Here is a 68481-nt window from a genome sequence, read left to right as displayed (position 1 = left end):
CATGAATATCTTCTCGCGATGTGTAATTTTATCTCTTAATGCTATCCTTGGTATCAAATGATGATAGTGTTTCAATCGAGCAACACAGTTATCTTTTGAGTCACATACACAATATAAAACTGACTCAAAAGCATCTGCCATTTGGAAAACTTTTCGGTTGGCATCGCATTCTGGAAAATGTACTTTAATGGATCCATCCTTGAAATAAGGTATGTTGTATAAGAAGACAACTAATGTCTCAACTTCTGAGCGATCCAGGTCAAAGCACAACATGTTCTCTCCAAAAGAGTAAAACGAGACTCATATGGCGTGAACTTATTGCTTATATAATAAATGGCCTCTCATTCTTCCCTATTTCGTCATACTGCCCAAGTACGCATCCAAATACGTTATCTAATACGGAAAAATACACCAACAATGGACTCCCTTCTCGCGGAGGAACCAATATCGGTTGATTGGACAAATAGTTCTTGATAGCATCAAAACCAGTCTGACACTCTTCAGTCCACTTTGTCAAAGCATTTTTCTTCAACAGCTTGAACATAGGCTCACACACCACAATTCATTGGGCTATGAATCGACTGATGTAATTCAACCTTTCTAAGAAACTCATCACCTCCTTCTTACTCTTCGGAGGAGGTAACTCTAGAATTGCTTTAATATTGGAAGGGTCGAGCTCAATACCCCTTTTGCTGACTATAAATCCCAATAACTTGTCGGTCGGCACCCCAAAATTCGCACTTAGCGAGATTTAACTTCAAGTTGTTACGATGCAAATGATCAAAGAACTTTTTTAAATGCGTCAAGTGGTCCAAACTCTCGTAGGACTTGATTATGACATCATCTAGATACACCTCGATCTCTTTATGATTCATTTCATGAAATATAGTGGTCATAACCCTTATATAAGTAGTGCCATCATTTTTAGGCCAAATGGCATCACCCTGTAATGACATACCCCCCAAGGCGTAGTGGAAGATGTTTTTTCTACATCTTTCTTATCCATCAAAATCTGGTGATAACATATGTAACAATCCAGGATCGACTGCATTTCATGCTTAGTACAATTATCGATCAGAATGTGAATGTTCGGCAATGGAAAATTATGTTTTGGGCTGGCTTTGTTGAGATACTTGTAGTCGACACAAATTTTGACCTTCCCATCTTTTTTGGCGACCGGAACAACATTGGCCAACCAAGTCGGGTATTGCATCACTTCAACCAATCGAGACACAATCTGGTTGGTGATCTCGTCTTTGATATTTAAACTCAACTAAGGCTTGACACTAGATTGGACCCCGAATTGATCAGCAACTAGTCGGATACCACTTTGGTACTCAACCCTAGCATGTCACTGACCGCCCAGACGAACACATCAATGTATTTAGTAAGCAAATGAATCGGATCCTTTCTTTGATCTTCATTCAAGTGGATACTAATTTTGACCTCTTTGACACACTCTTGGTCTCCCAGATTCATGGTTTCAGTTTCTTCCAAATTTGGCTTATGCTGATTTTCAAACTGCTGAAATTCCTCAGCAATATTTTCCAGTACATCATTTTCCTCTTTTTATTCTTAACCTTCATCATCACCTGCCTCATTTTGTTCGCTCAGCCTATGACATGACATGACATTGACAGGTTTAAAATTACTATTATTGAAATGATAAACAGAAAAAGTTAGGTAAGTAAAATAGCGGATAAGTAAATAAACAAGTTTTCAATAAAGAGGCTTTCATTCAAATTGGAAAACAATGCAAACTTTAGCCATGACAAAGGGGCATGTTTCCTTTTTAAACATCACAGGGGAATTTTTAAATTCAAGCGATTAATAAATGCAAAATGGTGGGTCTCGGGCCTTTTCCGGACCGCCACAAATTTTTAAAATATGCATACACTAATGTCCTTCTACCAAGATGATCGGGGAATCAAGATTGGCGTAGAAGTATAATTTTGTAGTTGTTCTCCAGGCTCAGCATCACCGATACTAGCTAGCTCGACCTCTTCTTTTATGACAGCATCGATTTCTTCAAAAAGGCCGCAGATTCCTTTTGTGAGGCCATCATGATCGGCGTATTCCCGGACTGGAAACGATTGATAGAGATGCGGGATCGGCTTAGCCTATGCTAGATCGTTGCTTTTATTTATCTTCATATCATCATCTGTGGGGATGTACGCCAAACCATGTCTATATTCTTTGACGGGGAATGGAATAGGCTCAATAATCTCTTGGGAGTTTCTTCTCAATCCAAAACATGGTTCGAACCCATTCTATAGCATCACAGTGGTGATCATCTTGTACGCGGCAGGCATAGGTTGTGAGGCCAAATCCTCACCGGTGGCATTTACCAGCTCCACTGTGTAGAAACTGGTGCCTCGTGAAACCTAATCAATAATAGGTGTCTACCTTCCAGAGTGACTTCCTTTACCGTGAATAACCAGTTCTACATCCATCCAAACGCGCTTCATCATCTAGTGAAGAGTAGAAGGCACAACTCCAGCCATATGGATGAAAGACCTTCCTAAAAGAAGGTTATAGCTTGTGTCGATATCCATAACTTGAAACTGTGCACTGAACTCTGCCAGGCCCATTTGGATGATCAGATTCACTACTCCCAACGTGTTTCTTTGTACTCCATTGAAGGCTCTCACATGGACTTGGTTTTGTTCAGCTTTCCAAAGTCAAACCTTAACTGCCTCAAAGTCGATAGTGGGAAAATGTTGAGACCAGACCCATCATCCACTATGATATGGTTTATGACCATTTCGTGGCATATGACAGTGATATGCAACGCCTTGTTGTGCGACCTCCCTTCAAAGGGCAACTCTTTGTGGTAGAAGTTAATCCAATGTTCGAATAAATTGGTTGATCATAACCGCCACATTATCGCTGCTTCTGCCCACAGACACATACGTATCATAAAGAGCCTTCATCAAGTCCAATCTATGCAATTGGGAGCTCATCAATAGGGCCCATACAGAAATCTGAGCCAGGGTTTTCTCTAGATGCTTCACGATCGAATAGTCTTTGGGCTCCATCTTCCTCCTAAATTCTTCAGCTTCACCTTCGCTTATTGGCCTCTTTCCTTGATCTTTCTTCTGCCCTCCAGCCAACTCTGCGAGAGTATAACACCTCCCAGTGTCATACCCTGAGCGGCAGGGGTTTCAATCATAAACTTTGACCTAGCAGGAGCTTCAATTGCACCAAGGCAACAACCTTTGCGGGTGTCAGGATCACAAACTCCTTTTTCTCTTTAACTCTCAGCGAGTCCACAACATTTTCCAACTCATCATGGACAATCAGAGTTATCACTTTGGTCACACACCAGTCATCATCCATCTCTATTATGTTGACCTCTCCATGATTTGGCAAAGGATTTGTGTTGATGAGACGCGACTGTTTGAAGAGAAACCACTTCTTGGTCGATCAGATCTTGAATCTTGTGTTTGGGGTTGATACAGTCCTCAGTATAATGTCCAAAGCTGTTGGAGTGATACGCACTCCTTTGATCGGGTCTGTAGAATTGGGAACTAGTATCTGCCAGTTTAGGCTCCACCAGGTCAATGTATCTAGTTGTAGCTAGTCGCTTGTACAACTTTGTTTGGCTTTCAGCGAGCGTGGTAAAGTTTCTGGGAGGCTTTTTCTAGAATCTAGGTCGAGGAGGATCAAAGCAACCTAGTTGGGGAGAAGGCATCTGTTAATAATTTTGATTATTTGGACGGGGAGTTTGGCTTCTGGGATATGGATTTGTTTTGTAATTTGGCGATGGATCTTGGTAATTTGTGTGGGAATTTTTGTATACTAGAGCTTGGACTTGATATACTGGTGGGGGTGCTCTGTAGTTTGGCTGCATCTTGGCACAGTTAGGAGCAACATTTTGATAAATGGGGGATGGAATTTGATAAAGTGGAGGAGAGTTTTGGTAAGATGATTTTTGGTAATATGGAGGGGTGTCATTTGGATATGTGGAGGTAGCATTCTGTTAGACAAGAGGAGTATTGGGATAACTCGCAAGCCTGGTAAGAATTCTAGGAAGGTCGAGGACGAGGTAGGATGATGATCTTCTAGGGGTGTTTCTCCCCTTGTAAGAGATAGCAAAAACATCTTCCCTTTTGTTCTTCAACAAACCCGATGATCCGGGCAACCCAGCAACACGAGCAATTGATAACTCTCACACTTACTTCTCAAATAAGAAGTAAAGTGGTCGTATCAAGTAAAGATCCCAACTAATGAGGTTGGGATCGTTCCCACGAGGAACATAGTACAGACTTAACTTCAATCTATTATTACTATTATTTAGTCAATCATTTCCTTCAAAAACAAAGACAATAAAAGGGGGGGAGGGGTTATTTATAAATAAATGAAAATAATTAGCTAAATCAAAGTAGACAACTAACAGATTCAAATCTTGGAGTTTAATCAGTTAATAAAAGTAACTAGGGTTTACGTGTTCCCCACAAGTTCCTAACTTGATAATTCTAACTATAACAATTCTTTCCTAGTATCTTGCATGCAAAGTAATAAGCTATGTATTTCTAAATCCTTGGTCCGGCATCTAGAAAATTTCACTCCTCACCTTGGTCCGGCTACTTGTGTTGCTATACTAACCCTTATCTTTACCTAATATTAAGCATTGTATTCGATATTTGATTAAGTTATTACCTTGTACCAATCAATGCCACCCTATTAGACAGTATACACTAAATCTACGTTGATAATTCTTTTACTATTATCTACCTCCTTGGTTCGCAAGTAGCATTAAGGCGATCTCTAACGTTGGCCATCGTTAAAAAGACTTCTAAGCGAAAGAATTGTCAATGCATGCAAGACGCTATTCTAGAATTGTTATTTTAGTTAGGTTTTACCTCATCATTCGCATATGGTTCCCAAGACCCTAGTTATGGAGTTTAGTTACCCATATTCATAATCACAATATTCAAATATATAATATAAGAATTCATGCACTTACTTCAATGAGAAGGAATAAAATCCATAAGTTCACTTGATTAATCAACAAAATCACCAACAATCAATTACTGAAATTAATTGAAGACTAAAGATTCTCCAAAAGTGTAATAATAATCACCAAGTCTAATCCACAAAAGACGCTTAAATAATCAAGAGTCTAACCCCAAAAGCGAGGTTTTTTGAACTATTTATAAAAAACAAAAAAACCTAATCAAAGGACTCTATTTGCTTAAAATCTGTCAAAACGCGGCTGGGTCGACGAACCTGGCGATGGGTCGTCGTGATCACGACGGGCCATCATGGACTCCGTCATCCCATACTCTGCAAATTCTTCTGTTGCTCTCTTCATTATCCTCGACGGCAGGTATGACGGATCGTCACAGGCACAACGGTCCATCGAGGGTCTCCGTTCCATAACACTTGAACTCTTGGAATTTTGGTACTGGGACTACTTCTTTGATCTTCATGGCAAACCAGCAAGACTGACCGTCATGGATACGACGGTCCATCACGCACTCCGTAACCCCACACTTGGTCAAACTTCTCCATCTTCCTTCAGCAGCTTCACTACGATGCCACCTACGGACAGTCACGGGCACGACGGACCGTCACAAGCTCCGTAGGTGGTACTTTTTTGCATTTCTTGCTCAAAAACCTCTGCGTTCATCTTTTAGAAAGATTTCCTACAAATAAAGAGAAACTTACATAAAAATTAATACATAAAAATTAATACACACACTAAATTAAGGAAAAAGCATTAAAAATACCGTGAAACCACGGTATATCAACACCCTCAACTTAAATTCATTGTTTGTCCTCAAGCCACATACTATGACTCAATACAAAATCTTTGTACAATAGTATCCATAATTTATCTTTCGCATTCATTTGGCTATCAATATAGATCATTCTCATCATATTTATGCATGCTATAACTATTAGGCTTGAAATATGTGGAATCAAACCATGACACAGAATCACCACGCACTAACACCTATCCTCTTCAATTTCTCACTGAGGTGCTAATATTTCCAGTATTGCAACTAGTATCCTCACTTTAAAACAATATCCTCATTTTTGACACAATGATTTTAGTTTGAGCATAAGAATTACTTTTCAACACTCACTCTCAAAACAGATTTACAACTCATTCATACATATTGCCATAAGCTTGCCCTTATTTTCACTGCTTTAAGTTCGCTATACAACTTTTAGGATCACGATAGGACTTTCTTAGCTTGTAATATAGGCTCAGGGTTAGGTAGGGTATATTTAGGTATACTTTAGTGACTTTTTGCCCTTCTTGACATATCGGCTAAGCATACCACTTTTATCATTTTATTTTGCCCAGTTTCTCATATTCTTTCACCTTGCTATTTTCCCTTCTTTCTTCATTTGTGTAAGTGACTCTCTAATTTTCTTGCTTGTATTTATTGTAAAAAAATTTTATTTTTTTTATTTCACTTTTCTTTCAAGTGATTCTTGAGTCACTTTACTTTTGTTCTTTCTCTCTCTTTGTTCTTTCAACCCCACTTTCCAGAGCGTTCCTCATAATAGTCACCCTCAACTCATGGCTTTGCCATGAGTCAAAGTACACAATACCCAAAGTTGGGTCAGGGCCATAAAAAGGTTGTTTACTGCATTAGCCACCTTCAACTTTTGCTTTTGGCATAAGTTGAGGTCACATGTCCAAGGAGGGACTAGGTCCAACACATTATTCCCAGAAAAGATTAGTTAGGGTGAAAAAGAAAGGTCTAGTTTAAGCTCAAATCATTTGGATCAAAGAAGGATCAATTTCATTTGGTTTTTTTTATTTAGGCTAAAAATGGGCTATATTGAACAAGGGCCTATGATCCTTTCCTAATTATCTATTACATCTTACTTATAGCAGGACTAACCAGGAAAGATCTAGCTCAGTACAAATAGTGGACTATTCAAATCTTCCTCACACTCACTTGTCATTTCATTACTCAACCAGATTATCAGAAACCTCGTTCGAATTTTAGACTTAGGGTCATGCAATGGTGTATCTCTATGTCATGCTTAGAGCCACACTTATATTAATTACTATGCCTAGTCATGCATCATTTTCATTTCATCAGGATATCATTTTAGCCATCATGCTTCAGAGTTGAACTATGTACACAAGATATAGACATGCTAGTTCAACACTAAAAATAATCAGTCTCTTGGGGAAAAAGAACACAGGCAAGAAAACCCCAAAAGAGGATAGTGAATTGGGCTACTCAGACTTCACCCAAGCACTCACTTTCCATTCACTCCACCCCCAACAAAAAGACATGCAATTGTACCCCATGCATAAAAAAATTAAAATACGAGAGTGGTAGGTGAAGAAAACCTAAGGCGCAAAGCGCCAACAATCAGAAAGCTGGTGGGATAGGTTCCCCGGAACCTACTACCTCTGTAATTTGGACATCCTCAGTAGTATTCTTATCAGCAACAACACTATTAGCAGTACCTCCCGCTATCTCCACATTTCTAGAGCTAGATGCCTCAGCAGCTAACTCTACATACCTCATCCAACACGCCTCCTCATCAACAAGCGAGGCTCTCCTCGCAGCCTCCATCTCACGGCGCTCCTTCTTCCGTGTTCTAGCCTCATCCTCCTCGCGACCCCTATGCCTCTTGGCATGCTCTCGAGGGGGAGGTGGTGGAATCTCAGAAGTGGCGAATAAGGCCGCCATCAATATGTCCTCAGAAGGCTCTGCAAAAGGGGCCTCAGACTTAGGCACCCTAGCCTCTAAGATCATATCGATGTTTGCGCGAAGACTCTCAACCATAGCCTGAAGGGTCGACACATCCACCTGGGGGGCTGGCCGGGCTAGCACCCGCAACTCAATATCATCCAAGCGCTGATGAACCTAAGCGATCTTCCGCTCTGTGTGCTGGACCATTCTCCGCTCCAAGCGCTCTTTTGCCTCAGCAATAGACCTCTGCATCCAAGGCTGGATGTGATGCAGAAGTGTATCCATCTGTGCCTCTAGTTTCTGGGCCCTAGCAAGCGGGACTAGAGCGAGGAAAGGGGCTGAGCGAGAGGAACTCAGGGCAGTGCTACTACCCGGTATAGACTCGACCGGGGGTAGTGTCAGAGGAAGCAGCTTGTGTAGCCGTGCGAGTCTGTGCTACCGTATCATCCAGATTGTCACCAAGTGGAGGCAACTCTGGATTGGGCCCTGTGAATGGAGCCAACTCATTGGCCTCATCCCTGATGAGGTCGATATCAACAGTGCCTAGCGGGGTCTTGAGTTGATCAATGTGCCAGATGGTCACACCTGCGAACCTGCTTAAAGAAAATATCGTGCACGAAAAAGGGTAAGTAGTTGTGACCTTAAAATCCCTCTAGTGCACGACCGCCTGTAGAAGCCAAGAAAAGTCCACCTCAAACCCGGCTATCATTGCCGCCATCAGTACAGCACAATCCCATGTGACTATATTATCAGCAGCTGTGGGGGAAAGGCAATGGCGGACAATCAATCATAAGAACTTCGCCGTGAAGGTCAGGTTAGCCTTCTTGATGGCTCCATTTGGCTCAGTTACCCAGTCAGCACCCTCTCCATCAATAGACAAGTGCAGGGTCATCCACCTCTTGGTGGTCTCTCTTACCGATGGCTCACGCAAGAATTAGCCATCTTTGGCAATTCGCCACCGATAGTCAAACTCGGCGGTGAGAGGGGTCCGGTTAGCATCAACATCCTCGTCGTATAGATACCGACGGATGGCAGGTAGGGAGATATCAACCTGAATGCCACGTACTCGAACATGATCCAGTGGGGCCTGTTTGGAGGGGGCAGCCTGCCTATCAATTTGTGATCTGAGAGTAGCCACGTAGGAGGCGTAGAACTCTCAGACCAACTCTTCACTAAAATGGCCCAACGAACGCGCTCTCCACTCTAGTAGATGTCCGGTGAAAAGATTGTGGATCTCTAGCATAGTTGGGAGACTGCCTGTAAGGACCCGCCTATCCAATGTAAGGGTCCGTGTCATGACTCCTTTGTCATTCAAAAACTTTACGTCTGAATAAACTTGATACTGCCCGTCGACACACCACCGGTTGGGCTGGTCAGCAACCGCGGTGAGAGCATCAGACGAGGCAGACTGTGCAGTTGTGGCAGGTGCAGGGACCTCGGCAGGTTCGGAGGCTTCCTCCAACCATGAAGCTCCGAAAGAGCCAGACACTCCTTCTTCATGAGTAACTGACCAAGAAGGTGTGCCGGTCAATGTGCGATCCTCATCAGATTGGGAGGCAGTGACTACGCCGGACGCCACATTTTCGGGTGTGGCTCTGGAAGCACGTGCAGCTCAGGATAGTGTGGAAGTGCCTGAGGGCACGTACTCGAGGTTACGCTCATCATTAGAGCCAATGATCAGGTGTCCAGACGGGGCAACAGACTTCGATCGCCCACGTGCGTAGACTCGATCTTGTTTTGGTGCCATAATAGATAGTACCTGTAAAGAATCAATATTAGTACTAGAAGGAGCAAACAAGACAAGCAAAACGACACTAAATAAATAAAAGAGTCAAGATGTAATGACATTTCTATAGTAACAGTGAAACACGATGGACCAGGTGACGGCTCATCATGAGTACCACAAACTGTCATGGGGTCCATCATGTATTACTTAAATTATGTTTATATGGAGACCCTTGAAGGAAAGTATCTGACAGTTATGACGGATAAGAAGGACGGACCGTTGTGATGATGACGGTCCGTCATTGATGTCCGTCGTGCGACACTTGCAAGAAATATGGAGACCCTTAGAAGAGGGGTCTCTGACCGTCATGACGGTTATGCAAGACGGACCGTCGAAGGTATGACGGTCCATCGTAGATATCTGTAAGAGGACACTTGGAAAAAGTTAGATACCCTTAGGAAAGGGGTCTCTGACCTCCATGACGATTATGCAGGATGGAAGGTCGAGGGTATGACGATCCGTCGTAGATGTCCGTAAAAGGACACTTAGAAAAAGTGAGAGACCCTTAGGAATAGGGTCTCTGACAACCCAAACGGTTGTGCAGGATGGACCGTCGTGGGAACGATAGTTCGTCGCATGTGTCCGTTGGAGGAAACTTAGAAAAAGTGAGAGACCCATAGGAATAGGATCTCTGACAACCAAAATGTTTGTGCAGGACAGACCATTGTGGGAACGACGGTCCGTCGCATGTGTCCGTTGGTGGACACTTGGAAAAAATCGGACAATGTGGTGCTGGGGATGTTGGGATGGACCCTATCATCGGGGTCTCGTTCTGTCATTTAGATACAGAACTGGGGATGCCACAATCATCCCCTATGATCTAAATGGAATTTTTAGTGTTTTAACCTACATGTGTCTAACCCAAATAACTAGTAAACTAGATATGCTAAAGCACTTATTTCTAGAGTTTTAACAATGCAATTTTGAGGATTCTCAACCTAGGTCAGACAGAATATGTATTAAAGAATGAACACATCAATAAGAAATAGGCTAATACTAATTGATAAGCAAAAATGCAATGTAAATGGATAGAAATCAGAGACACATACCTCAAAATTTGAGAAAAACAAGCGAGGAAGGTACTTGATGATCAAGTAGAGAACCACACAGCAGAATCCGGCTAGTAGAGAATGAATTTTTAGGAATTGGGGAATTTGGAAAAATGATCTGTTAAAAGAGAGGTAGGAAATTGGAAGTTGAAAAGGGAGGGAAATGGGAGAAAGAGGGAAGGAAATGGGTGAAATGAAGGGGTGGGTTTTTTAAATGTTAAGAAATTTTAAAAACCCCAGTCGGGTTGGGTCGGGTACGCTTCATTAATGACGCGACGAGTCCCCAACGATGGTCCGTTGCAGTTGTGACGGCCCGTCATTGGTTCCGTCGCGTGTGACCTAGTTTTGAAAATAACTAAAAGACGTACCTAGCACAACGGATTCATGCGACGGTCCGTCGCGTTAGTGACGGGCCGTCGATGGGTCCATCAGAGACTGCTGCAGAGTGATTTTCTGCAGAATTTCCTAGTGGTATGCCTGTAAATTTAAAAACCCATTAGTAAAAAAATGCTACCATTACTAGAAAAAAATCTGTAAGTATTGAGTTGCCTCCTAACAAGCGTCTGATTTAGCGGCGCGACACGATTAAAGGCGCTTGATTACTCAGACTTCATCAATATTGTGTGCCTCGATTCCTTAATTCGCCAATTTAGCATGCCCAAAATAGGGTTTTATTCGTTCTCCATTTACCTCAAACTGCACACCCTCCTTGGTTTCTAACTCAACTTCTCCATGAGGGAATAGTTGGGTAATCAAGTAAGAGCCAGTCCATTTGGACTTGAGCTTGCCCCGAAACCAACGCAACCTAGAATTGTATAAAAGCAGCGAATCCCCAACCATAAACTCTCATTTTTCACTTTAGGTCATGGTGCTTCTTTAACTTTTCTTTGTAGGATATAGCAGATACCGATTGGAGCTCACCACTCTGCCTCATGGACCTACAAATGTTGAAGGTCGCTTCTTCATTCTTCAACCAAAATTTCATCTGCCCTTTTCCATATCAACTAAGTCTCTACCCGTAGCAAGGAATGGCCTCCCAAGAATAATAGGCACTTCAAAATCGACTTCACAATCAAGGATAACAAAATCTACCAGAAATATGAACAACTCCACTTTTACTAGTACATTATGGAGTATCCTTATAGCCCTTTTCACTGTTCGATCGGCCATCAGTAGCCGCATCGCAGTGGTCTTTGGGTCACCCAAACCCAACTTCTTGTAAATCGAAAAGGGCATGAGATTTATGCTTGCCCCCAGATCACATAATGCTTTCGCAAAATGTAATGACCCGACTGTACAAGGAATAGTGAACACAACCGGATCTTCTTTCTTTTGTACGAGAGATCTTGTAGTAATAGCACTACAATGCTTCATTCTATCATCATCCTCGAAAGTGACCGATCTTTTCTTTGTAATCAGATCTTTCATAAACTTGGCATAACCGGGCATTTGTTCTAGAGCTTCTACCAAAGGGACATTAATAGAAAGTTGCTTCAACATTGTTATAAAACGTTGATATTTACCATCCTCGGTCTTTTTCACTAATCTCTGAGGAAAGGGTGGTGGTGGTATAGGCATGGAATTACTTTTATAGGCACTTCAGCATCTTTTCAAGTGTTATCTTCTACTTTAGAACTACCTCTATCACCTTATCATTATCTTTTATCACTTTTTTCTCCTTAGACGGCATAGGTGGGTCAATGGTCTGCTTACCACCCCGATTAGTGATTGCCATACAGTGTCCGTCATTTTTCAGATTTTGGATAGTGTTGCTAGAAAGAGTGTCCGGTTGCCGTGTGTTCACAGTCGTAGATAATTGGGTCATTTGCAACTCAATCTACTTAATCGATATTGCATGTGTATAGACTTTCTGCCCAATACCCGCTAAATCACTCCTTAACTCTTTAGTGTGCTCATCATTAGCATCGAACCTCCTCATCATTTTTTGCAACATATCCTCACCTCACGCCATACTATCTCCACCATCCCTAGGAGTAACTTCACGATTTTGAGGAGGGACATAGGGCACATTCCTATCATTTCTATTACCATAGTTACCCCAGTTAAAGTTGTTGTCGCGTTTGTAGTTTCCATCTTGGAAATAATGACCCTCACGGTTATAGTTACCATAGATCTGACCTTGGTTTCCTTGACCTTGGCGCCAATTCTCCTGATTTGAGCCTTGAACACTCGGTCGGAAACCCCCCGTCTGCTCATTTACTGCATAGGGATCCTCCGCATAATAGCATTCATCATGTGGTGGTGGTGGTTTAGACAAGTAGTTAACTACATTTATCTTTTCGGCACCCCCAATGATATGTTTTAATACCAACCGAAGCTCAGTTCTCATCTGAGCCATCTATTCACGAATCTCATCTATGGCTGGGTTGTGAGTGGGTTGCACTGCAAAGGTATTTCCCCCAGTGATATGTTTTATTGTTCCGGGAGATTTTCTCTAACTTTTTAGCAATCTCAGCATAAAGACACTCTCCATACGAACCACCTGCTATAGTATCCGACATTGCTTTATTATTATCATCCTTTCCCCGATAGAAGTATTCCTTTAGTGACTCATCATCTATGTGGTGATTGGGTACGCTTCTAAAAAATGAGGTGAATCTATCCCAAGAACTACTAACTGACTCTCCTGGTTGTGCCACAAAGTTGTTCACTCTGTCTTTGTGGTTTAGTTTCTTGGAGACCAGGTAGTGGAGTGCTAAGACAACGTCCCTTAGTTGGTTCCAAGTGAAAATTAAGTTATAAGGCAGCTCAGTGAACCAAATAGCAGCCTCTCCCGTTAGTGAGAGTGGAAACACTCTTAGCCCTATTACATCTAAGTCCAAGTCAGGCCTCCCTACACAGCTTTTACACACTTCCTTTACCTTAGCTTTATGGGCATGTGGTGGATCCTCATTAAGTAGCCCTGAAAACAAACCTCTAGCAGTGAGCATTTGATTTAGGCTACTAGTTACCACAAAGGTGTGACATGGTGGTAGAGGGGGCAAGACAAGTGGCCCACCAAAGTCTGCTATATTGTCATAGCCTTTGTAGTATTTTTGGGGCCGTGGAGCGGGATTTTGTCCCCTCTATTGGTTTTAACCCGGAGCATCGGGTAACAACTGACCATGAACATCAACCGAAGCTGGAATGTTCTGGTTCTGATCATCATCATTAATACCCAAGTTTTGATTCATGTTGCGTAGTGTACGCTCTAATTCGTGATCGTAGGGAAACAAGGTTTCTCTTCCTCTTTCTGTATTTGGCACACAAGAAAGATAGTTCTGCAAGAATCAAAAACAATAAACAAAGTAAAATTAAGAAAAATTGACTAAATTTTAGTAATAAATTTAAGTTAATCTAAAAGCTACTTTCCCCGGCAGCGGCGCCAAAATTTGATAACTCTCAAACTTACTTCTCAAATAAGACAGTCGTATCAAGTAAAGAACCCAACTAAAGAGGTTGGATCGTCCCACGAGGAAAATAGTCGTCCCACGAGGAAAATAGTTCAGACTTAACTTCAATCTATTATTACTATTATTTATCCAACCATTTCCTTGGAAAACAAATACAATAAAAGGGGGGCTTTTATTTCTAAATGAATGAATATAATTAGCTAAATCAAAGTAGACAACTAACAGATTCAAATATTGGAGTTTAATCAGTTAATAAAAGTAACTAGGGTTTACGTGTTCCCTACAGGTTCCTAACTTGATAATTTTAACTATAACAATTTTTTCCTAGTATCTTGCATGCAAAGTGATAAGTTATGTATTTCTAAATCCTTGGTCAGGCATCTAGAAAATTTCACGCCGCACCTTGGTCCGGCTATGTGTGTTGCTATACTAACCCTTACCTTTACCTCATCTTAAGCATTGTATTCGATATTTGACTAAGTTATTACCTCGTACCAATCAATACTAGCCTATTAGATAGTATACACTAAATCTATGTTGATAATTCTTTTGCTATTATCTACCTCCTTGGTCCGGCAAGTAGCATTAAGGCGAGTTCTAACGCTGACCATCCGTTAAAATACTTCTAAGCGAAAGAATTATCAATAAATGCAAGACACTATTCTAGAATTGTTATTTTAGTTAGGTTTTACCTCATTATTCACGTATGGTTCCCACAACCCTAGTTATGTAGTTTAGTTATCCGTAGTGATAATCACAATATTCAAATATGTAATATAAGAATTCATGCACTTACTTCAATGAGAAAGAATAAAATACAGAAGTTCACTTGATTAATCAACAAAATCACCAACAATTAATTACTGAAATTAATTGAAGACTAAAGATTCTCCAAAAGTGTAATAATAATCACCAAGTCTAATCCACAAAAGAAGATAAAATAATCAAGAGTCTAACCCCAAAAACGAGGTTTTTCAAACTATTTATAAAAAAAAACTAATCAAATAAGGACTCTATTTGCTGAAAATATGTCAAAACGCGGTTGGGTCGACGGGCCTCGCGATGGGTCGTCGTGGTCACGACGGGCCGTCATGGACTCCGTCGTCCCATACTTTGCAAATTCTTTTATTGTTCTCTTCATTATCCTCGACGGCAGGTATGACCGATTGTCACAGGCACAACTGTCCGTCGAGGGTCTCTATTCCATAACACTTGAACTCTTGGAATTTAGGTATTGGGTCTACTTCTCTAATCTTCATGACGAACCAACAGGACGGACCGTCATGGCTACGACGGTCCATCATGCACTCCGTAACCCCACACTTGGTCAGACTTCCCCATCTTTCTTCAGCAGCTTCACTATGATGCCACCTACGGACCGTCACAAACTCTGTAGGTGGTACTTTTCTGCATTTCTTGCTCAAAAACCTCCGCTTTCATCTTTTAGACAGATTTCTTGGAAATAAAGAGAAACATACATAAAAATTAATACAAAAATGCTTTCGGACACACACTAAACTTAAGGAAAGAGCATTAGAATACTGTGATACCATGGTATATCAAGAATCTTCCCAATTTTTAACCCGTCTTCGATAGTCTCACAATCTTTACTATCTCAGCAAATTTTGCTCCAACGAGCAATATGATTTAATCATATTATTTGGGCTCTTGTACCCTTACAAACACTTCAACTATTTCTTTTTCAATCATAGTAGTCGTACTCTACCTGCTTCTTTTCTCCACTTGTATGCAAACTCTTTGTAACTTTCAGTGGAATTTTGCTTCATCTTTTCCAGGAAGTAGAGATTGGGAACAATTTCCACGTTATAAGAAAATCAATTCATGAACTCCTTGGCCAGGACGTTCAACTGTGCCATTGTCTGGGTCTCATGGGAAGTGAACCATTTCAGAGCCTCTTCGCATAGACTTCGGCTAAAGAGCCGCATCAACAAAGCTTCATCTCCACCAACCCCGACAAGCTGGTCGCAGTAGACTCTCAGATGGGCCATAGGATTCCCTACTCCTTCGAAAGTATTAAATTTTGGAATCTTGAACCCTTCTAGGAGGTCCACATTCGGGTAAATGCACAAATCCTCATAGTTCAAACCAGCAACGTAGGGGATGAATTGGAACTCCTTCATTGCTAGCTTAACCTCTTCCTTTATATCCATTTTTCGCTTCTTCCTTTGCCCTCCACTCTTTTTCATGCACCTCATAATGGTCTAGCTCAGAACCGTGCACATCGTGCTTAGTTGGGACGGGGATTTGAAAATTTGTTCCTTTAGGTATGGGTGGAGTTACTGAAGTACTTTGGGAATTCTGGGTGGTTTGGTAGTTTTGCGGATAGGTTTGGAGATTAGTATTTTGGTTTCGGTGGTGGTGAGGAGTTTGGGGGTGGAATGTTTTGGTTTTGGCTTTGATTCTGGTTTTGTGGTGGTGGAGTGGTTTGATGGTGGGTATTTTGACAATGAGGTGGTATTTGGGAATGGTTGTTTTGAGGAGGTGGTGGAGTATGGCAGGAGGCAGATACATACTGAGGATTTTGGGTAGTCAAATCAATGACAAAGGGATTTTGGGCAGGGGTAAACAACAGATTCTAAGCTAGATCAACGTTTGAAGAGCGGAAGCAGATAGGAGGCCTCCCATCAAAAACGTTAACAACAAAACCCGATGGAGGCAGATCCTGTTCCCTTACGTATTTCAACTCTCATTTCCGCGATCTGTTCTACTAACTACATAATCAATTCATTCTGATTCACTTATGAGGGTTGAGCCACCGCAATGTCAATAAGACTTATCTCTTCGTTGTTTTCTCCCATTATCGTTTTCTCATGTCTGAATTTCGATAGGGGAAGGAATCTTCAAGACCTTTGGATTTAGTGAAGTATGGATGATCAGCCATTTTAATCCACACAGACCAATTTCAAAGTACATAAGGAGGAAAACAACTCAAAGGTAGATTTGTCAGTTTAAATTCAGAATATGAAATGTATAATATCACATAGGGAGCAGATAAACACACAAGTTGCTTTGTTTGAGGATATCTTTAACCCACGAGTAAGGACAGAAACAGATTTTTAACAAACAGGAGTTTGCTTATTTTAGTTTCACACTATCTCATAAAGGCTTAATCACGTTGAGCTAAGGTCTTCTTGCAGCTGTTCTTTGACGTCCATTGATTTGTTCTTCGTATCTTCTTGTAACATGAAGGGGGGGAATGAAAATTTTGAAAGATATGGGATGGGCCTCGGAAGGCTACCTACGTATCTCACGGGGAGAATTCAGTCCCTACGTAATTGGGATACAGAAGAAATACTTATTCAGTCATTCATCTTGGGGATTATAAGGAAATTCAAAAGATAACCACGAAGCTCATAAAGATAAACGCGACCCATCTTAATCGCTCTTCTTCTTGTTGTAGAATCAGCCACGCGGAACAGACTCGACTTGAATCTATGCTGATGAGATATTCCACGTCGTGGCGGAAGGCAAGATAGTTTTCAATGTTGTGGTATGTGTGTGATAAGGGCAATGTTTTTGAACTTCGAACCAAAGGGAATACAACACGTCCACGTCCTTGTATAAAGGGTTGAATACTCTATTTCGAAGCAATTCTAAATAGACCTCCAATATCATTTCTTGAAATACGTGAATGAGCAAGATAGAATATAGTCCTCTCAATTACTGGTATGTCAAGCTGCGGTTCATCACGTGCATTGATGACACCGTCACCCCAACTGTTCGTAGTACTGTCCATATCGAGCAAAAGACAGACCATATTCTTAAATTTTATGCACTCCTCTATCATGTGCCCTTTCTGGTTAGGATGACACTCACAAGTTTTGCGGAGATCCCCTGATCCCACTTGGGAAAATGCTCTTTCGATGGGCCTCAACATACGCCTGGCCCGATAATACTCTAAAATGAGGGCGCACGAGATGGCTTCCATCCTCGTTTGGCGTTCTTGTGGATATGCTTCGAGAGTGATTTTCCTATCCCTTTCTACCAAACGTCCTTCAAGAGAAGGTTTGTGGCAAGCGATTCCTCATAACTTTCTTCAATGTTCTCCACCTCGGGGGTCCTGGAGATAGTATGTAATATAGGCGCTTTCCGCGCTGCTTCCGTATGTCAATCATCTCTCCTTTGGTTGGTTAAGTCTGGATACTCTTTCCTTTGTCCATAGCTATGATCTCACCTTTCTTGAGATGGTAGAGTAGTGTTTTAGGATTTGGTGATAGGATTTTTCTTTTGGTTGAGAAACTCAAGACTCGAAAAATTTGGTCGGACTCAATATGGTACGTAAATTATTTGTTAACTCGCAATTATCCAGCAACTAACTTTATTTTTGGCTAAAGTGTCTAACTTAATTTTTCTAGATGACAAATTTACTATCTAAGGGAAATTTTGACTTGCAATATTTTTTTTTAAGTCAATTAACAACGTCTTGTGGAGGTTAGAAGTTTTGGACACAAAAAACTGACGTCAAAATAACTAAACTCATAAGCAAATAGAGTAAAAATGGGAGAGGGACAGAGTTGGGTCCAAATTGGTTTCTGTCCACCTGGATTGGTATTCCCATTTCCGTTTTGGGCTTTTATCCCATTTCCAATTAGTACCTGTCCTAATCTAATCATACAATAATCAATAAATGAAAGACAATAAAAGCTTAATCCCAAAAGATAACAAAATACTATATAAAATGAACAAATTATGAGATTTTGGCCGCAAGACTCCTACTCTTCAATTAGCCTCATATTCTCCAATTTCGGGGAACTTGTGCGTCAATTGTAAGGCCGGAAGACTCGATGAAAGAGAATTGGGCCATAATGGCCTAGTAGGGAAATATGTAGATAAGGACCATAGGAGGCAGATACGCGCACATGCAAACAAAGGAGAAACAAGAAGTTAATATATCATTAAAATTAATGACAAGACAAAAACTTGATTTAATAGACATAATATAATTAAAGTATTTCATGCAGAATCATGTTGAGCATAAAAGCTTGGAGGGAGTATATAAAGGGAGTATTGATCATTTGGAACCGATCAAATTATGGCCACGTAGGCATACGATTAACAAGTAACGAAATAAAAAAAAGTATAGACTTGAGATAGATAATTCCAACCTTTCCAATATAAACGCTACTTAGTCGGTTGAACAGGGAAAAACTAGGTCAAGTTATACTATTGAACCCATGAATGGACACATTCAACATGAACACAAGACAAGGATGTTTTCGGAGATATGATCGATCAACATTTCTCAGACCCGACTTATCAATAACAAAAAAGGAACTAGTATTTCTTTGTCAGAATAACCAAATGAGATAACTTAGTTATTTAATTATTGAAGCAAGCATGTTAAATAGAAACTCGACCAAACATATATAACATGATATTTACTGGAAAAAGTCACTAGTTTAACAATGTTTACTACAATGTAAACTATGCCAAAACACATAAAATATCCAAAGTATGTTATTTCCAAATCAGACAAAGGTAAAGTAAAAAGAAATGTTAGTAAATTAAGGCATTATTACAGTAACATTAATGTGACTCATCAAATTCGAAATTGAAACCAAATAGACAGTATACTTGTTCAAACAAAACCACAGATTAGGCACAACTTGCTTATGGCCCTAAAAAAAGAAACAACAGTTTAACCCAAAATTAAATTATTATATTTTTTTGGCACAACGAGCCAACACAAACACCAAAAATCAAATGGCATGCTATTCCAAAAGGTAAGCAGATCGAAAAGCAAAAAATCTTGGTAGAAGGCGATCTGGGACACGGCAAAACAACAATAAAAAAAATAAAAATGCTAGATTTTGTTTAAGTTTAATTAGAAAAATCCCTAAAAGGAAAGTTAACCATCGACTTGACACAAATTGCGAGCCACGAGGATGGTCATTTTAAATGAACAAAATGGAATATAAGATACTAGTAATATACAACAAAATTTCATGTGATTAGCAAATACAGGTAAGAAAGGAGATTGGCATTCACGACTTCATATAAGGGAGAAAGGGAGGGATAAACATGCTTCAACATTAATCAGGACAACCATTTATATAACACGAGAATAGATCGAAACTTGCTTTATAAATAAGAGGAGATAAATATACTCTCAGCTACAATCTAGAAAATAGAAAACATCCGGTGATGAACGACGGCATAAATAGAGACAAATTCATAAGCATATAATAAAACACAACTCTAACAAATTGACTTATGCTCGCAAGAAAACCAAATGGACAGTGTCTTGAATAATTTCAATATTTTCCAAACACATGAGTAGGCATGCTTGTGATTTCAATCAAATTATAAGATAAGGCATCGAGGCAACTAATAAGATAGTGAGCCACTCTTGAAATAAGTATAATCAACCAAGAAAACTCATAAACAGGGTAAAAGCACATTTAACATGCGATAAGGTCATTCGGAGAACAAAAATAAAACACAAAAATTTTGAAAGACTATGATGAAGAGGAAATTCGGATTTGAAACAAACCATGTAATATCATAACTAAATAACAATTACTCCATGATTCAGTCAATCGTCAGAGTCGGAAAAAAGAAAGCAAGAGAAGACAGAGAGTCATTTACCTTTGGCAGGGCAGCGAACAGGGGTAGGAGACGAGCAGAGGGACTAAGTGAAGGACTCGAACAAAGCTTAAAATCCAACTAATTCCCCTAAAGTTTTTCTCTGTTCCTGAATGTTTGTGTATGTGAATGTCTACAGCCAATAGTTGTTATGTTTCCTTCAAATTTTATATAATTCCTCCTACTTTTCCGAGCTCCCTTTTTTCAAATTTTTGCTCTCTCTAAAAAAGGAAAAAAACTCTCTGTAAAAAGATCCTCCCGAAATTGTATCTAAACTCTTTGAAAAAAATTTCCCCACCCCGTAAGAACAAGAATATTTATAGGAGGGGTTTAGGGTTTTTGCAATTGGGGAAACCAAAGTCGGAATTCGGGGGCCCAAATCCAAATTCAAACCCTAAGAAACTTATCCCATTTTGAACAAACAAACTTTTGAAAATCTGAATCCTTTCTCCAAAAGGGAAGGAGCATGGACGAACGGATAAAAAATATTGTCCTTGGCAAGCGTCGTGGCTTGATCCCACGCTATCAAGGACAATTCGCGTGCCGTTCTAGCCTGCTGAAGTCGTATGAGTTTAAAACGACATGGGAGGAAAAGGCCAAAACCGCACAAGGATGCTTTCTGTTGCTTTCCCACGCGTAGTTCTGGTCGCTCTCCTTCATGCGATTCCGACGTTGCTTGAATATCGTTTCCAATATGCTTGCCAACCATTTTAGATGTCGTGTAGTCGCTTGCTATTACTGCCTTGTCGTGCGTGGAGAAGATGAAGGCGAGAGGACAAAGGGAATTTGGAATTGCTGCGTGTTGTCACGTTCTCTTAATTTCTCCTGTAAAGGGGAAAAAGGTTGGAGTCAGGTCAAAGAGTAACAGAAAATAGGCTAAGGTAAAAAAGGAATTGGATCTTGTGTTGGGACATTTAAGGGATGGCAGAAAATTTGGGTAATTAGATTGGGCTGTTGTTGGGGATAATTAATATGGAATTGAGCTCAAATTGATGGCATAAATTCTCTTCATTGACTTGAAGTGAATCCTAAACAAATGAAATAATTCACTAAACGAGTCAAACTAAAAATTAATTAACGAGCTTTCTTTAAAAATTCACGAGATAAAATAGTTAACTTGATTATAAACTAATGACCCCAAAATGTAAACTAACGATTCAGATAAAATCAACTTAATAAAGCATTAAACAAAATCAAAATCTTTTTGAGCCGACTTTTGAATATTTGTAAAATAAACTAGTTATATATACGGCTATATAAAAACGTCTATGCTATTTAAACTATAACAAGACAAACTAATAAATCTAACTATAAATTAAGGAGCCAAACTACAAGTTACTAAAACTAATTTAATAAAGTGTTAGAAATAACTAAAATCCTTTTTAAGACAAATTTTTGAATATTTCGTAAAGTAAACTAATTACACACAAAATTATAAAATATACATATTACTTAAAATTACTAAAAGTGACAAGTTTACTTAATATAACTCACGAATTTTGAATTTTCTTTAAAGTTTTTACAAAACTAATCATTTTAAAATTGTTTAGAATTAAGAAGCTAGTTAATTAATTATTTCGGAGGGGGGGGGGGTTAAAATTAGGTATCAACATCTGACCCTCATTTTACTTGGATAGATGCAAGAAATTCGAGGAAAATGAAATTGACTGAGCCAATTTTGACCAACCACAACTTCACCTTTCCGAAAAAATTTGATACGGAATTTAAGAATTATGGCCGAACCCAGAAGTGGGTTTCCTACATATCTCAGGTTATATGAGAATTCAGGTCACTTGTAGTTCACTACGCTTGATTTGAAGAACAATTGTATTTGTATCTTATGCTTCTTATACTTGTGTTCATGAAATTTTCTCAAAATTGGTATATAGCATAATTCTTAAATAAAATGTCCTTTTTAAGCATGTTTTTGCATGACTATCATACGTAGTACATTAAATATGCTAAACCATATTCTTCTATTTCCTACACAGTGTAGGTTCCGACTTTTGAGTTGATTCTCTCTAGTTCATATTGAGTTCTTCCAAGGTTAGTTGTATGTCCTTACGGATCCGAGTACAAGTACTTTTGATGTTTCATGTCTTTCACTGTAATAGACTCTTTTTAGACTTTCTATTGTAAGGACCGTGACCTTACTTTTGATTCAAAGATTGTTTCTGGATGCCTTGTGAGACTAGTACACTTCCGCTATTTTAAATGATTTTCAATTGTATAGACTTAAAGAAAAGTTTCAAATTCCGCACTATTTCTATTATCTTATGTGATGACATGCTATAACCCTTGTATGAGATTCTTTAGAGTCTTGTACACCGTGTCACGTTCGGGTGTGGGCTCGGATCGTAACATGTAGTGTCTTAATTACTCATTACTTTTTATGTATTACTCTGCACATTAAATTATGGTAACCATTTGTCCGTTGAAGAGTACATCGATATATTACATTTGAATGTTGGTACTTGGTAATATTGGTTGCCTTCTCATTATCTCATTCTTTATTCCTTCATTATACTTTTTAACCTATGTAACTTCTAAGATCATTATCTTCGATATTTACTACCTCGTTATCTTCCTATTCATTATTAGGAAGACTTTCTCAACTATAAATAGTGGTGATCTTCATTTGATTTGGGACACACAAGAAAAATAAAGAGAGGAAAGAGTTTTTATTAGTTCAAGAGAATGTTCTTTTTGTGGAACTTTGGACTCAACTCTTGTCTAGAGTTGTTGAGTTATACTTTGTGTAAAGGTTGTTGTATTTTGAAGGGAACAAGTCAAGAAGGACTACTGTCGGATCGATGAAAAATATTTGTTGCAGTAGCTGAATCTCCTTAAAGAGAGCGACATATTCGCGCCTCAATTTGAAGAGATTTTTATTTCTTTATTTTATTTTCAATTGTAATCTTGTAATTCTGTTATTTTGTAATTTTTCACTAACACTTCTATTTAACATTAATTATTTTAATCACTTTTTAATTTTTTTTTATGATTGTGTGAAGCAGAGACAAATTTATTATACTCAAGTTAAATTTATTGATCTCTAATTTTGTGTAAATGGCAGTATTTTTTTATTTCGTGCCTCAATCTGAAGATACTTTTATTTCTTCATTTTATTTTCAATTTTAATTTTGTAATTCTGTTATTTTATAATTTTTCACTAACACTTCTATTTGACATTAATTATTTTAATCACTTCTTTTTTATTTTTTTTTATGATTGTGCGAAGTGAAGACAAGTTTACCATACTCAAGTTAAAATTATTGATCAAGTTAAAATTATTGATCTCTAATTGTGTGCAAATGGTAGTATTTTTTTAAAATTTTCTCCAAATTTACAAATTTGACCAATTTATTCTCTTGAAGACATTTTATTTTATTTTTCATTTAAAAATAAACAATACAGACATATATAAAATGAGTAATGAATTTTGATACCCTAACCCGCCGGAAAACTCCGAACAACCCCCACTCCCAACACTCCGGTAGCAGCCCGCGGATAGCGAAATCAGGCAATAGCTTAATAGTTAAAAAAAATGGCTTCGTCCACCGGTCTCCGAGAATTGCAACGTGACCTAGAGAACAAAGCCAACGATCTTAGCAAACTTCAAAAAGGCAAAAATCTTCCTTCCTTAATTACCTTTTATCCTCTTGACTTGACTATATTTGTTGTATTTATAATTTATTTTGTTATCTTCTGTCAGATATATCAAAGAATCATCAAATCAGAAAGAAGTATACTATTCAACTTGGTGAAAACGAGCTTGTTCTCAAGGTATGAAGCTTACATTATTTTTTCAATACTTGAGATACATTATATTGAGTTGATTATCTAATGTAGGAATTGGATCTGTTGAATGAAGACGCCAATGTTTACAAGTTGATAGGACCAGTGCTTGTGAAGCAGGATATGGCAGAAGCTAATGCCAATGTCAAAAAGCGGATTGAGTACATTTCAGCTGAATTGTATGTAACATTATTTTTATTTAAGGTTTTTTAGTTATGCTCTAGTAGTTTCCTCTTGTTTGAGCAGAGTACATAATAAGGTTGTTGGTTGTTGAAATTAATAGGTTACTTTGAGATGCTAAGTAGATGAATAAAAAAGGGCCTATGGAAAATCCTTTTATTGAAGTTAAACGACTTATTGATATTACTAACTTATAACCTTCATCGGTTTGGTCCTGATATCCTGAAGAAGTATGCTGCTTATTTATCTAAATCGTTGTGCTTTAGTTAATAGTCGTCAATGTTGGTTTTATGTTCTGTTATATTGTTGGAGCCTGCTGCTGGACAAAGGTCCAGTAAGGAAATAGCAACAACGGAATTTGTTAAGCTGATGTGACACATTACTGGTACTTGCTCTAGTTTGCATATCATATCAGATCTTTTAATTTTGGAAGTAGAAGAAGTAGAAGAACAATTTTTTTCAAAAAATAGAATGAAAGTAGCCCACGTTTCAACAACATACACCGTGCAATTCCACAAGTGGGGTATGGGGAGGGTAGTTCACGCATATACCTTACCTTTACAAGGGAGAGAGATTATTCCCGATAGACCATTGGCTCAAGTAAAATCATTGCAAAGCAGTTTGAAAAAAAAGAAACACCGGGAGTGGAACCCTTTGGGGTGGCCCAGTGGTTTGGGCTTGGGACTTCCATGTCGGAGGTCTCAAGTTCGTAACCCATTCCCAGCGAAATCAAGGGGTTTGCCTTTTGGGTCGAGCTCGTCACACCGGGGCTTGCCTAGTGCAGGTTACCTCTCCTATGTGGTTTGCTAGATATTGCATAGGAGCAGGGTTTTTACCCTGTGCGAACCCAAAGGGTAGCGGCGGTGGGTTTCCCTTGTCATAAAAAAACAATGGGAGTTGAGAAGCCCAAGAAAAAATGCTAAAGAAAGTACAACAAGGCATACAAAAAAAGGAACATTCACTACTATGAAATAATTCAATACTCGAAGTGTCAGAAATAGTAAATTGTAACATATATGGAATAAAACTGATGTGCTATAAGGACCAAATTCAAATTCCATATGTTAGAGGTGCTGATGAATTGAATAATAGGGAATATTTGTACATTCGAGGAACCTCTTGTATTTGAAATCTTTTTGGTGAACCCTTGAGATTTTATCTGTATAGATGACTGTATGCCTTTTATAGAAAATCATGTTTGATGTAGATTCTACTTATGTACTTATTTTGTTCACTATACAGTCCCAGTAGCCAGCAGCTCTTTGTTCCTGCTAGAATTTCACTAGATATTTTCTTTGTTGAAAGTTCCATTTATCACAACTTAGAATCTCTTATTACTTTAGAAAATCAATTTTCTGAACACCTAATTAATTAGCAAAGAAAAAGATGGAAATCTGGTGTCTTATTTGTTGCATCTCCAGATAAGGAGACACGTGACACATATTCACGTCTTTTTTGATCTTATACCAAATCAGTCTAAGAATTTCTCGTCCATGCTTTGCTGGTGGTTTTTGAAGCTTGTAGATTAGCTCTTTTGGTGTTACTTGTATAGTAATGGGTGCCCCACAGAAAGAAGAGTGAAACAAAATTTGGGCACTTTTCTTGAGCAATTACTTGTTTACTATTTTCTTTTATCATAAGCAAAAGAAAAAAAACTATTTGCTTTTATCATGTATGCAGTATCCTCCGATTCATTATCATGTTTAGGGAAACAAATCAACTGATATTCTCCTACGTAGGCCTTATGATGATTGCTATAATCCTCACTTTGCCTAATGTTTGACTTCAAAAATAGGACTTCCCTTTATAAAGGTGGAAAATCAATACATTTCTTGCTTAAGGAAAGACGTTAATGGCTATACAGCATAAATCTATTTTATGTGTCCATGTCCTAGATTTTAGTTCTTTGACAAACCCCACTTTCACAAGCAATTGTGTCCAAGACTTGTACCAGGGCACACACGAAAGTTTAGTGGACATATTTCAGAAAGCAGAGAATAAACTGACTTGTAAACTCACTTTTCTGATAAAAGGCATGAGCTGAACATCGCTGTTTTTTGTTTGGTTTTCCAGGACTGACTATGTAGATTGTGAATTTGCTAGTGTACATAATTGTAACTGGTAACATGTATATAAATTTATAGTTGCACCATAAAAGTGCTATCAGTAATTACAAATTCCAACCAAACATAGGGCTACTGCTTCACTTGGATCCTTCATATCAACTAGTGTTTCAGGCTCCTCAGCATAGCTTCTTTACACCAAAAGTAAACCAAAAGAGTACAATTCATCTTGACTTTATGCACATAATTGTATTTGTCTTCAAAACTGTACAATGTTATCAGTAATTTGCTATGTGTATTTAGTAAATTTAATTTAGATTTAAGCAGAAGTTGGTAGTCGGTAATTTATAAAACATCTGATTTTTCTTTTGTGCTTCAGTAGTTCGTGTTACCGTTCTTTTATCATTTAACATATGCTCTCTTGTCATTCAACAGAAAGCGATTAGATAGTACTGTTCAAGACTTGGAAGACAAGCAGAACAGCAAAAAGGAAACGGTTGGTTTACTTCTCAACTTGTGTATTTTCTTATATTTCACATTGATCCCAGAGTAATATCCTTTAATATGACTACTAATTTGACGTTTCAACAAATATAATGAAACTGTGGTGATGATGAAATTTATCGTGATAGATGTTATTCGTTGTATGAGCACATCTGTTAGGTTGTTGGCAGTTGGACCTTTATGTGAGTAACTAGTCAAAGCAATGTTCTCTATAAGTACCTTAGATTTAGCAGGAAAATGAAGAAACGTGATTTGAAATGACATTTGTGTACAGGTATTTTTTTCCTTGGAGAGCATATATTCAAATAACGTTTTTTTTTTAGATTTTCAGTTCATTCAACTTATCAAGCTCTTCTATCATTCTCCTTTCTCCAAAATCAACGGGGAAAAATAGATGGTTGAAACTGTATGTTAGGACATATTCAGGTGGTTTCAGTCTATTTGGCTTTCTTTTTAGTTTTTCTTGCAAGCAGCCATTGAATCTTTCCACCGTATCTTGACTATCTTCCTTCACCTTTGTTTATTTAACTGTTGGTATGTAGCAATTTAAGACCTGTTAATATATGTCTGGCCCACCAATGAACTCCATTTACTTGATATCAATGTTTTTTCAGTCCTTGGCCTCTATTATTTCATCATTATCAAAATTTCCATAGCCAACGTGATTGAGTTTGCCGAACCCATAAATACACTTGTAGCTCCGTCCTGAAAACCTCATGCTGTCTTTGAGAACTGATAAAAGATTCTTTCTTTACTTTCTGCTTCAGTGTCCAATTAAACTAAGCAAATAGTACTGGTCATTTCTTGTATAGTGTCTGAAATATTTTTTTTATGATAAGGGAAATCCGCAGCCACTACCCTTTGGGTGCACACAGGGTAAACCCCCCATTCCTATGCAATAGCTCGCAAACCACATAGGAGAGGTAACCCACACTAGGCAAGCCTAGTGCGACGAGCTCGACCCAGAAGACAAACCCGTTGCTTTCTCTGGCAAGGGGTTTCGAACTTGAGACCTCCAACATGGAAGTCCCAAGCTCAAACCAATTTCTGTTGTTCATTAGTTGTTCTGTACTCGTTAATGTTAATTGTTATTAATATGTCTTTTTGGCGCCTTACCGAATCATGACAGTCATGAGTACTTTAGTCTGCAGATATTCAACATACTATTGGACTGCATCGAGGAGAGTATGGGATGGTGGTGAAATTTGGACGTATTTTAATAGGGAGTAGTAATACACTAGTACGACCACAAACTTGTGAGTGTTAATAGTGATCAATTAGTCCATTTAGCGCCTAAACTAATCATGACAGTTCATGAGTACTACAGTTTTCAGGTTTTCAACATACTATTGGATCGCGTCAAGGAGGAGGGTATGGGGCTGGTGTTGGAAATTGTACTTCTTTTCTTAAGGAGTAGCAATATACTAGTATGAGGTCACCAATGGTTGAATGTTTTTTAGTCTTGTTTTCTCTATTTTATTAGTAAAAGATTATATGCTTAGGGGTTGCAACAGTAGAATGACACCTAACTATCATAATCAACAGAATCATACCCAAGTGTGGCGTAAAATTCGATTAAATAGGTGAAGAACACGTCCAGGTTCAAATTGTAGCAGAAGTACAAAATACTATATGAGTTTTTCTCATCTGCTGAGATCTGTGGCAGAGTTGTTGACTATTTGTCTGGAAACAAGATAATCAAGGTGCTCGCTACCCTTGCTTAATAACAAATACGTAAGAAAACAGTAGGTGTCACCTACATTGCGCGGACTCTTCACTTTTGGTGCCGTATCCGTGTTGACATGACGTGGTTGTGGGTGTGAGATCCGTACCTGATCTGGTCAACCGGTTTTGGATACTTTGACCAATTTCAAGGGAGAAATTTTGGACAGATTCAATGATTTTTGTAACCAGAACAAAACCTTAGGTGGAATTGAAGAAAATGGAATACCTCGAATATATAAATTTCTATTGCTACTCTTTTTTTCCTTTTGTCTCCTTCCAAGATTCTCCTCGAGTTATCCACCTAATATCTCATAAGTTAGGTTTTATAACTATATTATTAGTCGAATCCCTGCACCTGTATCCACAATCCACACATGGATCCATGTCCCCAAATCTTAAAAATTAGGTCATAGTGGATCCAACCTCTAGATCCGCTCCCGTATCGAACACTTGCACCCGACTCTAAGCAACTTAGGATGTCACGGGCCTGATTTATAACCACAACGAACATGAATACAAGGGTCATCATGCAAAAAGTTGGTAAACCTAAATGATAAAACATAATTGTCCAATTTTCGGAGGTCTCTAGCATATCCTTAATGCTAAGTAATACACATTACCTTCCTCAAAAAATGATTTTTTTTTGCTATTGTCCACATTCTACTAGTAACTACCAACTATCATGTGCAACATATATTGTCTAAGGATTGTTCATATTATGTATTGTTTGATCATATTAAATATTGTTTGTAAGTGTGTATAATACTAATCATTAATACGAACAGGGACTATAGAGGTGTGACTAGTTGAATTGAATTGCATTTGATCAGTCTTAAATCATTTCATTTATAAAAGCAATGTTATTGCAATGGAATTGGAAATACACTCAATCTAAAAGGGAAGAAGTTTATGTTTGTGTAACAAAGTGTCGGAAGCTAAGATGATTGATACATGCAAGTACATAGGTGCCATTTATTGATTTATCAATAATGGGTTATTCCTTTAGCATTTTTGATAATTATTTTATTTTTTTTGTTAGCGGGTTTTCAGCCCTAATTGGTTATTGGTTTTTTCTTGGGTTAACCAATAACACGATAGTAAAATAAATAATTGTATTTATATCATTTTGCATATAAAGTACTTGACTTACAGTTTACTGTCCTACTTTTATTTCTGAATATCTCAAACTTTTGGTTATTCTACAATGTAAAAATGTTTATTTTTGAGCAAGATGCAATTTGTGAAATCATGTGCACGGTTTATTTGGTTTGTCACCTTATTTTAAGTGATTTCAATGATTTTTTGGATGTCCTGTCTTAACGGTTAAATCACTAACCTAATCGACAACGATCAGTTACCGATAAAATAATAACCGATAAGCCAACATCGTAATGGTTCTAGAACGATTTAACATCTCTACAAACCGATAACCTTAAAGTCAAACCGATAATCATCAAAACCAAACCAAATCAATCTATACGTAGCCCTAGGTAAGTGTTCATGGTTTGGTTTGGATCAGTTATTGGTTAAAACCAAAATCAAACCAATGTAGTTGGTTTTTAAATTTCTAAAACCAAACCAAATGAAAAAGTAATTACAGTTTGTTTCAACTTTTTTGATTTGAAAGTAATTAATTTTTTGAGGACGTACATATCTCGATAGACACAGACACCTAGTACATGAACAATCCACATGAAAGCTGTTGTGGGTTCAATTAAGCAATACTAGAGTTATTAGTGCGCGAAAAAATTTAGTCAATTAAGAGCAATACTAGAGTTACTAAAGTGTGACTATCTAATGTGAGGTCGGGTAGGTAAGGACTAAAGTAATGAATTTTGATGAACTTGAGTTTAGGGTTGTAATAGTTGGGCTAATTGGGCATGAAATGGTAAACTTAGAGGCTTGAGTTAATTAAAATTTAACTATTTATATTTTATATATGAGTAATATATTCATATTATAAAATTTATATATCTAATTTTTCGGTTCGGCTTGGTTATTTTGAGGTTTGTTTTTGGTAAAACCAAAACCAAAGCAACTAGTATCGGTTTTCAAAATTAAAAACCAGACCAGACCAAACCAAATATTGGTCTTTTAATTGGTTTGGTTCGGATTACGGTTCAATTTAGTTTTTTAAACATAACCATGAACAGCCCTAGGGGAAGGGGTGCTGCTTGAGGCTTGCAGTTAGAATTGGCCTAGCAGCTCTCTAGTTCTAGTATAAATTAGGTTTATAATGCTCGTCATCCTGTTTGGTTGGCAGTTAGATCTTAACGTGGGTAACTAGGGTTTATTGCTTTTGACTTATAAGCCAAAACCCATAAGTTAGGACTTGTAACTTGTGATTTTTGGCTTGTTTTTGTCTTTTTTGCTTAAAAACAAGTGCTTATAAGCATTTTTTTTTTATCTAAACATTTGAAAAGTAGTTAAAAGCTTTTTTGGCTAAAAAAACACTTAAAATAGGCCATTCCAAACAGGCTCTAATAAAGATGGTGATTTCTTAAAATACCTCAGTTTTAGCAGGAAAATGAAGAAAAAGTGATTAGAACTGACATCATTGGGTACAGCTTCTTTTTTTTTTTTCTTCCTTGGAGAGCATATATTCAAGTAACATTTTTTAGATTTTTAGTTCACCAAATTTGTCAAACTCTTCTATCATTCTCCTTTCGGCCTTTCTGCATTTCCCACAGGGAATGATAGGTGGTTGACACTGTATGTTAGGACAGATTCAGGTGGTTTCAGTCTATTTGGCTTTTTTTTTTAGTTTTTCTTTCAAGAGGCCATTTAATGCATTCCACCATGTTTTCCTTCCCCCCTTTTGTTTCTATTAAGTGTTGGTATGCAGCAATTAAAGATCTGTTAATACTTGTCTGGACTCACCAATGAGATCCATTTACTTGCTATCAATTTTTTTCAGTTCTTGGCCTCTTGTTATTTTCCTGATCATCGAATGAGTCGCCTTGTTACTAAGATACCAACTCTAGTCCCTTAGTTAGCTGAACTGTATAACTGTTTTCCAACTTATATCAAGTCGTTTAATGAGTCGCTATGTTACTAAGATACCAACTCTAGTCCCTCAAGGTGCTGACAGATTGATACAATAGTTGGAAAAATCAGTTTGTTGTTTTATCTTTTCTTCGTGCTAGAATCATTTATTGCCTTGTGTGGTGCAGTCGACTAGTAATATTTCTATGATGTGGATGTGTTAACCTGATTCATTTCATTGTTGATATACTTGTTATTTTTCAGATTATGAAGCTGCAACAAAAGATTCAGTCTCTCCAAGCGGGAAAAGGCAAGGCCTGATGCGCCTTAGGGACTAACATGGCACCACGGGCATGTTAGATCACATTTAAACAGGTCGTGTTGTCCCAGAAACTCGAAGTATTTTCCTTATTGTTCCGTTGGTTTTTGTAGATCAAAGGGTTACATGATTTATATGGTCTTTAGTCACGTGTGATATTATTTTATAACTTTATAACTAGCTGCAGCTTCTTTAATGGATGGTTGTTATCGTGGTTAAAATACTTTTCAAAATTTTGCAAATTCTGCCTATCATTTTAGTTGTTACATTGAGAGCATCTCTGAACTTGACATAATTTATTAATTTTGTCATCAACCTTAAAGATGCTTCTTTACTTGATTAATCAAATTTAGATACATAATCTGTTAACATAATGTAGTAAGTGGTTTTAAACTCGATTAGAAGCAGAAAATTCTTAATATAAAGTCGATAGAAGTATTGAAAGCATCCTCAAATTTGATGTATTCAAATTTAGTTAGTCATATAGAGATTTATTTTAAGATTGTCAATAATTTAAAGATAGAAATAGTAATTCAGCATCGACTTATTCTTCTATTGAGAACAAAGGGCTCATTTTGTTTCAATATTTTGATCGATCAGTGCGGCATGAAAGGGGTGAACTCCTCACCCTAACCTGCTAAAGCTTTTTATCTTTTGTTGTTTCCCGTATTCAGTATTTATAAGGAAGTTTGATTAAATCTGAATTCATAGTAAAAGGATTTCTAAAAACAACCAAGGTAATTATATATTTAGCAAAGTTCAACCCAAATCTTCACTCGCTAGAACTATCAATGAAAAAATGAATTTAAAGAATCAACTAAATTTGATTTTAATTTTTAAAAAAATTGGTTCAAATTAAATAATGAAAACTCCTTTTTAGTCCATAATATTAAAAAAATATTTTATCCTTCTTTTACTTTAAATTTAAAATTCTTACTTATTTCCCCCCCAATTAATACTAAATAAACGAATCAAATAAAGCGAGTACAAATATTTTTTTTGTACGTACACAATTAAAACGAATATACCGCTTTGACAAACGTATTATTTTATTCATTCATAATTATTTATCGTAATTTTTATTTTAGAGACAAATTATAAAAATTTTAAGTAACAATTTAAATTATATATTTTCTTATTATATTGACATGTAGAAAATTGTAATTTATAATACTTTTCATAAATTTTTGAATGTAAATTTTTTTATTTAAAATAACAAATTAATATACTTTAATTTATTTTAAAAAATAATTAAATTAAAGGGCGTACTATGCACGAACACTTGGCAGACTTTGCGTAATGGTGTAACGTGACAACTTTTAGAAGCTTACGGAGCATGCCACCTGTTTTCATTTTTTGACAGGATACATAAATATGCTAAATGAAAAAAAAAAGATAAAAAAAAAAAGAGGCTATCTATATGCATGTCATATGAGTGGACTTGACTAAGAAAAGGAAGTATAATGGCTAGTTTAACCAAAGGATACATATATTTCAAGACCTCTTGTCAAGAATGGTTTAGTTATATCAAAGCATTCTTTGTTGGTCAGGTAATTTCTATTTCTTACAATTAACTCTTTTCTTTTTAATTTCTTGAAAGATTTAAAAAAAATTGAACCAACCGAATGCATAAATACTTAATTTTGACAGTGTATATCTAGATATCTCAATTTATTTATATTATATTTCTATATAACATATATAAGTTTTTGATCTCATTTGATAAGTTGAAGTGTTTAATAGATAGCCGAAGATGTATTGAGAATGTGTCACACTACTAAAATTAAAGTATGTGTACTTATTGTTTTGGATAGGGGAAGAAGATGAGAGCAAAAAGTGAGGAGGAATTGACAGAGGCTGATATGGTGAAAGCAAAAATGGAGGTTGAGGCTACTGATGAAGCAGAAAACACCAAAAAACAACTTCACAAATCAAGTTGATTTTACTAATATGTTTCTTTTACATTGTCTAATAATATATATGTTTGATTAGGTCGATGGTTTTTTTTTAATTCTTGCTTTGGTATATTAAAAATATATAATATAATATGCATGATACAATTACCGCTCTAATGGATAATATTTTGAGAGGTTATGTGTTTTAACATTAAAATATTAAATTTGTATTTTAATGGATATAAATTGACTAGGCATTATGTTTTGACATAAATCTCTTTTTTTATTATTATGACTAGTACGCCAGTTATATTAATGCATAAAAAGATTCAAAAGAGTTAAAAGTGATATCACTTACAACCCATCTAGGAAAATTAGAAGGCTAAACAACTTTGCGTACTAATGAAATATAAATTTTTGCTAAATTATGTGCTACTAAGTTATAAGACCTTTGAATATGCTTTACATTGATCGTTGCAAAACACTTTATAAGGTTTCAAATGTCTTTACAAATAGTTTGTATCTCTCATGAGACTATAGTTTTTTATAGTTTCAAATCCTCAATATTTTTTGCATCTAATAAGATTTTCACCTTTGTTCAGCCCTTATCTCTAGCATTTTCCAGTGCTTCTTTGTAGTTTCATATCCACTATATTTTTCACATTTAATAAGATTTTCACGTTTGTCCAGCCGTTTATCTCTAGCATTTTCCAGTGCCAGATTACTATTGCTATCCAATGCCACCACATCGATGCTTGTCGTCGTCTTTTCCTTATGCACACTAACATCTGCAGATACAACAATATCATTTTATACCATAGTTATATTTTTATCATCATTACAAGCTGATATATCTAGAGGAAAATGAAGGAATCAAATTACTTTCATGTTCATGAAAATTAAAAAAAGCTTTGTTAACAATATTATTTGGATCAGAAATTTCTTCATTGAAACTTTTTGAATTTCTAGCCTTCCAAATTTGGCACATAATAGAATTATTTAATTTTATAAGTTCAATAAACTCAGGATATTTTTTTAGCATTAGTAAAAAAGATGATTTCACCATTCAATAGAATTCATCGTATTTTATAAATTAGGTCAATTAATGGAGAGAATTTTTCAAACTAATTGAGCACTAGGACATCTAAATAACATGTGACCAAATCGTTTTATAATCAAGTCTACGATCCTTACACACTCCACACATATGGCTCATTCTCCTAGTCCATCACCAACTGTCACATTTCTTTGGGAAAATTATTTTATATCATATTTTAATATTTATTTATGAAAGAAATTCTATTGTGATGCATATTTCTTGTGAAGAAAACAAAAATGAGAAGTGTTGGAAAATATTGTACCCAAGTTAAGATAGAATCAAATGAAAATAGTAAAGAGTATCTTTATAATGTATTTTATCTCTTAAAATATAATAATATACATATATAAGAAGTAATATATGAGGAGTAGAACGGAGAGATTCTTTTATTCAAATGTTTCCAAGTGTTTTTTTATAACGATGAATAAATAATTATTTTTAGAGAGAAATCAATCTAAACTTGACCATATAAGATGTCACACTAATAAATATACACACTTACTCAAAATAGTTCACAAAATCTAAGAAATAAAATGATCCCTAGAATCTATTGAGAAAATAGACAATTCATTAATTTAATGAATTTGTAATATTTTAAACTAAATTTGTAATATTTTTAAGTGTCTCTTATCATAATGAATGAGCAATCCTTGTTTATAAGTTAAGAATCATTTCAATGGAGAATCATTTTAAAGGTTATCATGCGAATGCAAATAGTTCGTTAAAATTTTACTAGAAAAAGTTTAATGAAAAAAAGTCTAGTAAAAAATAAAAAGAATATACATACTTATAATATGTCTTGAGTATTGCCTCATTCAGAATCTTATCACGAAAATCTTCGTTCGTGATCGGCCTCCTCAACTGTGTATCGATCGAAAGGCAGGGCGGCACAGCCCCCAACCAAGGGAGTGGTTACGTCCAGTATGTACCCCCTTATTCCCGACATGCTATGGTACCCCGGAGTGGGATCGATTTCCGACAAGTCTTTCTGAATTAGAAGAGCAAGAAGCGGAACTAGAAGAAAACTTTCTTTCTCTTTATGGATAACCAATTCATTTTCAAATATAGTTGGGAGACTTTACCCAAGAAATGGGTCAAAAAAATGGAAAGATCGGAACATGGGTTAATGAGCGCTTACCCTATCGACCGAAGCTACTATCCTAAAATATAGTAGCCCTTATTCCTTGCATCAACAGGCAATCCCGCATAAAAGAAAGGCTATCATAAAAGAATTTTACGAAAGCTGGCACCCTTGGATGCGGGTTGAAAGGGCCATAAAGGACTTTAATCTCTTTCTTGAACTTGAAAGAGCGTAAATTCTGCCTTTTTTTATCCCAATTTCCCACTCTTTCTGTGAGGCAAAACCTCTGTTTAGACAAAATCATGGTTAAAGAAAAGATACAACACACATTTTATTCCCTTTAATAAAAACTTTACTTGATTACAGATTATTTATTTCAATCATATATCGTAACTTCTCAAATGTTGATATGGACGACGTCTTAGTGAATAAGATTGATTAACACTTTAATAAATCATTTGAAATTATATCTCACCATTCTGCTAAAATTATGTGTGAAGTTGGTGAAATTTACGATGCTCAGTCTCCCTTGATATATACTCCCTTCAATCGAGTTATACATGCATCATTATCTTTGTAACATGGTGCGACGATCCAAAACCGCTGTTATTTAGGAGAAACAAAATCCTAGAAAAATTTGTCCTTGTCCCACAAGCGGGATGGTGGACGCTAGGGTGGCGGTGCCAGAGTAGGATAAGCTGGTGCCAGAGCGTGATATGGGATGCAGAATGTAAATTACGAGAAATTTATTTTCTCCATCTTCCTAAAATATCCAAATAAGTCGTAAAATACCCTAGAAACCTCTAAAAAAGTTCTCTAAGCTTAGGAATGAAGGATGTATGCGGATCTTGAAAGTATGCGATCTTGCGTTGTTGAATCTTGTATGCGGATCTTTCGTTGTTGAATCACACGTGCTATAAATAATATAGGTGAATGATTATATGTCATGAATCATTCCTGAATATATGGCTTGAAAGTATACTTGTGCTTATTATTGTGGTGTGATGGATCATATTGTCACGTTCCGACATAACTAACTTGGTTCTGGTTGTAACGTTCCGACATAACTAACTTGGATCGAGTTGAAACGTTTCAGCATAAAAGATGGAATCATAACATGTTCTGACATAACTAACTTGAATTGGATTTCCACATTCCGACATAACTAACTTGTATCAGATTGACACGTTCCTGTATAAAAGATGGAATCAGATTGCCACGTACAGGCATAACTAAATTGCGTCGGATTTCCACGTTCTAGCATAAAAGATAGAATTGGATTGTCACGTTCTGACATAACTATGAGAGGTACCACGTTCCATAGCACTAACAGTTTAAGTTTGGGTTCCATAAGAAGATCAACTACTTGTGATGAATGTTAATTGTTGAAGCATGTAATATTCAATAGGGTTTATGTTCCTTATACGTGCAGGATGCTATGGTGATGTAGAATTATATGGGTTGTACTTAGAAGACATATGTTGTGACATTTTATGTTGATTTCCTTGTGTAAACAAACTTTTGGGGTATAGTGGTATGAGTTGAGTCCAATTAGTATCTCCTGATTCCAATTGGTATCTCAACAAAGTGAACAAAAAGACGTAGTTAAGACGGATGGAACATGAGAAAGGTAGATTGAAACTAGAAATTTTCAATAGGTATCTAGCCTTAGGGGCTAAAGAGGCATGGATAACCAGCAATAGTCATCCATGAAACGAACTAACTAATAAAATGGATGTCTCTGCATTGTATTTTTTGGAACTGTAAATGTGTGCTTCTTGTTGATGGAATTAACTGTGATAGTGAAGTTGAATTGCTTGAATGTGATGATGTGGTGTTGTGTGTTATAAATATTTGTCTGAATTTTAAATATGTGCAAAGTGTTATCCTAATTGATTGGAGTTATGCGAGTCGTAAATGTCTGGGTGTATCCTAGGGATAAGTGTGTGTGACATTAAATTACCGAGAGCTAGTCGAGTTTGAGTCGTTAATATCGATTTGGTACGTACCCTAGATTGTTGGGTTAAGGGGAACCTTTGGGAAATTTTTAGATTAACAAATAACTCAAAAAAATATAGCAGAGGTTGTGTCTCAGCTTTAGCTACTAGGAGGTATTATTCCCGCCGAGGTGGGCCACCAAAGCGGGATTAGGCAAGGCAGAACCTTATCATGTCTCCCTGTTTTTTCTAAGCACAATTTTCAGAACCCGAATGGTATCCGGATTCACTACTACTAGTCTATCAGTGTTCAGCAGCTCAGAGCGGAATTAGGAGAGGCAGAACCTCAGCTAGCTTGTTTACCCTGTTTTCCTAAGCACAATTTTCAGACCCCGAATGATATCCGGATTCACCCGTACAATTCTATCAGTGTTAAAAAACAAGGTAAATGATTATAAACACCGTTAAAATTAAAATATAGGATGTATCAGACAACAAAAAAAAGTCATCCACGTGCTTACAAAACATAGGAAAATCAAAAGATAAAAATAAGATTGTCTTAAAATTTATAAATAAAAGAAAAAGGGGCAAAATGACAACCAACTCAAGAACCCTGCGACTGGGAAGTGTCTGTATTAAAATCTAGCTCCTTCGGGGGAACCAGGATGGTCGTGGCCTCCCTTAGCTCCCGAAAGGGAAAGTAGTCGCCTGGCTCTGCTATAGGAAACTCTTTCTCGCACACGCATGAATATAGTCTTCACCGCTTTCCAAAGCCGAATCACAATGCGGTCCCTCACTTATGGGCAACTGCCGACAAAGTATCTCGACCGATAGGGCGGTGCTGGGTGGGATCAGAGTGAAGTCGGCATAGACTCCCTATATTTTTTCAAAACGTCTCCAAATCCACCTGGACACGTGCATTGAGAGAGGGTCCTTTCCGTCTGAGCCCGCGGCCGCCCTACTACTGTTAGCGCCACCACTTCTCCTAGAAGTAGAGCCAAGACCTAACCAAAAGAGGGTGAAAGGGGGATCCATAGGCAATACATTACCTTGTCAACATTGAACAAAGGCATTCCTGCCTGTTTGCATAGGGCAGTGATAAGGTCGGGAAGAAAGAACACCTTCTTGTTGCCTAGGTAGAACATCTTCCACTCGGAAATGATCTGCGCCCCCACGTTCAGCTGGATACCCTGTATAGCAAACACCATCACAAACGTGCAACGGATCCTCCTAGTCACTAAGTGTAGGCACCTCTTAACATCATGTGACCATTTTCTGCTAGTGATGCCCTCTAAAGTAGCCCAATAAACTTGATCCCAATGCGTAGGCTCAATTAGTGAATCCCTCAGCCACTCCAGGTCCATCTCCCTTAGGCGTTACTCGAAGGCATGGTTTGGGACCTCTGACACCTCTATTACCTCATTGATAGTAGTGGAGTTCAAAGAATGTCTACTCCCCTGATACAGATGATTCGGTGGGGGTCATCCCATCACACTGTACGCAGGATGGCATAAAACTCCATCGCCCAAGTGAAACATGCATCCGGGGAAGCCTCAGTCAGTGGAATCCACCCGAACTCCATCAGGCGAGCATAAAATGTATGTACCCTTTTCTCTAGCTTGTATATCACAAACCCCCTTTCTCAGTAAAATCTGGTGTTACAATTGTCATGATGCCTTTCCCGACTCGCAACATGGGGGAACCAGATGAATTGTTATGACCGGAGAGTACACCTTAAATGTTAGGGCATTCTAAGATTGTAATACGACGTACTTGACCTCTCTGAGGTCTTGTACACACACAAACCACATAATATAGCATCAAGAATAAATCAAAGCACATATACATGTGACCCTCCAACCAAAGGTGATTCTAAGGCTCACTTGAGTGAGTTATGAAGCGACCGCCCATACAATCCCTTTACACACACCAAAGAAATCCTTTAGACTACCTAAGTTAAGATTATTCCCATTTCATTAATCAAACTCCCTACCTAGAGTTTCTCTATGACTCACCTAAGTAAGAGATGAAGAGAACACCCATACGCCCTCTCCAAGCCTACCTAGACAATCCTCAAAGCTACCCTAGATAGATACCTTTTCATTAACATACTTTTATTTAAGTCATTTAGGATACATTCAACACCTAAGGACATTCACATAATGGAAGACCTAGGGACTCACACACTAACATCTTTAGAGCCTAATCGTGCAATGTCTAGATAGCGTCCCATTCCACTACCTAAACTTCATAGAACTTATCCAACACTAGCATGTATCCCATATTATGAGAATAGGCAATAAACGACATATACCATACTATATATGCATGAAATCCAGTCATAACCTACTCCTATAAGGGTGTTCTATTTGCTAATGGTAGAATAAAAATACATCCCATATAGGCACATGGTCAAGGAATATCGAGGGTTTCTTTATAATATAGCCTCCTACTTAACTAGAGCTACTACACAAGCATACTCACTCGGTGCTAGCCTTTGTTCTCATATATTAGTTCAGTAAAGGAGCATATAAATAGGTTCCACATCTAGTTCATAACCAAATCATAATACACCTTACCAAGGAGGTCCCGTAAGGTTGCCTTTAAATGCTTAAGAGGATAACTCAATGACTTTACTAAGGATGATTTCATGCCGTTTCCTCCAACCAACCCTAAGTCCATCATTCACATGAGAAGAAAACCACTACGATTTTCAGATTCAAGGATATCGTAACCTTCTTTCTAAAAGGTTCCACAAAATGAATTTCTTTACTATATTCAAGATCATATCCCACTCATACATATACATTCATGACCAATGTTCTTTAGCCTACTAAGTCAAGGATTCATATTCATATTCTTCATGTATTAAGTAAGAACACAAGTTTAATAAAACAAGAACATATACTTTCCATTATCTCATATAGCATATCATTCAAGAAGCACATAAAGACAAATTAATATATTTGCAAGTCATCCTACACACTTCTATAAAATCATCCATATAAAATCATCACAAGTATCATATAATCCATCAAAAAGCATCATACTTCAACAAATATACACAAGACTTCACTATAGCCTACTAGAGACACATATCATCAACTAGAAAAAATCATGCTTTGATTTCACATATACACATAAGTCATCAAGATCTTCACAATACTCACATATTCAAGTTATAACATGATAAAGTCATAATTCATAAAGTAATGCCGATGAGGCCACATTATTCACCATTCATAAAGTAATGTAGATGATGCCACATCTTTCACAAGTATAACACATAAGCACCGCCACCATAAGTGGACCAAACCAATAATCATTATAATACAAGACTTACACTACATAATATAGAGAGAGTTAGGGCAACATACCACCAATCCAATCTCACAACTTCAATCCCTAGCCAATGTGACCAACTCAATATTCAAAGGATCTTACCAATAGCCATGATTACCAATTCAATCCAATAATCTCAACATACAACAAATCCATGATAATAAAATATGAGTTCATCAATTTAGGACAACCTACATATGATTCTAACATAATTCTTTCATAATTCAATAGCCCAAAGTAAACTATATGAGAAATCAATAGTATAAAAAATGATCAAATCACCCATAATATAGTCAAAATAAGGAGATCATGATTTGCATGGGTTCATAGAGTTTTAACTTAGAAACATCAACTTAACATCAATTCAATCATAACATATTACCCTTGACTAGATTTTATTTTAGAAGTTCATCTTTTGAGAAAGTCTTGAAAAATTACTTTGAAGATTGGTTACTTAAAGAAAAGAGATTCAAGCATGGAACCATACATTAATCGATGCTAGACCATGAATATTTCGAAGAATTGATGGAGAAATACACCTCTAAGTTCCAATCTCCCTTCAAGCTTCAATGGTGTTCTAGAGGGTTCTTTAGGGGTTTTGATTTTGAAAAATAACTTAAATAGGGGTTCTAGACTTCTAAAACTATTAAAAATACCTAAAAACCCCTTAAGAAACCGTCAAATAATTTTAGGAAGGCTAGGTGAAAACACAAAATACCCTCAAGTTAGCCGAGACCCTGTAAAAAACTACAGGTATCAAACGACGGCCACTCACCTACGAGCGTCGTCCAATTGACGGGCCACACTGACAATCGTCGATTGAGACATAGCCTTGACAATGGGAGCTTAAGCTCCCTACAACAAGTATTTACCAACTCCCTTCATATACGGGGGTCGACTGGCCTACAGGGTGTCGATTTCCCTCCGTAGGTGGGACTGTTTTGGACAGTGTTGGCTCACACATAGGGTCCTCCTCAAGGACCCTTTGGTTGGTCCTTCGGGAGTTTTTCCCAGATGTTTCCACTCCAAGTATACTCGTACACATGTTAAGGACCCCTCACATTAATTTTAACCAAGCGAACACATAAAACTTGGAGAAACACACTAAGGCACACAAGCACGTTTCAAGGCAAACCTTTCGAACGTCATGAACGGTCTTGTACGTTTGAACTCCAAACTTCACGAAACTTTAGACACTGCCTATAAACATCATTATAACCCTTTTTAGGACTTTAGAACTTCATTACACACATGATAAGATCTAGTTTCACCTGGTTCATTTTGAGGGTGTAACATGAATAATGAATTGTCTTCGTTGTGAGCTACCATGTAAATAACCTGCAATAAGTTGAATGTATGTTAGAACACAAAGGTTACTGGCACGAAACTGAAATAAAAGATAAAAAATTGGTATGATGAGGCATACAACTACTTGGAAAAACCCCGCTATATCGGCCATAATCCCTCCCTAGCAGGATTTTGAAGGCCGCCACAATGAACTTCATCTGGGACAAACACCAGGCGCGATAATGGCGCCTTTTCATCCCAAAACTCCCGTTTTAGAAATTTTTTTAGCATATTAGAGCATATAAACTATTTACGACCTAAATATGCAATCATTTTAGCAAATTGACCCTTAAAATAGTGCCTAATTCGAGTTTATGCCAAGAGAACATTTCAACTTCCCCCACCCGTGATTGATTCAATTTAATTGTATTTTTATGAAATCTTTACGCCCAGGACTTTGTGGGAACGTTAAGAACGTAAGGGAAGAAGTGAGCTATGTGTATTATACAAAACTAACATTCTAGTTCAATTTCAAACTAACTACCCAAAAAAACAATTCTAATTAAATAAATAACAACATGCTACCATTGTTAACCAAATACGAAAGTGAAGAGCGTAAAGAATAAAAATAAACCTGAATTTTGATGTTTGTAATAGAGGATTGAGAGTGTTTTAGGAAGTAGGGGGAGGAGAAAAATGGATTCCAACCCCTATGTACTAGTTCCCGATCTCCCGCTTCAGCGGAAGATCAACACCACAACAGCCGACCTTAGCGGTAGGGCTCCCACCCCAGCGGACCTGGTTGTATTATATTTAACCAATTGGTTTCCTTCAAGATTTTACCTCAAATTTTCTTTGGGTCTATGAAAATATTAGTTTACTCATACCAACTAGTTAATATTCACCCCTTGTTGTGATTTCATTGTGGACCAATTATTTAATATAAGAGTAAATCAAAATAAGGCATGTGATTAACCTTGCACTAGTCGTTTGGGGACAAACGAGGGGTACATTGGTATCTATGTCACGATCCAAGACCGTTGTTATATAGCAGAAACAAAATTTGGAAATAAATAAGGCCTTGTCCTGCTAGAGCGGGATGGTCGCCTCTAAGGCGGCGACGCTAGAGCATGATAAACTGGTGCCAGAGTGGGATAGCTGAGGCAGAACCGAAATTATGAGAAATTTATTTTCTCCATCTTTCTAAAATACCCAAATAAATAGTAAAATACCCTTGAAACGTGAGAAAAGCTTCCCTAAGCTTTGGAATGAAGGAGAAGAGATTTCTAGCATGCGAATGCAATAATATTACGAATTCTTCGATAATGTCATCGTTACAAATCTTGGAAACTCATATTGAAGTCAAAAATGTGGTGCAACTACTTGGAGACCAAGTAGGATATATTTTATTAATTTAGTAGTTACAAATCCTTGCTTACTGCATGATATATGTAAATCGACAATAGGATTTATGTATACGCCTTTGTGCACGGGTTGGGTTATGATTTATACCTTAGAGAGAAGCCTTAGACGGTGACTTAGAGCCGAGTATGGTTAAATTAGGGATTTTCATAAGGTGAGTGACGAGAGATCCCTTAGGGTGTAATGGTTATGATTATATGATTATGTAATGTAGTCTTGTTATTGCTTCATTATGGTACATGCTTGTATGCGAATGTTGCGTTGTTGAATCACACACTTTGTAAATGAGATAGATGAATGATTATATGCCATGAATCACACTTGAATGTATGACCTGAAAGTATACTTGATCTTGTGCTTGTGGTGTATGACCTGAAAGTATACTTGAGCTTGTGCTTGTGGTGTGATGGATCGGATTTCGACGTTCCAACATGATTAACTTGGATCATATTGTAATATTTTGACATAAATAACTTAGATGGGTTTGCCACGTTATGACATAAAAGATGGTATTCAATTGAGACGTTTTGGCATAACTAACTTGGATTGAATTGTCATATCCCGGCATAAAAGATGGAATCAAATTGCCAAGTTCTGACATAATTATAGGATTGGGTAACCATGTTACGGTGCACTAACAGTTTGTGTTCGGTTCCATGAGAGGACCAACTACTTGTGATAAATGTGTAATTGTTGTAGCATGTGATATTCAATAGGATTTATGTTACTTATATGTACAAGATAATATGGTGGTGTAGAATTATATGGGTTGTACTTAACAGACATATGTTGTGACATTTTATGTTGATTGTAGTTGTGTGGAAAAACTTGTGGGTCATAGTGGAAAGGAAGAAGAAAAGGTTCAAATGGAGAGTAATGGAGAGTGAGGGTTTGTCGTGTGTTGTGAATTATGAAGAGATTGAGGTTAGATCTAGGAGCTTGGTGTAATGTAATATGTGATCTTGGTTGGGTAAGGGGACGAGGAAGTAAAGATATGACACGACTGGCTAGTACGAAGGGATGGTGGTTTTACTTAAGGATTTTCTACTGGGTTTTGAATTGTTAGGCTATGATCAAGAAACTTGTAAGTAGGGTGACTTGAAGGTGATTGGAGCCATTTTACGAGAGAGTAAAAGTGGAGAAGCGAGGGGTCTAGGTCATATTCTTATTAATTGGTTTCTTATGTTATGTGGTTGACGTTGGGTTAACCGATGATGCCTATTAGTATGTGTGTTTGTACTAATACTACTTTTTCTATGTCTTTTGACATAGCCTGGATGCAAGATTCGTGACGTTTTATTAGGTGAAGACGAAGGATTCTCCAGCAACTTTCATTCTTTCTCACGCATTGTGCGAGTCGTCTACATTATTATTTTGTCCAGTTGTACTCTTAGTAGCTCTTGAACTTGTCTAGGCTTGATCCGGGAGAAGTGTTTAAATTATTTTACAAGTTTTTAGACTAAAAGTGTGTCCAATTGTTATTATCAATTAAAATATTTTTATAATTATCTCGATTTTCTTTAAAGTCTCCCCAAGTTTAACTACTGAAATTTAAGGGTTCACCTACATAGGTGTTAGAGTGGGTGCCTGCACGACCCGGTGGGTCGGGTCGTGACATATGGTAACTATGATTTCCCTTTTAAAAGAAAAACCACTCATCTGCATAATCAATTATCGTATCCGCACCAATTGCATTAATATATGATATTTTCAATTATTTTCATGAGATCATAATTGATCTTTTTTTATGTTAAGAAATCTCATTATTATTAGGGTATTTAATGGAATTACATTAAAACCTTATAATCCTTTAAGAATATGTCTATAACTTTCATCGTCTAGCTAAACGCGACGATAATTCATTACACATATTCAAGCATTTCAACTATTGTCAGATTGGGACAAACTTGATTGAATCGACCACATGAGAGTATATCTTCATATTATAATGTCAAAATTTTCCAAAAATTCTTTAGATTGTGTGTCACACACCCTACTCATAAGATTTATATTTTATCACAATGATTCACTTCTACCCCCCCCCCCCCCCCCCGACATCATATCTTTATCTATAGACTTTAATTTCAAAACCTCATTTTTTAAAAGTGAGACATAGCATTTGAATGTTTCATTATTTGACTAATTATTTAACTATCCATATCTTATGAAAAATTTGAATTCAACGTCCTCATTAACATCTATAACACTGAGCACTACTTCATATCAAAGATACAATCAACATTCATTTGACTCGATTTCTATATGACATAAATTATTAAAATCTCTTCATATTTTTTATCATTTCAAGTATATGGACTTTTGTCAAGTTTTTATGAAGTATTATTTTATTGTGCTCTTTTTAAAGCACTTGGCCCATTGACATAACTATCTTGATTATTTTCTCCTCTTTTTCTTCGAGTAATTTTTCATATGGAATCGATTGGTCTATCACGCCTCAGATGTATTATAGACTCTGCCCTTCAATGACTTATCATTTAAGCATTTACAACTGATTTATAACATAAGATTAACAAATTCATCTTGTAACTAAATATTATGTAAATATATTATTTTCTGAACTACAAATTTACTTTTTTTTTAAAAAAAATGAGTATCTAGATATTTCATCTCGTAATTTTAACCTGTCAATCATCGCTCGCTCTAATTTTAAAAAATCTGACATTCATTTTAACCTTATTTGGTGATTCATCATTGTGTGTGGTGGAACAAGTAAATCAGATAGCACATATTAAACTTTAGATGGAAATTATTTGATTCCAATCCTAAATCAATTATGATGGGGAGACATTATTGGCTTGATGCATGCATGTGTTTCTACATATTAAATAAACTCTTTTCATATCAAGTATTGTTTGAGAGTTTATTCTCATACCCATAATTTAGCTATACTTAGAGACATACAATTTGTGCTAAACCAACCTTATCAACATAATTTCTTAGTTAACAACTCTGCTCTTAATTTAATAATTTGAGCAAAAATCTTACAAAAATCAATCTGTAAGTTGACAATAAAGAGTACATGACCATCATATAGATGTTCTATCATATCATTGCAAACGGTCGACATGAACTGTGAACGGGTTCTATTCACCTTCTTATATGTTTCAAAACCTCAGAAAATACAATATCAATCTTAACTGGCAGTACCATGACACAAGGATCATTTTATCATGAGAAAAAAAAAAGAATTTTTAAAGAATATTTTATTGCTTCATAATATGAGGCACACAAGTTCTCAATTACATTTATATCACATTGAAACCGAATGACAAATAGATCATGCCAATTTATATTTATTTTTCAATAACCTCATGTAGAGGTGAGTTGTGATATATATCGAATTCATAATGATATTATCATATCATGACTCATTCACTTTTAGAATGACTTATGATACTAATCACAAGTCACATTCTCTTTAACAAATGAATGTATCATTTGTATGTGTTTCATAGATTAGCATTATAAGTACTCCATGTCTTGGAAATTCATCATATTTTGATGACACACCTCAGCATCACTTTGAAATAGGTCAAGTGTAACACCACTTTATCTTTATTTCTTTTGATGGAGGATTTTTATAAAGTAAATTAGGTCGCACGATAATCACGTGTTCAATGAACTTTCATATTATTTTGATGACAAAAATTATGTTCACATTTTGAAGAACTGTTTTGAGAACCGATAATGTTCTTCCTTTCATAATTATCATAATGATGAATATCATAATTATTTTCATTCACGCTATAATATTGTGACCTTTCTGAAGGTTTGTCACCTGTCATCTTTCAAACTTATTATTCACTGCTACCATACTGATATGATAAAATGGAGAAATTGTGCTCTTTTCAAACTAATAATGTACTGCTACCACATTCTCTTTAGTGACTAGAATAAATTCAATTAGACGAATATCGTGACCTTAATCATTATTATATAATTAATATGGTAAATTGAGACTCAAACTCAATGTTTTATCCATATAAGGTGTGTAAGGCCATAATTCAATGGAACCTAAGCTGAATATCTTATTATTACGGTGCATCAAAACTCAAATTAATGTCTTACCCTCTTGGTGCAATATATTAGAATATGTGGTCATACCCTCAAATATTTTTCATTATGGTGCATCCAAAAATTAACCTAATGTCTTACACTTTTAGAGCGTTGGGACTCGAATTCATCGTCTTACCAACTTAAAAATTACTCCTACAAAACTTGAGTAACTTAATACTTTCTTTATCAAATTTACTTTAAAATTTTAATTGCAAATTTAAGTATTGAATTTCTAAATTTGAAAGTTGAACTTTCAAATTTAAATATAAACATTAAAATTTTAAATTTTGAGGTTCAAATTTTAAATTTGACATTTAAAACTTAAAATTTCAAAAATATGAACATACTTTCTTTTTTCTTACTTAGTTAAAGATGTCACTAAAGATCATAACATTGAAAAATTAAATATAAAGTTATAATTTAAATAATTAAAGTAAATATTGTCACATATTTCGATCCACCCCATTTCATCCATTAAAATAGGTGGGATGGAATAGGATTACACACTTTTCTCTTGGCTATCCCGACCAATGACCATACCATCCCATCACACATTTCCGTATCCTATCTCGCCATAACAGTCCCCCTAATAATCGTAGTTTCTTCTAAGTTCAATTAGTTAAGGGATAAAAACTAGAGACTAATGTACATAACTAAATAATAATCACGTCTAGTAATTTTCTCAATTGATAATTTTGATGTGTATAATACTCATCAAATGTCAAATCAAGATCATATATTATTATTATGGATTTCCTTCTGTAGCTCCATTTATCTCAAGTACTATCACAATTATACCTTGGCTCAGAAGAAACAGTAGAAACCGTTCAGAAACAACAACCACTACCAAAAAATTGGCTGAAAGCGATAGAGTGTGTCACTTTTTTGGTCAAAATCGACTGAAGAGCGTCCCAGTCAATTTTGTGGCTTATTGATTCAAGGCTTTTCAAAAGCGACAAATTGCATCTTTTTTTAGAAAAGTATGTTCTTGGATAATGCTATCGCTGTCCGAATTTTATACTATTTTTTTTATTTATAAAAACTGACACAATATTTTTAATTTATAGTTTTATTGATGTCTTCAAAAGCGACGAACATAGAGATGTTGTCCGTTGCGTTTATTTCATTGCGTTTAACTTTTTAAATTCAAAAGTGATGGACGATATCACTTTTTTTAAAAAGTTATATTTTAAAAAACACAGAAAAGCGATGGACAAAACCACCATGTCGATTGCTTTTTCGACATTTTTTTCAACAAAAACTGTCCGTTTCTGCTTTCCACCTGTAAACTCAATTCAAATCAATTCAACCCAATCATGCAAAATGCATAATAAATATGCTACACAAAATATAAAACAACAAATTTAAATTAACTTTCAAAAATACCTAAATCACAATTTAAAGACCTTTAGTCTTTCAAATTCGTTTCAAATTTTAAAAGTGCATAAACTAAAGATCATATGCCTAATGATGCAACCTGTGAAATCATTAGCCTCCTCACTCTCGTTGTCGGTGTCATCGACATGATACGGTGTAGAAGGTCAACGATCGAGATTCAACGCTTGTTCTTTGAATTGATTAACAATCACACTCGTGTTTTCTTGTTCAACTACTCTTCTTTTCTCAGACTCAGTGCTGATGTAAATTTTTCTATTTAATTTGACATAGAAGCGATTTGAAAACAGTCAAGTTAGTCAGCTTGACATGATGATCTAATACCTTCTAAGCCCGACTGAAGTCGGCGTAAAATGTTCTGAGAGACTAAACCATACACTCTATCCTTGTGTGTCCCCCAACAATTTTTTTGTCCAAATTTGAGTGGACATTTCAGGCGTCATTCGGACCAAACATCTAGATTCTCATTCACGTACTACATACATACATACACACATACACAAATAAACAAACACGCACGCACACACACAATACAAACAAACATTACATACATACAAACAATAGACATCCATCCATCCATAAAAATAATACATATATATATACAGTACATACATACATAAATACATCAATACGTACATGCATACATATATACATAGGGAAAAAATATAAATTACCCCCTAACCTTGTACCGAAAAGTCATTTACACACTCAAATTATTGCGGCTACCTATTGCACATCAAATCTTGTTTAAATTGATATTAATACCACCTTCCGAAGACAATCCTTGCTCTGTATGAAAATGTGTAATACACGCGTTTTGACACGTAAATTATATTATTTTTATTTTTTTAAATCATTTTTTCTTTAATATTATTTTAGAGATATGAAAAAGTCGAAACCTCACTATTCTTCCTCCTCTCACAGACATTTTTATGTTTATGTAATCCATTTAGTGAAAAATGAGAAATTTGAAAAGGAAAAGTAGACAATAAGATGATTATGAAGTATAGAGATGTTGGCAACAACGTTAGGTGGAGGGACAACACCATTATTGCCGGTGAACTTCAGATATGTGAATTTCAGATCATAGAAATCATTTTTTATGGATTTTGATAATTTTAAGCAATAGAATCATGAATTTTATTTATAAATGTGATAGAATTTTCAATAGAAGTCATTATCTTTCTCATGTTTTTTTCCGGTGATCTTCTCTAATGATTGCGAGTAGAAAAATCACGAACTTTAGTATAGATTTTGTTTTATTTGCTGCTTCCTTTTGGGTGAATAATGAAAGTGAGCACATGACTGTATATCTTTTGAAAGTTTTGTTCTAATTTGATGTGTGTTTGATCCTTTTGATGTCACAACTTGAGAAAAACAATTGTTCTTTTAAGAGTTTCTCCTTAAGGATAGAGTATTTCATATGCTTCCAAGGATAAAGTGAAGGAATCATCAATAATGACAAATGAAAATGAATTGTTGAAGAAGAAGAAATAAAAAGAATATATGTATACAACTTTTAAATAAATTGGGGCCACCAATAAAAGGACCAAAAAAGAAAGAAGATTGATATAATATATTGATTTTTTAATACTTATTGTATAATGACCAATAAAATAGTTTCACATGTTTAAATTAGTCATTTTAACATACGTTTTCTTCTTCTCATGCACCTTAAAGAAAATAAAGACACTTTCTCTGTCACGTCACCTTCAAAGGAAATATTAACATCAGTTTGAATAAGATAAGGCGTGTAATAGGTTAACATGATAATTTAAATGTGTAAATATCTTTTCAATACAACTTCAGGAGGGGGGGGGGGGGATATATGCCTTTTGCCAATTGCCTACATACATACAAACAATATAGACACACACACGCACACACGCACACACATGTACCTACACATACGTACGCACATACATACATTACATACATGCATACACACATTACATACATACATACATACATACATACATACATTACATACATACATACATACATTCATACATTACATACATACATTACATACATAAATATTCACTAGTTATATAAATAACTTACATAAATTCATTCGGACCTTTCCTCCACCCATACATCTGGATCTGACTCACTCTCTTTCTTCTTCAAATGAGTCCTCTTGAAAACCTACAGTAGAAGGGTAGTGCACCCCATTTTTTTTCCTAATAAATAAATATGAAATTTAAAACAATATTAATTAACTAACTGAAAGAACAAGATAAAAGGTGAATTGACTATACAATTGCATTTGCAAGGGCATTTGGGTAATTTTCAAAAAACAATGATGTTGACACCCTATTTTTACCAACCTATAACCTTTTTAGGAACGATGTTTTTTTACATATGCATTGCAAAATCCTTTTACCTTATTTTACCAGTTCAAAACTTAAAGTAGTTTTATGTAGGTAATCATATTTTAATAATCACAATTCAAAAAATTTTCAATGTGAGTATTTTGTTATCAAATTACTATTTTATTATTATATTTATTGGTTGCCAAATTTTGAAATAATTCATTTTTACTTATTGGTATAAGGTTGGAATATTTAAATGTGATTATTTTCTATAAAATAATTTATTATGTGTAGTATATTATTAATTAAATAGCAACTCACTCAATCTATCCTTAAATTAATTAATCCTAGCCCTCTTTTCTAATTAATTTTATTTCAATTCTATTCTGCTTGATTTAATTCTTATTGCAGTTATAATAAACCTATTCCTAAGACCCCTCCTTTAAATCTGAACCCTCCATCTCACCATGATCATAGTTGTTCATACGTTTAAATCCAACGGTTGAGATCAAAATCCAAATCTATCCTATTAAAATTCACATACCCTAACTCTCGTTTCTTTTCACTCCTCCTCTCTGAAAAGCAGAAGTGCCACACCTCTTTCTCCTCATCTCCTCTCTCCCTCTGTTGTTCTCTTACAACGAGAACCACTAGAGAATAATCATGTAGATAGTGGCCAAGTAAACTCAACTGCTCGACCACTGCCAACCCTTTTTCCCAAACACCGCCGACTTGGAAAAACCTACAGAAACAACACCAGCTCCAGCGGCTTCGACCAACAAGCGGTGAATAATGACTCTGGGCGACGAGAATAACAACGCTCCAGCCAGTGGCTACGAGGTCTACAACAATGACGGCCAGAATATCGATCCAACACGGTAGCTCAAGTTTTTCAGTCGGCTTAAAGACAAATCTGTTAAGGTCCATCCGAGTTTGTTTCCTTTTTTGATTTCTATCGATTTTTTTGTGTGATTTGTTAAGATCCGCCAGTTTGATTTGCTAATTGCCTGATTTGCTCAATGTTATTAATTCAATCCTTAATTTAGTCGTAATTTACTCCAATTCTTTCTTGGTTTATTATATCCAATGGTTGATTGCAATTTTGAACTTATTGGGTACCCTTAAACTGATATTTTTCTTTTTTTCTTTGCTTATTATTTGCTAGAGTTTAGTCACTCTTCTTATACTTGTAAATGTGTGTCTCGACATTTAATTTTGAACTATATTTGTTTTCTTCCTTAAATAAATTATTTCCTTTGCCTGATGATATATGATATGAATTTATGAGTTGTTAATTGACGAATTCTGTTTGCCTTATTTGAAATTACACTTCTAACTTGCTTATAGTTGGTAATAATAAATATGATTAAGATCTCATTTTAAAACGGTATATACCATCAAGTAATCTGATTGGAGTTTGTACCAACTCCTTTCCATGTAGTAAATGACGTATTTTGAAAACTTCTAGACTCTATCGGATGACATCCTCCGAAAATTCATAACATATTTCTTTACTTTGAGAAAGTCCAATATTGTAGGATCATCTTTAATGTTAAATTTATAATGTTCTAGAATGTCTCGAGCCATATCTTTCCGTGAGAACGATTTATCAAAGTTTTATTTAACGTACCAAGTGAAGTCTATTCATGTAAGATTTGAATAAATAATCTCATTAGGAGAGATTCATTATTTTCTAAGCCAATTATTCTACTACAAAAAACCTTCAGATGTGCATTTGGGTCTCCGTGCCGATCAAAAATGTTAAATTTTGGAAGTTTAAATTTTGATGGCAATTCAACTCTTGGGTGCAAACATAACTTCTTATACCTCAAGTCATGACAGGTTTTGAGTTTACTCTTCTATTCACCTTCTTCTCCAGGTTATGCAGTTTTTGTTGTAGTGTATCTAGCTTAAACTTTTTTATTTTTTCATATATTCCTCACTTTGGAAGACATTAAAATTGATGTGTGTCAGAGATATTTGTAGAGAAAGGATGTGAGTAGGAATAGAAGGATGATTAAAAAAATTTCAAATGTTGAAATATTTGTCATATTACTAATTCTTAGTCAATCCAAAATTCAAATACTAGACAATCTTTAAGAAATATAAATAAATCAAACACAAGTATGAGGTAGAACATAACATAAGTAAAACAAAACATGAAGAAATTTAAAATCTCAAAAGAATGACACAATACTTTTACAATATTAACAAAAGAGTTGAAAGAGTGAATAAAGGTCACATAAGTGTTGCAGCAAATAAACACCTTAAATGAAAGGATCTTGTTAACCAAGAGGTAGGCCTAAAATGACAAATAACGGATGCACCAAAATTGATTCAAATCATTTTTCGCCAATTTGGAGTTTAAAGTCCATGAAAGAAGAACAACACCGTTTTATTTATTCAACGTATTACATCATAACATAAACTAAAAATAAACTAAAGGAAAAAAGGTAGTATGGGAAAGTGAGCCCTAATAAAACAACTTCAAAGATGTTGGTCTCCAATATTGGACATCCCATGAACCTTGAAAATCATAATCTTTGTAGGAGGGACCAAGGCTAATCATAAATTTGTTGATGAATCTTTAGCGGATAGTCTAGGATATGACTCATAGCCAATCAAGCTTCGAATTGTTTACTGCACTTTCAGAAAAAGGGCGACTTCTAGAATATTTAACAACATTCAAGTTTTAGTGCAAGATGCACTGCTTAAATTATGGTCTTTTGAAGTTGATCCAAAACTTGATAACGGACCGGTGTTCAAGGTGTTACAGGTACGTGATCGGATACCTGAGAAGCGACCCTTGAACATCCTAATAATTGTAGGAGAGACTAGACTACTCATAATGTTTTATTGATGAATCCTTAGAAGATAATTTAGGGTGTGACTCATATCCAATTAAGCCTCGAACTTTTACTAGGCTTTTGGGAAAATTGTGACTTCCATAGCATGTAACAACTTTCAAGTCATAAAGCAAGGTGAACTGTTTAGTGTGAAGTTGTATAAGCTTCCATTGTCATCAAATTGAAGTGTCCGTTGGTTTCCTAATACCATCTCACAATTTGGCGGCAATGGAAGCATACACAACTTCACATTAAACAGGTCACCTTGCTTTGTGACTGCAAAGTTGTTACATGCTATGGAAGTCACCATTTTCCCAAAAGCCTAGTAAAAGTTCGAGGCTTAATTGGATATGAGTCACACCCTAAATTATCTTCTAAGGATTCATTAATAAAATTATGAGTAGTCTCGTATCTCCTACAAAAATTAAGATGTTCAAGGATCGCTTCTCATGGTATTCGATCACGTACCTGTAACACCGGTCTGTTATCAAGTTTTGGGCCAAGTTCAAAAGACCATAATTTTTATCACATAAAGAGTTTTGGTGGCTGATGAGATATCAAATCAAAGGTCTTTCGTTTTTCTTTCCATGGCCACCAAGTTTGCTAAATTGCGAGGTCCGAGTAAGAAGTTATGGTTGTTTTGAGTTAAGCCTCTTCATGTAAGGCATTCCATACGTTTTAGGAAAGAGTATTTTGGTATTTTCCTTTCATCCACCTATATTAGAATGTTCTCCTAACACAAATTAAGTGTTAAATCATATTTTGAATTCCATTCACGTTTAAAAAACTAGGGGTTTTATGGTTGTGTTTGAAGAATGGGTTAAGTTCAAGAATTGAGAAATTTTGCGAATAAACATTGTTATTTCTAGATATGTGAGGTTTCTCATAGTGATGGACTTGTTCTTGCTCACGCCAGTGATGCAATTCTTTCACTAAATTTGTCCAAGAATTTATTTATGTAAGTACTTTCTAAGAGTTATTAAGTTTTAGTATCATTCTTTAACAATGGAGGCTTGGAGTTCTTGAGGTAAGGATCTTGCAAATGAGTGGTGTTTGTTGATAGAATTTGAGTGAAATGTCAATGACATTGCATAGGGTTTGTATTTGGGGATATAATTTGATTGAGATTTCAATAAAATTGCACTTGATTTTTTTGGATTAAAGTGAGTTTGAAAAAAGAAGAAAAAAACGACCAAATGTTCACGTCCAGGCCCATGTCGCAGAGACGGTTCAAATTTCTATCATTAGTCGATCACCCCCTCTCTGCATTGCGGAGAGGACATAGAGTCTTTTATCTCGAATGTATCTTCGGGCCCAAAAATTTAATTCCCTACTTATGTTGTGCCACAGATAAGCCAGGGTTTTCTGGAACTATGGACCTTGCTTAACCGGAGAGCCCCGAAGTCCCACGGTATCATAGAATTAGGTGAAATGAGAGTAAAATTATATCACTTATTTTGGGTATTAGTATCAAGCACCAAATAGGGTTAGAGTCTTTTATAACTCAATAGTTCCACAAAACTATCTTTTATAACTCAATAGTTCCATAAACATATGTAGCCAACACAGGATAGGATAACATTGATTCTTCATGCAACTCCTCAAAGCCAGTGAGAAAGCCTACTAGATGAATCCATAGTCACAACATTATCCTCAGACCTCAATCATGGAAAAGTATATGATGGCCCTTGAAACGTGGGCAAAATATTATTTCATTTCTAGGCTCATGGTAATGGTTGTAGGTTAGAGAAACTCCCTACAAAGTAAACATATTGTTTTCATGTTGCTTTCATTGTATATTTTATTGTAAAGCTTAAACTTTTTTAATTTCATATTCATGTATTGATCCAGTTATTTTGTTTTAAGACATCCAAGTAAGTTTTTTACTCTAACCTTATTACTTACCAGTATATTCAATGTATTGACGTCATTCAACACGTATTGTTTCATGATGCACATACATGTGCTTTAGACCATCAACAGATGATTTGTTGAGATTACTATTTACTCACAAACAATAGTTGGTGAGGCCGCCTTAGTTCTAGGAGACTCCAGTTTCATTTCAGATTTAGTAGTAGTTGAGGTATCGTGGATCTTTTCCCGACATCTATCTTGAATTGTTAAAGAATTATTAGACAGACATAATTAAATTTTCCCATTGTTTTCTCAAAATGTTTTATTTAACTTATTTCTCATGTTAAGTATTTTGCAAGATAATACTTTAAGACTTTATTAAATGTCTAAGTGTTCACTTGTTTTAATCTTCCACTTATTGTCTAGTGTTGTGTAAGTCATGTAGCCATGTCAAGGGTTTACTTGGGGATCAAAAATGGTTCTTGAGTGCCACTTACATCCAGGGTGTAAGCATAGGTCGTGAAAAACTTGGTATTAGTGCTCATAGTTCAATAGTCATAGGGTGTCTATGAAGGCATTTTTGTAGACATGTTATCAGTGCGAAGTGCGTCACATCTATAATTAAGAGTTTACAACATTTAGGAAACACTTCACTTTCTTCTACTCATTTTCGTGTGATGGAGTTCAACTCTATGAAAGTTTATTCTAACTCGTGCTTACGCGTATCTTTTATATCATCCCTCCACAAAGATTTGTTCAAGGACTTCATACTAGGAGAAATGTTAATCCTCAAGTTCAATAGATTATCAATGCACCGAAAATTCAACGACCTTAGGGAAATGTCACCAATGTTGAATTCATGAACGCAATTCTGATGTTGACTCAAGTGGTGACAACAAAGGTTGGTCACCAAAGAGCTAGACATCAAGAAGGGAATGATACATCCAGATTCCAAGAATTTCTAAGAATAACTTCCTAGAGTTCACTTGGTAAAATCTCAATGAGAATCTAGAAAACTTTGTGGATGAATTGCATAAGATGTTTAAGGTCATGCATGTTGTTAATTCTTAGCGTGTGGAGTTAGCTACTTAACAACTCAAAGACATTACTAGGATATGGTTTGACTAGTGGAAGAAGAACCGGGTCGAGGGTGTACCACAGTAGACTTGGGTTGTTTTTGAAGATGTCTTCTTAGACCACTTCTTTCATTGAGAGCTATCGGAAGCGAAGGTAAGATAATTTCTCAATATGAAACATGAATCTATGAGTTCGAAAGATTATAACTTCAAGTTTAATCAAATATCCCACCATTCTTTGTAGATTGTAGTTGTTGTGAGGAAAAGAATGAGCTTGTTTGTGTTTGGACTATCCGACTTATCGAGTAAGGAAGGTAAGACAACTATGTTTATACGATAAATGGGCATAGCCAAGATCATGATTCATGTGACAGGTTGAGGAAGACAAGTTGAAAGATAAGGAAGAGTTTCATAGGAAAAGGACTAAGACAACAAGTCATGAGTCAGACCAACAGAAAATCAGAAACATGAACTGATCATCTTTTAAGCATAGATCATCTGGACCTACTCCATCATCAACTAATGATCATGACTTGTTGTCTTATCCCTCTTACACCAGAAATCTTCCCTATATTTCAACTTATCTTATCCAGGCATATGTCCATGTCCCCTATTAACATAGCTACCATGTCAACCTTACTTGACAAATGAGACAATCCATACACAATAGAATTATCATGTTTCTCATATCTTCCGCCATCTCTGTAGCATCATGGGACAACGGGTGAAGTTGTGATTGTAATCAAGCATACTCATGGCCTCCTATTTAAGATTCAATAATTCTCTCACCTTTACTTCTCTTAGCTCATGCGGAAAGAAGCTTCCTAGGAAGGTACTTCAAAAGTAGTACATCTCAAAATTGGTGCCCGTTCAGCCATGTTGTTCTTCCATTGGTCGTATCAAATCCTAGAAAAACCCTTAAGTTGGAACAAAAATAACTTCACTCGCTCAACATCAACGATGCACATAACTTCAAACACTTTTTGTAGATCCTCCACAAACTTCTCTGAATCATCAATGACATTTGACCCTATGATTTTTAGAAGATTCATTCTCAAGAACTCACGGATCTTGGATGTATAAGTTAAATCCTGACAAATGACTCTTTTCTTACCAGCATGAGTCGCCACAACTTGACTCCATATCTAGATGGCATCCCGTCACTTAGCATTTGCGACCTATCATTGAAAGGGTTGCATTGGATACCCCTTGGTTTTGTAGATCAACATTTCTCCTTGCTGGATGACCTTGAACAACTTTTTGTGGTGGCTTGATATTTAAATATACGAGCAAGAAAAAATTAGAAAGAAAATTTTATATAGTTGAACTCTATCGCACGAAAAAGAGTAATAATGAAGTGAAAATTTTCCTATATGTCCCAGCATCCTAATTATAAAACTGGTGCGCTTCACACTGATGTATAGGACTCTACGAACACGACATCATAGAAACCCTAGGACTTTTGAACTTTGTGCTCTAATACCATGTTTGTCACTATCCAAGCCTACACCATGGGCATGGACAGAACTCTAGAACCACCTCAGTCCCAAGAGATTCTGTGATGACTACTTAGCGGAAGACTTACTCAACTAAAAGAGGAACTAAATTGCAAATATTAACTCATAAGGACTGAATAACTGATTAACTCACTAGATATCTGAAAGTATTTAAGTGAACATATTAATCAACTAAAATTCTTTAAAACATTAACAAAGGAAATGGTAAAAAAGACTCTTCCACTACTACTATCTTTGAAGTCTCTAAATAATATGATAGGATTCGGGACAATACCCCCAAAAAGCTAATTAGGTAAAAGAAATAGCAATGTGGATTCCTTTAGAAAGGAAGGAGACTCACCAACGCTAGTTGGAATGAGTGGGATCAAAGAAGCGCCCGTTAATGACCATAAATATTTGTATTTGCATCACCAAAAAGGTAGTTTAACTCAAAATTGTCTGAAGTGCTCAAATAAATATAAATGTTCAACTCATTTGCAAAATCCTCACCTCAAGAACTCAACAAAACTCTATAGTTAATGAATAAAGCTAAAACCTCAAGAACTTCATCAAGAATCTGACTACAACAATTTCAGGAATGAATTCATGGAAGAATTACATGTGTGGAATGTGGGTGAAAAAAACACGATGAGACGCTTACATACATTGAAAGAACAAAGTTGTTGGCGATTTCCCTAAATTTCTTCATGAACTCTTGAAACCTTCTCTTTTATTTTTTTTGAACTTTGCCCTAACTTTTAAAGCGTTAAAATATGAATGGAAACTGACCTCAATCAGTTTAGACCCCTATGTGGCTAAGAAAAATATTTAGGCTTAATGGGGTGACTAAAGGACCAAAATACCCCTTGTTAAATTGATGAAATGCCTTAATTATAGAGGTTGCAATAAAGTGGCATAAATCTTTCATCCTAGCTAATAAATTAGCAAACTTGGTGGAGTTGGAAAGAATTCTCAAAGTCCTTCCATTTGTACCTCATGGGGCATCTAACATTTTATGCGCTGAAATATATAGTCATTTGAAGTTGACCTAAAACTAAAAACTGATCAAAGTCTAAGGTGTTACAATATCTCCACTTTGTTAACATTCGTCCTTGAATGAGATTGCACTAAGTAGAACAGAGTGGGAAACATCCAACTAACCCAACTCCGACAATAATAAGTAATCAATATAAACCTAATGTGGATACTTAAATAATAGTTGACAAAGAGTTATTACCTTAGTTTGGAATTTCTCTAGAAATAAAGAGAAGTGGGTGGCTATTATTCATTATAACACCTCGATATCAGAAAGAGATAATTTTAAAAAGAACTAAATTGGAAATAGCCAATTTGAGAGAAGTGCAAGTTATTCTTAAATTATGAGTTCCAGGCTAACTTCAAATGACCATAACTTTTGGCAAGGGATGAGTTAGATCACCCATGAGATATCAAATTGAAGATCATTGAGTCCTCTTTTCAACACCACCAAAATTTTGAAATTTTGAGTTTGGATGAAGATATGTTCGTTTAAGGGTAGCCTCTCTAGATAGAGCTTTTCAACCATTTAAATAGGGGTATATTGGTCTTTTCTTTAACCTATTAAGATCACATGTTTTGACTCACCCAAACTAGGGTATAAGCAGATTGAAATCAGTTTTCAATCTCTCAAAAACGTTTAATCAAGTTAGGGCAAAGTTCAAGAGGTGAAGGGAGGAGATTTCAAGAAGTTGCTCTAGGTTTTTAAGAAATCACCAAAAACTTTGTTCTTTCGAGGTACTTGAGGTTTCTTATAGTGATCGATATGTTCATCCATCCATTAAATCGTTATGTATAGGTTCTTGAGGAATTACGGCTTTACTTCATACTTTATCAATGGTATAATGTTGGATTGTTAAAGTGAGGGTTTTTCAAATGAGTATAATGTTGGTTTTATGAATCTAAATGAGTTTTAAAATTAATCATTTGATTCCACTGTACAGTGAAGTGACTTCACTTTAATTCTTCTTAAAATGTGATTATTTGCTTAAATGATTTCTTATGTGTTTCTAAGTTATTAAATGTGGTTTTTATGATTATATTATGATGTTTTATTCGAAATTCATGAAAAGCGTGCTATTTACTAAATGTTCCTTTTTCATGGTCATGGCTTACATACTTAGCACATCTAATGTGCTAACCCCTTCTTTTCAATTTTTAACTAATGTGTAGGGAATCAGAAGTCTTGATGTGCCATGGAGGATGGATAGGTTTTCAAGGCTTGAAGATGAAGTATTAGTGAGTCCTCATCAATTCGAGGATAATATCCACATGTCCCTTATGTCATACTCTTCATCTTATTGTCTTTTATGGGATTAGTCCCAAGTGTTGTATACTCTAAAGTTTAGATGGTTCAAGTAGATGTTGTAAAGATTTAAATGTTTCAATGAAAGTCTTCTGCTTGTGTAATATTTATGAAAGAGTTCAACATGTGAAAAAAGTTTTACATTTTTACTCATTTAGAATGTTTATTATGCAATGAATGATATGAGAGGCTTAGATGAGACTTCTTGAAGTCTCATTTGCCGTGTGATGTCCCAAGGATGCTCTAACTTCTATGGTGTACTTGCGGGTCGTGTAAGATGAAGACATGTTGAAGGATATGGAAAAATCTGTAGCAAGAGGGCTAAGACAGTTGGTCATGAGTCTTGCCACCAGAAGGCAGGGAATGAGAACTGATCATCTTTCAAGAAAAGGTCATCTGGACCTGCTCCATCGTTAGCTAGTGTGCTTGCACCAAGGAATAGGAATGATTACAAGAATCAAAACTCCCACAGTTTCAACGTTCAAGGATCTTAGTCGCAGGTTAGTGTAGCACAAGAGTTCCCTCGCAACCTACTCTATGGTAAGTGTAGTAAGCTCTATAAGGGAGAATGTTGTTTTGGTATGGATATTTTCTACATGTGTGGAATGATGGATCACTTTTATAAGGGGTTCCCCATGAATAAGTGGGAAATAGGGGAAATAAAGCCTGATCTTCATCAGTAGCCCCAATAGAAAGAAATACTATAGAGGAGCTACTTTAGGAAAATGGATGGGGGTGGGGGGGGGGGGGGTTGCAAACCGTCTGTATGTTATATCTAGTTTCCAAAATCTAAAATATTCACCAAATGTAATTACAACTATTTTTAAAGTCTTTACTTATGATGTTTATGCCTTGCTTTATCCGGATGCAAGTTTGTCATTTGTAACTTCGTATGTAGGCATGAATTTTTGAATTTTCCCTAAATAACTTATTCAACCTTTTAGTGCTTCCACATCGATTGGTGATTCTATACTAGAAGAAAGAGTCCACTCTGATTGTACCGTCTTTGTCGATCGCAAATACACAATGGCTGATTTAGTTGAGCTAAATATGATTGATTTTGATATTATTTTAGGTATGGATTGGTTTCATGCTTCTAATGCCTTAGTTGATTGTAAAACTCAAGTAGTCAAGTTCCAGTTTCCTAATGAACCAGTTATAGAGTGGAGGAGTAGTTCAACAGAGCGCAAGGGTCTATTCATTTCATACCTTAAGGCCAAAAAGTTTCTGAAGGGTGTATATATCACCTAGATTAAGTTAATGACTCTAGTGTTGAGACATTGTCCATTCAGTATTGTAACGACCCGCAAGTACACCCTAGACGTTATGGCACTCTTGGGTCGATATACAGCGTACTTGACCTTTCGGAGGTCTTGTAAAAGCCCTTAGACATCATTCATTGCATACATGTATGAAAAATAGTGAGGAATTAAAACTTTTCACATGAAATAGTAATACTTCAAAATATCTCTTTTATAGAAAAACATAATGAAAGGTTAAGTCTCAAAGTCTCCATCTTATACATACGAATATATTGGGATACGACCCATACTTCAACATATAGGAAAATAGCTGAGTCTATTACAATACTTTAAATAAGGAATTCTAAACATTAATATGTCCTTGAATCTAGTGAGGACATACCAACTCTTTCTTGAATTAACACTAACCCAAGCTTCCACTTCGAGACTCATCTCAAATGTCACCTACACCTTTAGAGATAGACAAAAAGTATGGAATTAGTACAATGCATGTACTAAGTATAGCATCATGCATAAAATCATGATAAACAGACTTTTGTATGAAACATGCTCTTTTTGATAAAACATTTAAGACAAGTATAATAGTCACTTACAAGTCAACATATGTGCATATAAGTCACATTCCACAATATAGCATCAACATCATAAATGTATACACCTCTCACCGAAAGTTATCCTGAGACTTACTTAAGTAAGACAAGAAGAGACCACTCATACACCCTCTTCAAGCCCACCCAAACCAATCCTTAAGACTTCCTAAGATAAGATTGTTCCCTTTTCCTTTCATTTACTCAACATCTAAGGTTACTCCAAGATTCACCTAAGTAGGACAAGAAGAGACCACTCATACACCCTCTTCAAGCTTACCTAAGCAACCCTTAAGGCTACCCTAGATAGAGGACATTCTAGTCAATATACATTAGCTAAAGTCATAATCATTCCATAAGTCAATTTAGAGACATTACATTCATTAAGGACTTCACATAATGGTCTTAGAAAGAGCTAGGGAACCTACACTCTAGCACCATCAAAGCTTACTCATGCCATGTCTAGATAGCATCCTATTCCACTACCTAAATGTTATAAAAATTATCAAATATTAGAATGTATCCCACATGATGCGTATAGGCAATAACAGACATAGAACATATTAGCTACTCTGATGGAGGGTGTTCTACTTGCAAAGGATAGAACTAGGACACATCTCATATAGGCCCATTGTTAAGGAATATCAAGGTCTTTTATGCACTCTAGTCTCTTTCTCAAATAGATACACATTGCACTCTAGTCTCCTTCTTAAGTAAAGATACAACCCATAACATATTCACTCGATGCTAGCCTTTGTTCTCATAAAGTAATGTTCATTCAAATAAGGGTATATGAAAAGGTACCATCTCTTAGTCATTACCTAATCAAAATGCACCTACCAAAGATGGGCCCACTAGGAATGCCACTCAATGGTCCATAAGGATAGCTCATTCATAACCTTCTTTCTATATAGAAGGTTCCACATATAAGTCATACTTACAAAGGTACCATTTCTTCATTCTATCGATTGTAGACTTTCATTCAACATTCATTCATACACATACAAGACAAAGGTGCATTTTGATTAGGGACATAGTCTACCAATCAAGACACATACATCATCTCCATATCACATATACAATAGTGTTCAAGTATTATGTAGGAATAACCAACTTAACCTATCAAGACACACTAGTAACACAACTAGAGACATCACCCTAGTCTATCAAGATCACATATAGCCAATTATGAGAGTTCAATCTCACTCACACACATATATCACATAGTCCTTCACATTGATCATAATCAAGTCTAAACATGACAATATCACTATTTATAAAGTAATGCCGACAGGGCCACATTATTTACAAATATAACACATAAGCACAGCCACCATAAATGGAGCATTCCAATCACAATCACAATTGAAGACCTATATTACATAATATAAAAAGAATTAGGGCAGCGTTTGACCAATTCAATCTCTCAACTTCGATCCATAACCAATTCAATCCATAACCAATTCAATCCAACTCAATACTCAAAGTGACTTACTAATGGCCATGATCACCAATTCAATATAATAATTACAATATACTATGAATCCAAAGTAAAACAATATGAATTTATCAATCTAATACATTCTATACATAATTCTATACATAATTTTAAGTAAAATATTTCGAAGCACCTTAAGTAATTATAGAATCATTTGATCTTTTGAAAATCTCGAATTAATTATCTCTTTTGGGGAAATCAAATTAGGAAAATCTAAGAATTGACTACAAATAAACAATTGTGCAAATAAAAAACAAATATAATAAACAAAAAGAGTGTGTGTTTTGGGCCCATGTCTGATTTATGTCCGTCTGGGCCAGCACTTGAGCTTGGCCCAGTTCCCTATCCTAGACTATTTTTGAAATTTTCCTTTCCTTGGGCCCAATCCGACCCATCATAAACTAACAAAATAAAGATCAACAAATGGGCTTAGACCCAATTAATACAAAAGGGCATAGGACAAAAATCACTTTTAAGGCAAAATTACCATTTGTTCCTTATAAGTTTATAATTATAGAAATCCCTCAAACAGATACAATAATATAAGTGTTGATACATTAATCGTTAAGTAAGATACATTATATTTTATATATGATACACTCATCTGATGTACATTTTATACATGATACACTAATTTGATGCGCGAGATACATTAATATGATGCGCTGATACATTAATATGATGCGCATAAATGAAGGATTTTAGGGATTTGTAAAACTAATAGGGGATAATGGTAATAAGAGAACTTATAGGTAGGATTTCTGTCATTTTCCAATACAAAATCAAAGCTAAAATTTTAGAGCTTTTGGGGCCCATTTCTCTACATTTATACAGCGAATACAGAGAAGGTATGTCACTATATATGGATGTATATCTCGTGTATACTGCTGTATATAAACCTTCTTGGACTCTTGAACACCTGTACATCAAATTTTGAGAACCTGCTCTTCGATTCTTCAACTCAGAAAAGGGGCTGACTCGATAAGAGGGGAAATTGAGACTTTATGGCTCTCCCAAAATGCAAAGGGAATGATTAGAGTTCATGGCAAATCGGATGAAGTTTTCATGAAAAGAGAAACGAGAGAGCAAAAAAAAAAGAAGCAATTAATGATCAAAACTTAACAGCTTTAACATTAAATAAAATGTAGGAATAATCTAACATATAAATATGTTGTTAAAGATGATCATTTTCAAATGAACCTAAATTAAAATTTCAAAGACACATGTAATGCTCATATACTAACAAACAACCACATATTAAAAACTGCAAAGATTTGCACTTCCCACATATGGAATTTCTTTCGAAACTCATTATAACAGAGAGCAAATTGGAGTTACTAAACTTAGTAGATGACAATACAACTACTAATAACTTAGACACCAAATCTCCTAAGATAATAACCAAACAGGGGGTTCATTGGCATAGCCTCATAACATCATTCAGAGATATGAAAGCACTAGAATGTTTTGATAACTTTTTAACACAAGGGAAAACATTTAAAGGAACTTAACACCAACAAAACAGAAAAGTTAAGATCTTAAAGGATATATATTAAGCTTAAGTATAAAACTAAAAACTCTAGGAAATGCATATTTTAACTTTCTTAAAGAGATCTCAAGGAGCAAAGTCGAAATAAGGTGCCCCACTAATGACTCTTTCAGTGGATGCAAAACACAAACAACAAAGATAAGATTTGAATAGCCAATAGTGAATCCTCAAATAATTAGTTAAACTATGGCAAGATGAGCTAAAATATATAGAGTTACAAAGGGAAAGGGATACAATCTAGTCAAAGTATTAAACAATCCAAACAAAGGAGCATGTTGAAAACAAAACAAGGAACAAGCAAATCGAATTCAACATATATTCAGCTATGCAGATTCAAAGCGAAGAACAATTAAAAACATACGACTCGGCCAAGGTCTTAATCATGGATTCGAGAGCATGATTTCAATATTAATCTAAGAATTTTGAGCAGACAACATAAATATAACATCAACAACTATAACAATTTAAATGAAACTCGAAAAGAAACATGAGAAACATAGCAAGACGCTAATGTGGAGAGATCAAAATGGCACTGAATGAGATACAAAACCCCAAACAGAGTACTAAAAGAAATATAGAGTCAAATGCTCACTATTTTTGAGTGACCAGTAGCTCCTAATACTCGCAGGAGAGTTTACCTCTTCTGGAGCAACAACACTGAGACACGAGTTGAGAATCTTTCCACCACCACGCGAAAGGAACTCCAATGGAATTTTCCGTCGAAAAGAACAGAGATCTTAGGATGAGAGCTCCAGATTCGAAGCTCTTAACTCAATTACTATAGAATTCAAAATTTTTCTTGAGGGCCTATATCTCTCTGTTTTGCTTCTACTCTAATGAGTGCCCCTTTTTTTCTAAAAAAAATAACAAATCAATTCCTATATGTAATATTAAAGAAACGGAATCTAAAAAGATGAAATTTACCCCCTCCCTGAATTATCTCCGGCTTTTCTATCTATTCTCAGACTGTTTTGTTTTTCAACTTTTTCCTAACCTTTTTCAAACTCAATAATGGGTATACTCTACTTTTCCCCAACCTCCAACAGATGAAGAAGAGGGGGAATTTATAAAGGGAACTAGGGAAGATTTTGGGGTAAATTATGAAGGTAAAGGAACAAATTTGAATTTCAAATTCTTCACCATTTAGGGAAGATACCCTTTTTTTGAAATTGACGAAAGACAAATCGATCTAATGTCCTTCTAGTGTTACGTGGCTTAATCTCGAGCCAAATGGATGGAAACGCATGTCTGGTTGCTGGAATCGTACTGCTGAAACAGTACTATGGGAGAGGGACGTAAAGAAGATGACAAAGGAAACACAACATACTGCTTTCGTCCACTTCCGTCTATCTCATCGCTGTTGTATTGGTGTCGTTTGCTTGCTGCTTGGATTTTCATTTTGCTGAGTATTATACCCAGTTTTGCCCTTTCACAATATAAATTAATCATCAAACTTCTTAAATTACAAATAATTTGAAATAATTGACTTTATAAAATTCCAAAATATTGTGTAAGTTATTTTAAATAGTTTTGTCACTTTTATAATTTTTAGATAATATATATGTTTTATTTAACTATGTTTATAATTTAGTATATTTTATGAATATTCAAAAATCGTCTTAAAGAAGATTTTAGTCTTTTACTTAAATAGTTGGTTAATTGGTTTAGTTAATTAATACTTATATTCTTGATTTATTAGTTTATAATTTATTAAGTTATTTTATTTCGTTAAAATTAAGAAGCTCGTTAGTTAATTATACTAATTCATCTCATTTAGTTTTAACCAATTTCACCAATTAAATTCAAATTTGCCAATATTTTAACTTAAACTGGCTAGAGTTTCAATCCATATGGCCAATTCCCAACTAAAATTTGTCTATATCTCTAATTCGACACCCATGTTACGTTATTACCAGCCAGCCCATTTTTTTTTGGATTAATTACCTGAATATACAACTTAAGTTTACATATTCTCCATATTTTTCCTTATTTTTTTTAAAAATATTAAAATCCCTATT

The 68481-nt window shown here is 35.8% G+C and overlaps 2 protein-coding genes and 3 long non-coding RNA genes across 5 annotated transcripts; 3 read left to right on the top strand and 2 right to left on the bottom strand.

Annotated features, from left to right (window-relative positions):
- Window positions 1–18459: 18459 nt before the first annotated feature.
- LOC104648654 (uncharacterized) lies at window positions 18460–21413 on the bottom strand. Its single transcript, XR_742645.4, has 2 exons — window positions 20534–21413; window positions 18460–18755 (listed from the first exon to the last, which is right to left on the bottom strand). It is a non-coding gene; the product is annotated as an uncharacterized lncRNA (long non-coding RNA).
- A 2427-nt stretch (window positions 21414–23840) lies between these two features.
- On the top strand, window positions 23841–32325 carry LOC101265944 (prefoldin subunit 6). The gene is made up of 5 exons (XM_004244753.5): window positions 23841–24156; window positions 24246–24316; window positions 24383–24507; window positions 27007–27067; window positions 32050–32325. The coding sequence occupies exons 1-5, from the start codon at window positions 24078–24080 to the stop codon at window positions 32104–32106; spliced, it is 393 nt and encodes a 130-aa protein (XP_004244801.1). The 5' UTR covers window positions 23841–24077; the 3' UTR covers window positions 32107–32325.
- Window positions 32326–33483: 1158 nt separating this feature from the next.
- Window positions 33484–34193, top strand: LOC101258285 (uncharacterized). The gene is made up of 2 exons (XM_004244796.5): window positions 33484–33654; window positions 33919–34193. Exons 1-2 carry the CDS (start codon window positions 33568–33570, stop codon window positions 34042–34044), a joined length of 213 nt encoding a protein of 70 aa, XP_004244844.1. The 5' UTR covers window positions 33484–33567; the 3' UTR covers window positions 34045–34193.
- An 18284-nt stretch (window positions 34194–52477) lies between these two features.
- On the top strand, window positions 52478–61720 carry LOC138337632 (uncharacterized). The gene is made up of 2 exons (XR_011211001.1): window positions 52478–52875; window positions 61435–61720. It is a non-coding gene; the product is annotated as an uncharacterized lncRNA (long non-coding RNA).
- A 1300-nt stretch (window positions 61721–63020) lies between these two features.
- On the bottom strand, window positions 63021–67797 carry LOC138337638 (uncharacterized). The gene is made up of 2 exons (XR_011211015.1): window positions 67056–67797; window positions 63021–63279 (listed from the first exon to the last, which is right to left on the bottom strand). It is a non-coding gene; the product is annotated as an uncharacterized lncRNA (long non-coding RNA).
- Between the last annotated feature and the right edge of the window lie 684 nt (window positions 67798–68481).

This window comes from Solanum lycopersicum, chromosome 8 (genome assembly GCF_036512215.1).
Source record: "Solanum lycopersicum chromosome 8, SLM_r2.1".
In the NCBI taxonomy this organism is placed as follows: domain Eukaryota; kingdom Viridiplantae; phylum Streptophyta; class Magnoliopsida; order Solanales; family Solanaceae; genus Solanum; species Solanum lycopersicum.
Note: the sequence above shows the minus strand (reverse complement) of the source record. Positions and strands in the feature narration are given on the sequence as shown.

What these genes read in the sequence shown, in the direction of transcription:
- LOC101265944 (XM_004244753.5), top strand. Translation starts at nt 24,078, where the DNA reads ATGGCTTCGTCCACCGGTCTCCGAGAATTGCAACGTGACCTAGAGAAC. An exon ending in TCTTAGCAAACTTCAAAAAG is followed by an intron (nt 24,157 to 24,245) that starts GCAAAAATCTTC and finishes ATCTTCTGTCAG; the next exon opens with ATATATCAAAGAATCATCAA. An exon ending in AAAACGAGCTTGTTCTCAAG is followed by an intron (nt 24,317 to 24,382) that starts GTATGAAGCTTA and finishes TATCTAATGTAG; the next exon opens with GAATTGGATCTGTTGAATGA.
- LOC101258285 (XM_004244796.5), top strand. Translation starts at nt 33,568, where the DNA reads ATGGCTAGTTTAACCAAAGGATACATATATTTCAAGACCTCTTGTCAA. An exon ending in AAGCATTCTTTGTTGGTCAG is followed by an intron (nt 33,655 to 33,918) that starts GTAATTTCTATT and finishes TGTTTTGGATAG; the next exon opens with GGGAAGAAGATGAGAGCAAA.